The 72,089-nt window shown below is 40.0% G+C and overlaps 3 protein-coding genes and 1 long non-coding RNA gene across 4 annotated transcripts; 2 read left to right on the top strand and 2 right to left on the bottom strand.

Annotated features, from left to right (window-relative positions):
* Nucleotides 1-17,862: 17,862 nt before the first annotated feature.
* LOC143305567 (uncharacterized) lies at nt 17,863-20,503 on the bottom strand. Its single transcript, XM_076689657.1, has 2 exons — nt 18,454-20,503; nt 17,863-18,085 (listed from the first exon to the last, which is right to left on the bottom strand). The coding sequence occupies exon 1, from the start codon at nt 20,203-20,205 to the stop codon at nt 18,607-18,609; it is 1,599 nt and encodes a 532-aa protein (XP_076545772.1). The 5' UTR covers nt 20,206-20,503; the 3' UTR covers nt 17,863-18,085; nt 18,454-18,606.
* Nucleotides 20,504-39,890: 19,387 nt separating this feature from the next.
* On the bottom strand, nt 39,891-40,649 carry LOC117610882 (uncharacterized). The gene is made up of 2 exons (XR_013062560.1): nt 40,107-40,649; nt 39,891-39,963 (listed from the first exon to the last, which is right to left on the bottom strand). It is a non-coding gene; the product is annotated as an uncharacterized LOC117610882 (long non-coding RNA).
* Nucleotides 40,650-43,865: 3,216 nt separating this feature from the next.
* Nucleotides 43,866-44,927, top strand: LOC117607335 (uncharacterized). Its single transcript, XM_034330912.2, has 3 exons — nt 43,866-44,351; nt 44,422-44,568; nt 44,724-44,927. Exons 1-3 carry the CDS (start codon nt 44,337-44,339, stop codon nt 44,877-44,879), a joined length of 318 nt encoding a protein of 105 aa, XP_034186803.2. The 5' UTR covers nt 43,866-44,336; the 3' UTR covers nt 44,880-44,927.
* A 3,739-nt stretch (nt 44,928-48,666) lies between these two features.
* Nucleotides 48,667-53,711, top strand: LOC143305538 (uncharacterized). The gene is made up of 4 exons (XM_076689570.1): nt 48,667-49,948; nt 50,129-52,795; nt 53,127-53,296; nt 53,445-53,711. Exons 1-4 carry the CDS (start codon nt 48,667-48,669, stop codon nt 53,709-53,711), a joined length of 4,386 nt encoding a protein of 1,461 aa, XP_076545685.1.
* The last annotated feature ends 18,378 nt before the right edge of the window (nt 53,712-72,089 follow it).

Raw genomic sequence — 72,089 nt, 5'->3', positions numbered from 1 at the left:
ATCTTTGCCGTTCTCGTGAGGGACCGAGTACCGGCTCCTCCAACGGTGGTGTGCGCGGTCTTCGATAGTCATTACGCGAACGCGGTTCAGGAGTTTCGCGCCTCGTGGGCGATCTTCCTCCACAGCGACAGCCGGCACAGCGGGGGTGCTGAGCCGTACTAGCTGCCGAATCTGCCCGAAAAGTTCATATCGGGCTCGATGCTCGAAATTCACGCGTTCTACCCACGTCTCTGATCGGAGATCCGAAATTCGTGCGTTCCGGCGATTGCTCACGTCTAGATGGTGAAAAGCTGTTATATCGCGGAGGGTACGATCTATCACGATCCGGACTCTGATATCGCGGTCGATAGTCATCGTAATGTTCTCTACGCGACTCATAAGCTGGACGATAATAATAATCACGAGATGCAAACGGACGTTGCCTTTGGCGATTTTCTACCTGAACGGCGATTTCTACCGCGTCTTTTAGCGTTTTCGGATTGCGCGCTTCAACCGCTCTCGCAAGCTCTTCGGGCAATCCATAGACGAACGCATCTACCGCGGTCAATTTTACACACTAGTCAGTTTAGTGTGATTGCCGCGTATTTAGAATTTCACCCTCGCGACACTCTGCCTACGATTAGGACTTGCCGCGCAGCTAAATTACACAAAGTACGACGACAACTCTATCTCTAGACGCACGGGCTCCCGTCACGACTTATTCGATCGTTCGACGAAGAGTGATTAGAATCGATCGCGATCCTAGCCGGAAGGGCCCGTCGTGAGGACGATGTCCTGCGTGGGGACATTTCGGCAAATCACAGCGCGTGACGACAGCGTCGCGTGCGTCGCTATTGGTTAAGGGCGCATGCCAGACGAAATCCTCTAGATCATTTTCTCTCTCTCTTTCTTGGTGTTCTTTCTCTGTCTAACGGCTTTTCGGTGTTTCTACGCCGTAGAATTTCTGGATTGTTCCACGCTTTCGATAATTTCGTATCTTAGCTAATCAACGATGTGAATATCTATTAACAGTTTAAATCAGACCTACTAAACAATAAATTTGCAAGTAATTATAACATCCGTTGTACTATTGCGTATGAATAATGGAACCGGTGATCACGAGGTTTCTTAATTAACAGTTGGCTTGTCCATAATCATTTTGTTCGCAGAGAAATCGATCAACAATACCAATTGCGGTGGTAGCGCAAGTGTTTCGTTAAAAATCCTAATAGCATACGATGGTTTAACTGATAATTTCAGTAGTATTCAATTGTTCGATATTCGAATATTAATTCCTGTATTCGCAGCGAACTTTGTTCGAGAACGTTCTTCCTGTTCAAAATCGTACCGTTGGGTCTTAGTTTCAGGTAATTCTCGGAATTCGATACAATGACTTTTATTACCCTGTGTGACCTTTCGTCTCTAAACAGTTCTCGCATGTTGTTAACGTTCGCTGGTGAGGGTTCTCTATCCTTGCCCTTTGCACTCATTCGGATATTTGAATTTCATGCTATTTTATACCTTCGTTGCAACACTCAATTCGCACGTACGATCGGGTTTGGGACCGACTGGCGCCTACGCGTGAAAAAGAGGAGAGTATCGGTTAAAAATCTAAAGATAAATTGATCTTTACGCTTTTGCGCAGTTAACCTGAGGAGACCCCTATAATGCGAAGCATTGGCTAACTGCGCCGCGAACGCTGTTTACGATACCTCTCCTCGGTCGAAACCGAGTTTTTCTATCCCGAATTCTGTTACTACGCAATTGAGCACGACGATAGCTTCAAGGAGGGGTAATAAACTAAAGAAAAGAATAGAGAAATGAAAAAGAAGCTAAAGGAAAGGAAAGACAAAAATAGAATAATTATAAGCTCAAACTCTTCCCTGTGCATTTCCCACATGGAGAAGACCCTCACAACCCGAAGGCTTGATGAGAAAGCACAGAGTCGAAGAGAACATTGAAATAATGTAGAAGTGATTTATCCCCCTCACGCTCCTTACATGAGGAGACCCCTATAACCCGAAGGTTTAATAAGGGAACGTGAGGTGGACAAATTTGTAAAATTTTCCGGACGTGACATTTGACAAAACACAAAATAAATTAAATAATTAAATAAATAAATAAATTAGATAAATATTAAATGGAAATAAATAAATAAATAAATAATTTCGACTAGAACCAGATATTTGAAATTTTGAATTCACTTTAGATGAACAATTATCGCAACACATATATGTATATAAATATAATATAGATATAATTTCACAAATTACACAAATAATAATTCGCTTTTCGCAGTGCGGCAAGTCTGGCAAAAGGGGGTATCTATAATGTCCCGGTTTTGCCTCAATTGTGATTTCAGAGATTATAAAATTTATTAATACAGAAATATAGAAATTTTCAAACATCTCAAATTACACAGATTCAGAGAGCTAGCGCTGAGTATCCCACCGCTGCCATCAAAATTTTGTTACGTTGCGCGTGCGACGGCGCAACGTAAAAAGGAAAATATAATTTGTAGGATTTAGGGTGGTTAAATTTCAATTAATTGGTTGGAATTCAACCCCCAATACCTACTTTCCTATTTCAGCGCGATGGTTGGTATCGCTGCCACCAGTCTCGAGCGTGTTAACGCTCTCGGCAAATTAAAAGACGAAAGACAAAATTGATAAGATGTTAAGAAGTTATAATTATTAGCCTTTCGTTGGGTTCGTTCAACGCTTGGTCCCGTACGGGTCCCTCCTTGAATCTGTATGAGTTGGTAGGCGTGTTTGGCTGAAATGTGTGAGGTGTTACGTCGCGAGCGAGATACGGCGCGCGACGTACAAAAATGAAAAAAAAATTAATTTTGAAAAAATTAATTAATGATGGTTAATACGCGGTTGAGAACGGTATTAGCGCTGCCACCAGTTCCAATCGCTCGTGACGATGTTGGATCACTCACGATTAGAACAATAAAAGAGTTGTTAAATGAGTTAATAGATTAATTGAGAGATTAATCGGGTTCGTCAATGCTCTAGTCCCATACGGGCCCCTCGTATGAATTTGTGTTTAGATGGTAGGCGTGAAAATGAAGGAAAGGAAGTGTTTTGAAACGCAAATGAATTAAAACTGATTAGGTGTAACAAAAATATAATTTCAGAAAAATAAACGTGACATTAAAAGTAGTTGGTTAACAGAAAATACGAGCTGTTTGAAATACAAGAGAAAATAAATATATTATAAAGAAAGATATGAATTATATGAAAATGAAGCTATTGATTATTGGTTAATTAAAGTTTGATTAATGATTCGATGATTCGAGCAACGATGTTCGGCGAAGAATTAATGCGCGGAAAAGAAAGAAAGAACGGTCCCAGAGGGTAAATTACCAGAGCCACGGTTTCGTGGGGCCGTCTTCTTTGCGTGTGGAATTTATTTAATAATAATAATTAAACTTTCGATACCTTGAGTCTCTATACTGAACGGCACAATCTAGAGGGAAATTTTCCAGAATACGCGGTTTCGTAGATCGCCCGTTTTGCCTCACTACGTCCAGATTCGTCGTATTGGATAAAAATGAAATGGACAAGTTACCAAGATCGATGTATAATAATATATGATAAGACTTTGTTTTGATTGCTTAGTCGCTGGTGTTGTCTAGAAATCTGGAAGTCAAAGAAGAGGTGAGAAAACTGCCACTTGCACTACGCGTTCGCGATCGGCCTTTATTACGGTATTACGGGACGATTAATTACGAGACGAATACAAAAGGATTTCAAAATCGACGCGACGCGGAAAAAGAAAGAAAAATAATTATTAATTTATTCGGACGGTTTAAAAACGAAAGAGAAAAGATAGATCATTGAAAAGTGTGAAATGAATTTAACGTATCCGTATGAGTCCTTGTCACAAAACCGCGAACCGAAACACTCTCGACACTCTGCCTTGATGAGGACTTGCCGAGCAATCTAATTACGCGATTTTACTAACAACTCTATCTCTACGCGAACACGGGCTCCCCGTCATGCACCTTGCGATTTTTCGACGAAGAGTGATTTGCCTCAGTCAAGCGATCGTGTCTCAGGGTTCGACCCGCGATCAAGGGCCCAAAGTGGGGACATCATTTGGCAAATCAGGGTACGTGTCGGAGGGGAAATCCCGCGCGTATTGGGCTAGTTGGCCGCTCTTCCTAGTTCTCTCATCCCTTCTTGACTTTTCTTTCTACCTTCGTCTAAGGTTGTCCATTTCTTTCTACCCCTCTAACGCTACACTGGTTTCATGCGTCGCAATTCTAAAGTTTCTGGAATATTCGAAATCTATTACGACTTAATTTATTCGAATTTGCTAATCAAAGAGGCTTTTATCAATGACATTTCCGGTATCGAAAGAGGTCTTCGTTTTATTACAGATATTTGATTTACTGTTTTGAATGATCATTAATTGAATAAAGTTAATTATTATTCATTCGTTAATTCACTCTGCGCTTATAAGTTATTAACGTTCTTATTCGTATTTCAACGATTTACGTATATTCGAAACGTTCTACGTTTAACGTTTAACGACGATGTTTATTGTCTCGATCGACCTTTGTCTCGAACATTCGTGAACAATCTCGAACTACAGCGGTTGTCACGCAAACCCTTGCATTCCAATATCATTCAAACAGTTTCATTTCGTTCAATTCCAATCACTTTCGTTCTTAATCGCATTCATTCTTTGGTGGAAGGACAGGCTGACGCATACTTTGCAGGTACGAGAGGTACCTCGCTAAATGAATAGAAGAAAATTCTTCTTTATGTTGCACGGTTAAGTTGGGAAATTTCCAAGTGCGTCGCACTGCTTAACCGCGCGGCGAAGGATGTTTATGATACCTCTCCCTAAACGGTTTCGACTTTCGAAGTTTTTGTCGCTGCGTAGTTTCGACTAGACAATCATCCCAAGGAAAGATCGACTCGTATTATTTGAAAGAACTAAATATAGCCTCCTTTGTGTGCTTCGCCTGGGATTATCTCCAAGTGCTTCGCACTGGCGAGGTACACAAATTTGGTATATTGATGGTTACTATTGAAACTAGTAAAAGAAAAGGAAAAGGAGAATTATAATTTTAATCTCAAACTCCTTTCTTGTGTTCTCCGTGAGGAATCACTTCCAAGTGCACACGCACCCGACGGAAGAACACAAGATCGGAGGAGCGCGAACAGGTAAACGAGGAAGAAAGAAAATAAGAAAGGCCCTTCCTTGCGCCCCTCACGTGGATAGTTTCCAAGTGCAGCGCACCCGATGAGGAACGCAAGGTCGGTGTAACGTCCCAGAGCACCGGAATTCGTCGTTTCGAATTTCCCGGGGTTGTAATTCCCGGTTACACGTTTGTGCCGTTGCTTGCGACGTTGATTCGCGGCAGGGGAGTCGAGTTTTGTTAGGATGTGATGGTTCGGAAACTTGTCCAATGCGTTTTTTAAAACAACTGTTTATTTATACAAATTATGTATGTGCGTTTAAGATGATCGAGAGCTAGCTTCACAGCACGAAGTGCTTCTGACCGTGTTTTTTCGAGAAGTGTCTACGGGGTGAAAATCGGCTGTATTTATACTATGGGTTGTATCGAGAGTGGGGGGTGAAAAATGCATTGGAATTGGAAGTATGGTTAGTGACCGTGACCATTCCTTGCTGGCCCACGTGGTGGTCATCGGAGCGGGGTGGTTGGGTTATAACACTAGCATCGGTACTTGGGACCGAACAGTCGGGTTTATGAAAATGAACCCGGACGTAACAGAGGTGTGTTTGAAATAAATTTGAAACTGTTTAACTAAATGAAACTGGTTTAATCGTGAATGAAAAATCAGATAATTGGTAACTGTGAAATGCCAAAATTGAGAGTTTAATAATTTAGAAATTTCGTTAATACCAGTTTGCAAAAATATGAACAAATGTAAAGATGCTTAAAATTAATTAACAAAATATGATTGTATAAAGCGCTCTAATATTACAACTGAAACCGACGAGTATATTACCGGGCGCGTGAATATGATTATCACAATTCCGCCTTCCAAATTTAACTATAAAATCGGCGGTTTTCGCCCGTGGTACACCTCAGCCTGAGAAATTCTCGTACCTCTCGAAAGAGCTGGACTAAGACGCTCTTTTGATGACGGGAAAAGAAATTGGAATTTCGAGATGTAATAAACAAAAAAATTAATACTGAAATCAGTTGATACCTGGTACGGTGGAACGATCTGACCTGAGTCACTCTCGTAACCCCGAAGGGCTGGACCAGATCGCCCGTTTTGCCAATTGATAAACGTCGTGATCGAAAAATGTAATTGAAACGACTTACCGTTATGCTGTACAATAAAATACAAGATAACTCGCTTGCTAAATTCGCTTTGTGTTCGCTCGATGATCTGGAACACCAAAGAAACGGTAAGATGTCGATTAATGCACTTGTCGCGGCGGAAACGGATTATTACGGACGAGTATGTCGACGAAAGACAAACGAATATCGAATTACGAATTACGATTAATTACGGAAACAATCAATATATAATTTACGCGGAATGAAGTTAATACGAGAACTACGCGAGCAAACGATTTAAAATCAGAAAGAAAAGATAGAATTTTAGGTAGAAGGAAGATTTAACGTGCGCGTCTGTGAGTCCTTATTCAGAATTCCGATTATTTTAGCTACCACGGCACTCTGCCTCGCTACGCGGAGGATTTTACCGCAGAGAGAATATCGCGAACTTCCAAATAACTCTGTCTCTCAGACACACGGGCTCCCGATCACGTACTTACGATTGATCGATCAAGAGTGACAAATTTCGTGCGCGATCGATGGTCGAAGGGCCCGTCGCGCGAACATCGTCCTTGTGGGGGACGGTTTGGCGAATCGTAGTTCGTTTTCGGAAGTGTCGCGTGCCCGGTGATTGGCTAAGACGCGCGAGCTAGACGAAGATCCTTCATCCCCTTTCTTTGGTGTTCCTTCCTTTTCTAGTTCGTCGCCATGATAGTTTCAACGGTTTTCAGAAACTGCGCAGTATTTCTCTTTATACGTATAATTAACTAATCGCATTGAATTGTAGTATGACTTTTGCATTGAATTAATTCATAACTATCGATTTGATTGAATTGTAGAATGAGGTTTAAAATTGAAATAGAGATTTTGATAGAGGAAACCGTCATCCGTATATCATGATCAAAATTATTCACTTTCCTGATTTGCAATAAAGATAGTCTGATCTAATATGTTTAAAAGCGGACAATGCGCTTACGGTGGTTGTAATGCCGTGGCGAATTACGCATTTTACAATAATCTATCGTACATTAAAACTATCGCTTTGATGAATTCGGCATTTCGCATTCTATGAATTTTAAACAATTCTAAATCTGGCGAACGTTCCTTCGAGAACGTTCCTTTGTTCAAAATTTGCCGTTATCGCCTGGCAATTCTTAGAATTTCGATACAATAGTGTTTATTGCTTCGAACGACCCTTGATTTTCGAACGGCGTTCGAACGTTCGCGACATTCGCTTTCGTAAGGGTTCTCAATTCTTACTTTCATTGTTTAAATTCGTTTTCATCCATCCACTCTCTCATACTATCGTTACAATCAGGTAATGATGATCCTTGTTGGACCGGCTGACGCTTTGTGCAACAGAGTGAGAAACAGGTTTCTAACAAAAGAGTTATTACGATTTTCCCGTTTTTACGCAGTTAGCAAGGGAGATTCCCGGAATGCGAAGCACTGGCTAACTGCGTAGCGCTGGTGTTATTGCTACGGCTCTCTCTCTCTCTCTCTCGAGCTAATCCGAGTTTTTGTGCGTATTACTGTCTTATGTTACAATGGCTGGCGACGATAGTTTCAAGGAGGGTCACGTAAGCTATTGAAAAGAGGAAAATAGAAACGGCCTTTCCTCGTGTAGCTCGCATGAGAAATTCTCGTAACCCTCGAAAGAGCTTGACAAGATACACGATTCCAGGGTAGAACAGGTAAAGAAAAGAAAGCGATAGAGGAAGTCAAAAATAGAAAAGAATTAAACTCAAACTCTTCCTTGTACATCCCTGCATGAGGAATCCTCGTAACCTCGAAAGGCTTGATAAATTTCAAATTTTCCGCCGGGACGTAACACCGCAATCAAATCGTTATTGGCAGCATCGTTTGTTCTGGTATTTTTAATTTTGCGCCGCCTCCGAAAACGTTGAAATGTATTTGGTATCTTATTTAACGATTAAGTAGATATTATTAATAGCTATGGAATACTGGTATAAATAAAATAGAAATTATTTCACACTTTTTAGTGGAACGAGCAGTATTTGTAGCATGCTGCAAGGTGGTTTACCGTTCTTATTGGATAATTACAACAACAATAGTTATTAACAATAACGAATACCATAAATGTTTACAAGTGGGATCATCGTAGAAATATCTCCTATTAGATGTGAAAGGTGTTACGGGCAATGTGTTCAACGTGGGCTTTTTGTAAAATAACCGGACATTGTGTAGATTGCACATTTTTTTGGGCAATGTATATAATGGGCAGGTGTTTCACAAATGGCCCGGATATTTTATATAATATCCACGGTTCGTTGACATTAAACTTATTACTATTATTATTATTATTATTAAAACCATATATAGATGTGATAGGTTAGAATAGGCCACACACTTAAATCCGGTCGCCGTGAAGCGGCACACAATGCCCTTGTCATTTTACAAAATGCCTACGTTAAACATATTGCCCGTTACAAACGGTTTCATCGCGATTGGTTCATTCCTTGCAAAGTAACACCAAGAAATAAGCTTTTCACTATAACAATAGTTATTAACAATAATAAATTCCATACATTTTCGGAAGCGAGCTCATCGCGGAAATATCTCCTATCAGATCGAAAAGCTTTCATCGCGATCGGTACATTCCTTGCAGAGTAGCGCTAAAGAATAGAATTTGCAATAACAATAGTTATTATATATGTACAGGTAGGTCTCGATTAGTGCCAGTAATAAATCCCAGAAATTGTTCGCAATATTTGAATTCGTACTATTCGAATATTTGGAATATAGGAATTGGTTCTTAGTTAAAGAAAATATACGATTAAAATTTTGAAATATACCTTTCATACGTATATTATTAAATTATAATAGTGTAACGACCCACTGATAGGTACGTCACTGCACCGACGTATAGGGAGAGCGGTTCCCCAAGAAGGCGACTCGTATGAACGAAATTTGGGATTATAGGTTCGTGTGGTGTGCGGTTAAGGAGTGAAATCCAACATCAATGTATCAAACTAAAATTATTTTTTATTCAAGTAAGTAAACTAACTATGATTGTTCTGAGTATAACAATAGGTGCGGCAAAAATATGAAATACAATAAGAAATTATAATAGGTACGCCCTAGATAGTGAAATACAGTAGAAAATATATGATTAGTAGTTAGTAAGTAATAATAACGCGACTTAATCCACGAATACAGCCAACACTCTGTACAACTTGCTAAATTACACTAAGTACTGGAAAACTATATTCCAGTGGCTTGTACGATACCTTCAGACACGAGCGGACTTTACCTACAGGTCGCAATCGGTTTCTGGTCTAGTCAGAGCTATGCTAATACAGGCCTGCTCAAGGAGCTCCGCTCCTCGCTAGCTCTTTACACTTGAGTATGTGTCTCAGTATTAGCACGTATTCAACACGTTGCGTACCATGAGTAGGGTGTCCACAGATCCGAACTCTCGTACGTCACCACTGAAAGAGAAGGACAAAGCTAATCTCGCGCTCTATAGTTGCCAAAGCAATTCAGCGCAAGCTTTCCTCTACTTCCAGAGTGCTGTCTGCATCTGACCGAAGTCAGGGAAGATCTGATCTGACTCTGCGTGGAACGCCTCTATTTATAGTCAGATTCTGCTGATTTAGCGCTTTTTTTTATTATAGGGTTCCTCTAGATTTCTGGAATTCCCCATCACGTGACGGCCGAGCACCCCTGCTCCTTAATCTACGCGATCACCCTACTCTAGAATCTCACCCCACCGCGAGATCATCGGGGTTGCGCTGGCGCGTATGCATTTGTTTGTCGATCATTTATCGATAATCGACTTACCGACCGACTTACCGACTAAACGCTTATCGACTTATTCAATTAGACTATGTTATCGATTAATGAAAATTATTTATTATAAGAAATATAATATAATACAAATTAAACTAAATACTTTTTTATAAACTTAACTAAATATAAAAAAAATTAAATTAACCATTTTATACAAAATTTGAACTAAAAATAAATTATAATAATAAAAAAGTGAAACGAAAAAGTGCTGGGTCTTCTTAGCGGGACGTTACAATAGCATAAACATGTTTAATATTTTAACAGTGTTGATTGCACTTTCTTCTGCTTTTTCATATCTCCGTATATGTGATGATAAACCCGCAGTATTTTATCCAAGTCCCTGTTAACTTGTATGCTTCGATCCATGTCTGGATCGAAAAAAGCCTCGCATACCTCCCATTAACTGAATTTTTGTTCATATTAAATGCGACCCGATATCATTTTAAAATTCGCACTAAACCGAATATCCCACTATGAGAACTAGCATTAATCGAGACTTATCTGTATACTGGTTTTTGGTCGATGCGATATGTGTATAGAAACAGTAGAGACAGGCGAGTGCATTCTGACCCATACACCGCCAGAGTAGGCGGTAGAATACACGTAGGCATACGTAGAATTCAATGTAGTAGTAACAATAGTTTTTCACGAATATCTCGGAAACTAAAGCTTTCCGATAATTATGCATAATAAAAAAGTTCTTCAGCATCATGCCCCCGACAACATTAAAGGGTCATTGGAATCAATATATGTTGGGATTAGAAACTTTCTGTTTGTTGCAATAATAATCCTTGGCAATGAAAAAATGCAAAATATTTTTCTACGGGACCAATGGGGAGTTATTCTCTATAAGGTGCATAAAGTTCCGCTCCGATTGGTCCATCTGTCTTGGAGTAATCGGTCAACATACGCCGAACGTACATGAAATAGTACGATTTTTTGCAATAAACACGGTTTGGAACGAAAAAATATAAAACGTTTTTTTTAATGGGACCAATCGGGGGACATGCTTTAGAAGATGCAAAAGGTTTCGTTCCGTTTGGTCCATCCGTCTCGGAGTAATCGGCGAACAAATGCAGAACAAATAAAAATAGTTTTTTACCAATATCTCGAAAACTAAAGCTTTAGGTTAATTATGCATAATGAAAATATATTAAATGATCATTGAAATCATTCTATGTTGAGTTTAGAAACTTTTCGTTTTTTTACAATAAAAATCGTGTGAAATGAAAAACTGCAAAATGTTTTTTTAACGGGACCAATCGAAAGACATACTCTACAAGATGCAAAAGGTTTCGTTCCGATTGGTCCATCCATCTCGGAGTAATCGGCGAACAAATCCAGAAAAAAAGAAAGAAAAAAAATATACTGATCGAATTGAGTATCCTTCTCCTTTTCAAAGTCGGATAAAAAAGTACAACGAATCCCATTCCCTTTCTAAAGCTTCAATATCGAAGTGACCTAATCTACGCGCGATCGCGACTTCATTGAATAAAGTTTTGTTTTTATCGCTACTCCTGAAAACGTTGGCATATGTGAAAGTAGTTAAATCCCGTAAAAATACATTGTCGCGGGGAAGACGATTGCGTATTTCATTACTTACGGTAACGTAGAATCGTAAGCAATTTTCGCGGAAGTTAATAATTTCAGTTTCTATTATACCGTTCTGCAATGCCTCTTCCAAGTGTAGTTCACACTCAGTTCCAAGTTCCACTTCATTTAGTGGAACTTGTTTAGATTGGCAGGAGAAATCCATCTGCCTAACTAAATCTAAATTAATTAGAGCAGGTTTCAAAAACCTCCACAAGAAAAATTGATGCAGCCTCGCTGATGCAGGCTGCAATTCCTGGATCATAGTTTCTCTACCCTGGAAAGAGGCATTATAGATATTTAAAACGTTTAACGTATACTCCAGAAAATAAAAGCACCCTTTAATAATAGGGTTATTGAATAATAATAAATAATTTTCAGCTACATTTGATTTTTCGGAAAATACCTGTTCTGTAAAAAATCTAATCAAGTCGTTCCAAATTTCCAAAAATCGCTGAACGCACTGGTGCATCGTCAACCAGCGCGTGTCCGACAGTTTCAGAACTTTCAACGGACAGGTCTGATAGCTTTCCTGAAACTGCCGGAAAATTGCAATTCGTTTAGGGCTGCTATTTATAAAAGAAATCACACCTGAAGCAATTTGAAACATTCCTCTGGAAGTGTAGCGCAAGCAGCGCTCGTTGCCAAAGCTACCGAATGACACACGCAAGGGAGTGTAATTACATTACCGTTTTTTTCTAGCAATTTCGTTTTAAAAGAAGAATTCCTCACTGTAATTACAAAAGCATTATCGCAACTAAGGGCCGCGATATTTTGCAGCGGAATTTGCATTTTCAGCATTTGATTTTCGAAAGATTTGAAAATCTTTCCCGCTGAACAATCGCTGCCGTCCAGATGAATTAGTTGCTATAACTCTGTACGGACTACGAAATTACATGGCTCCACATACCTCACCGCAAAGGTAAGCCATTTATCATTAGTCGAGTCGGACGTTTCGTCCTCGTGTATAGAACATTTCGCGTTACGAATGCTATCTACAATGCGTTCGGGAAACCGAACGCATAAAACATTATTAATTATCTAAGTACATTTTGTACGGCATACTCTCATTCTCTGTAACACCACTGGCTCTTTTCCTAAAGCCATGCATAAGAGCAAGAAAATCTGATGCGATGGATAATGCAACATTATGTTCCGCGAAGAATGCGGCATACTTAATTTCCGCGATCTTGACTTTGTCTTCAAGAGACAACGAAGGAACTTCACTTTGTTTTACTATCTCACATCCTAATTCCTTTGATGCAGAATTTCCTACACTTAAATCTATCCTATCCACGCTACTTGAAATATTACTATTATGGAGCATTTGCTCCATATTAGGTACATGCACCTGTCTCGAAATGCTTTCTTATTTCTGAAAGGCCGCAATCGAAGATTTTGTTGCAAGCCTTACAGAAAAATTTCGATTCATCGAAAGAAACTAGTTCCAACCATACCTTTAAAGAATCATCACTGTCCAACCAGTGCAGCTGAAATTTCCTATTATTTTTTTTGGCGGGTCTGCAATCCATTGTTGATACAATTACACCTGTTTTATGTTCACTGTTCAATATATATATATATATTAAACGATTTTACGCCACACAAACGCACTATACAACACGAAAACTCGTAACCGACGGAAATTGTTAAATGTTTTGTAGGCAAAATGGCAGTTTCGTGATCGGTCTCTTTGCTCGCTTTCTAAGACATTTCCCGCGAATTGGAGTTCATTAACGACCATTGTTATTCTCCCACCCGTCATGTTAAGCCGATCACGTTGGCAACGATGATCGCGCAACCTCTGTTGGTATACACCCCCCCGCGCGTAGAATCCTTAACGGTCGCTGATCTCTCTCAGATTTGTTTGGAACTTTGCAGATATGCAGAATGCTGGAAAACGTGGGACAAGTATATTTTGTAATTGTCCGTATAGATATATATATATATGTGTGTATTCCTTTCAGAGAATAATTAAAAGTATAAAGATATATAATTTAACGTGTTTCTCACATAAAGGTTTCTACATTGACGTGTCGAATACGAGCCAATAGTGTATTAGATCGTATTTTCAACTATTCTCTGTTATTCGTTGAGGCGACGAAAATACATAAAAACGAATCGGCTCGAACTCGCCTCGGCGATGTATAATTTGACCTTAAGACGTGAAAATGAGATAGATTCGTTTCAAAAAGATGCCGCGAGTAAATAAAAGTTACCGTTGATATACAATAGTTTCAGTAATTATCGACTGATCCTTGTGAGGTGCCGCTTTTCGTGGCATCTTTTCAAAGTGCTACCGGTTCAGTTTTTTTATTGTGCTATGCCAACGGGATGTCAAGCCGTTCATTCGCGACCTACGTCAGGCCCGGTTTTCGTACCCGACACTGCAGTCCCTGGGACTGCGCACTATCCGCGCTCGGATTGGTCGGTGTCTTTTGTTATTAACTCGAGAACCAAGCCTTAACCAACATTTTGGCAATGGAAAAGTTGTTTAGAATCAACTTAACAATCATCCCTCTTCGGCTGTCGAACTAAATATGATAGGTTTCATCGCGAACGATATATTCCTTGCAGAGTAACATGAAGGCATAGATTTGTTGCTATAACAGTAGTTATTAACAAATTCCATAAGCTTTTACAAGTGGGATCATTGCGAAATGTGAAAGGTTCCATCGCAATCGGTACATTCCCTGCAGCATAAATGCAGTATTACGTTTTTTGCGATAAAAGTCATTAGGAATGGAAAAATACAAAATATTTTTTTTACGGGACCAATCGGGCGATATACTTTACAAGATGCAAATGGTTTCGTTCCGATTGGTCGATCCGTCTCGGCGTAATCGGTGAACATAATTAAAAAAAAAAAAAAAGAATATATATATATATATACACACATCGAATTGAGTATCCTCCTGCTTTTCGAAATCGGATAAAAATTGGTTAGGTAAAATTGTAAGGATATAAAGAAATTTCAATCTTTAACGGTTTGATAGTTTTATTTCTTATTCCTTACAACTATTATAATTTTAATCTCTGAATGGTTATTACAATGAAAGATGGATTAGATACAATTTGATTCCTCAGTTAATTTGTTATATACATATCAGGTTTCTTGCAACTATTGCAACTAGTCCGCGCTTATACGATATTGCATATTTTACTTTCCTATAATACAAGAAGGAAACAAAACTATAATATAGTGATTATCATAATACAATAGAAAATGTTAAGCTTGCTATAAACCTTAGTAAATATAATGCAAATTATGTCGTGTTTGGTCTTATTTTAATCAGAAGAACCTTACAATTACATTGGTAAAAGTTTCATTTAGCAAAACTGAAAAATAAAAAAGTTATGGTTGAATTCATATTGTCTCACTCAAATGTTTTTTCTCGGGCTCTTTAATTCTCGGACCTCTTTCTCTTTCGTTATTTGTCCTTTTCTACGTTCGCCAGCATTGAAGAACTCGCTCGAGCTATGTGGTTCTGCCAGCGTCACATTTTCGTTACCTATTCATCGAATATTTGGGCGTAATGCAAAATCAAAAGAGTCCAGTATAATACCACATTCTATGCTGAAAAAATATACTAAGTTATTTGTCTAAAAAAATGTTAGGAAATCTGACAACAGATTTTTTTTCGGGCCGCTTTTCTTAAGTAATCAGCATTTTACCAGTCTCCTGTATAGAATCGTATGTATTAGTTTGTAGCAGAATAACTTAACATTTCGCATAATAGAAATAATTAGATCGTACAAATAAAATAGGAACCAAATTTCAACCACATGGGTTATGCCGATATCCAATAGATCAGCGAGGTTAAGCCTACGTTGACTGCGGTTCACAGAAAGATGGTTGAACGCCCGCTTTGCTGTGGTTTGTTTTATATTAGCAAAGCAAGCCGAAGAGAAAAAAAAACGGCACCTCCCCTTAACAAAAAAAAAAGGGAAAGGAAAATAAAATTAAATTGAGTTGGATGATTATTAAATCTTCGAGGAAGATTGAAGTATGGTGGGGTGTGAGAAATGTGATTGAAATTTGGTCGCTAAGAAATCGGACTTAAAATACTTCCAGATTTACGAAGAGAGAAGAGAGAAAATTAAATTAAATATAATGTATACTATCCTGAAAACAGAAAAAAACGTATCAGTTCTGGAGGTCCGACTTTTTATAAAACAAAATTTTATTTTTTATGTATCTTATACATTTATGAATAAATGTATGTAGATATGTGATACGTACAGAAGTTCTATTTTCAATTAAATGTTACTTCAACTATGTATTACAATACTTAAAGGCGAATATATTGCGTAGGAAAATTGGTTAGGTTAGGGTTAGGTTAGTTTATAAATAAATCTATAATCTTTTCAGGTTTGCTTCTTTTATTTATTTTTTATTTTTGAAAGATACAAAGATACTGCAATTGTATTTGTTCGCGTCGCGCGATTGCATGCTTGCTCGAGCGGTTAGCTTTAAATTTGGCGCTGCGCTAGGGTGTGCGGTTGGACGATGTCACGCGGTCCTGCGCAGGCGCGAGCGGCGGGTCGGTGGCCCAGGACCGGGCCCGCGCATTGAACCGTGATCGGTCAATTTGTGCGGGTGCTTTTGCCAGAGTTTTTCCGAGTTTTTGATTTTGCCAAAGGATGAATTGTGTTTTGGATCTTGGACTGGTGGTGTTCGTTGACGGGCGCTGTGGCTGTCGGGCGTGTGTCCTATTTTGTTGAAGCACTAGGTGCTGTCATTTATCTGCACGGCCGGGCGATCTTGTGGGTGGTTCAAACGGCTACCTGTGCGCGTTGTTGAACGGCCCAGTTCGGCGATCGGTTGATTCTGCCCACCTGGCTAGCCGTGCGTGGTGCGTTTTTACGGCCACTTTGTCCTCTTTGCCGGGACGCCCCCTGTGATCAGGGTTTGTTGTTTTTTGGTAAGGACCACGACGATTTGTTGCGACGTCGGCGAGACACCATCCGATACGATTGGTAAGAGAGCTCTCGATTGTGTGAGTATATAACAGTTTGAATGATTATGCAAGTGCATGTTAGCTTTAATCTCTATTATTATTGTATTACACGATTTTCATTTTTATAATCTATTTGTATTATTTTATGTATATATATTCTTTTAGTAATTTGTTTGCTGGGACCAGGCTTTTTCCCCACTTTCGACTGGGGTTTTTTACAGTCGGTACCCGTAGAGTAGAGTCAGCTAGGTTTTTTGAGATATTAAAGTTATTTTTCTTTTTAAACATATATAATTTGTTTTATTTATTTACCGGCGACGCCAATTCCACCTCATGTCCTTCCTCATTCTATGTTACTCCGAATAGTCAGAACAGTATTGTTCAAATAATATTCAGTTGTTACGTTGCGCGACGCGAGGCGATCGCGCAACGTAAAATGAAAAGAATTAGAAATATAAATTTATTATTCTTATTTCTGGGCGATGAGAAAGGTATCGCTGCCACCAGTTTTGACCGCGTATGACGCGGAAGCGTCCTCTACGGTCAGAACAAATTAAAAGACGGAAATTTAGATATTAGATAATTCCGTTGGGTTCGTCAGTGTTCTGGGTCCCATACGGGTCCCTCCTTGAAACGCTGTGTTGGCGTGCGTGGATTTGAAATGTGAATGATACAGGAATGGAAATCGAAAGAAATGTTAATACCGTTTAATGTGCAAAAGAAAATAAATTTAATTCAAGACTATTGAGCTGAATTCCAAGTAACTATTGAATGAATACTGATAAATTCTATTAAATACTGATAATTACTGTTAAATGAATTCAAATTGGAACAATACTGGTTTACAAGGGTTATGATGCTTAATCTATGATTGGTATAAATATGATTTGATTTTGCCTTTGATTTACAATGCGACTTTCTAATATAGTTAGAACGAATTGTAGTTGAAATTTTAATGTTAGACGACTGGCTCGACCAAATAGGTAGTTGAAACGTTGGCGGCGTATATCCGCCAGGTAACGACCTGAATGAAGAGGCTCTTACAACCCCCGAAAGGGCTTTACAGGTCGTCCCTGATAAAATATCGAAGTCGAAACAATCGTCACACACAAAAATCGCGATGGATGAAAATTCGAAATATTAATATAACGTATAATTTATGGTTCGGTACCTGAACGTGAAAAACGAGACGATCTAAAATGAAGAGACTCTTATAACCCGTAGGCTTAAGGGGGTATTCTAGTCTAGAGGCTCGATTTTGAGGTGATTTTACGGTCGTAATAAAACAAAAACAGTAAATATTTCTATTATCAATTTTTTTATCAGTTTTTTATTGATACTTGAAAAGTATAAAAATATATAATAGTTAAAAAAAAATTCAAAATTGAAGTCGGTAGAGGCCGGCAAAGTGGGGACTCAAAAAAAAAGGGTGTCTTCTGGTTGACGAGATTCCAACCCTCCTGGTGATCTGAAACATAAAATGAAGGTTAATTTCTATTAAACAAGGATGTAGAATTATCTGGACGTAGCCGATTTGAAAAAAAAATTTTTTGCACAAAATGGCGTCTTTTTGAAAGAAAGTCATTTGTTTGCATCCTTTTTTCAATTTTGGGAATGTTTTAAATATAGTAAAAGAAAAAAATTCCAAAAACCCCTACGTGGAGATAATTTTGATAGTATTAAGAAAGTCTGTATCAAATTTCAAGTAAATCGGTGCATTAGAACTTGAGATATCTTGTCAACCGTATCGAAAAAAGTAGTTTCGAGAAAAACCCATTTAAAGTTTGCAGTCTCATTTCGGGCAGTCTGAGTGGTTCAATGGTATGTTATACTTACATTTTTTCAATCAGCCATCCCTGCCTCATACAATGTTCCTTCCTCCACCTCAAAAGCTACATTTTTAGCAGATCTTTCAGCCATACGAGCAGTTCTGCCTTCTTTGGAAGCTTCGGAAGCTCGTATCTCGGAGCGGTTGATACGCCGTTGATCTCATTTGCTGGCGAATGCATGGCTTTCAGGTCCAATTTTTATTGACATTGTATCCAGAATTTTTAAAACCGGTAAAAAACCTTCATTAAAAATACAGACAGCAATGTGGTTTGCTATTTCGATGGTGTCACTTCCAGCATGTATATGTTTAGGTGCAAAAGTCCAGATAAGCGAGTTGAACGATTCATTATTATTCTGTGTTTCTGAACCTAAACATCTTGTCAGTAAGTTTTCCGAGGACAAGTTCTCGTATATTGGCTTTATCAGTTCCAATACTTTTTCACTCAATGGTGGATTCTCGTGAACAAAGTCTTGCAGAATACCCTCAGAAACAGCTTTTTGCCATTTACACCAGCTTGACTCACCAGGTGGACAATACTTATGCTGTGGATTTTCATCAGTTGAACTTTTATGGTAATAAGTGGCCCACACCTCGTTCCTCATATCATCAACAGATTCAGGATTTCGGCGAATAGCTAAACCATAATATAAGCTCAATTCATCGATTAGCTTGTCTGTTAATTTTCCAGGGCCTTTACCACCAATACCTTTATTGTCTTTTTTAATTTTTCGTAACCTGGCACCCATCCTTTTCTGGACATGTCCAACACACTCTTTTTTAATCACTACAGGATCACCATGATACGGGTCTATATCGATAATGCCCTTGAATGTTTTTGCGTCACCATCTCCGATGTATTTAGCATATTTGGCATGATGTTTTTCCACTGACCGTTCGAACATCTCGATTACGGCGTCGACCTCCATTTTCCCGGGACTTCCTCTGTGATTAATAGTGCAAGAATCTTCGTGTTCTTCGTACCAATCATTGTAAGCTGCGACATCCTCATTTTTCTTATGCCTCCACAAATTACAGCCTTGACAAAAGCTTGATTTTAAAACTGTATCAATCACTTTCTTGCTGTATTTGCCTACAAGCGTGGTTACTCCGAACAGTGAGCTGAAACCTCGTTTCTTCCAAGTGCCATCACCAGAGACAGTTAGATGTGTAGGGTCAGTATTAGGTTCAGAGGCTTCTGTTAGCTCTTTTTCTTCTGCAACGGCTTTTGAAATTATGTGTTCATAAACTGCACGTGAAGCTATCTGCAAATTTTCCAGGCAACTGTAGTATGTATTAATTGCTAACCCTTGGCATATATCCATCATGCTGCAAAATATGTTGATGCCTTCCCTTCCTACACCTAAAAGTCTCATTACTACGACGATTCTGCGATTGATTTCGAAAGCTTTATTGATGAAAGGTGATGAATTGATGTATTGTACACCGTCACAACTGCACTGCACTGCAATTTTAGATCCTAGCCCACGAGGAGCAGTTCGGAAAAATTTAATGTTTTTCTTGCACTCAGCACAAATAATTAACGCAGACAATGCCGTGAATACCGAAAAAAATTCAAGAATACAATAACCGTAATTATTTTCTATTATAATTTCATCATCTTTTGAGCTTTTTAATTTCGCTGCTGAAGCACTCGTGGAACTTGTATCTTGCTCCATAGAATAACGATTCCGTGGGGCTTTTCTTTTTCTTTGTCTATCTGGACGGAAATTACTTCCTCTTTTACTTTTTTTATCCATTTTATATTAAAAATTTGAATTTAACACTGGAAAAATACACAGTACACAGGGAACGTGGCTTGTCGATTGAGTTTCGGAGCAGAGACCGGATTCGAATGTTGCTCCGAATCTTGGGTAAGGCTCTTATATGGCCTGTTGCGGGGGGGTGTGTTTGTTTTAGGGAAAACGACAGTTGAAATTCGCACTGATGGCCAGCGCACGTGCCTGGTGGATCAGGTTACTATCCGAGCAAATTAAATTTCTGAGAATTGAGTGAAAAAAAAGGAATACATGTCTGGTGGCCGTTTAGCCGTTACTCCGGAACCGATAGGTCTATTTTTGGATTCAACAGGACTAAACATAAAATATGAGAACATAATCAACAAAATAGGTCACAATAGGCTTACAGATCCTTCGAGATGCTCGTTTGTCAGGTATATATAGAAAACAAAAGAATTTATACTACCTTCTTTACATTCAGATAGCTGGATACCTATCGCTACTATTGATTCGTTTCCGCCGGACCGGTTTAGTTGGCGCGTCACAAAATTAACTATAACTCCGAAAATAATTCGAATTTCCGTAAATCCTCTTAGAGGCTTATTCTTAAAGGTCTAAACTTTGGAAATATGAAAACAACAAAAAATCGATTTTTTCGAAATTCTAGACTAGAATACCCCCTTAATAGATCGCCCGTTTTGCCTTGTTGAAAATAAATCACAATGCCGTGCTCGACAAATTAGTACTGAACAGGCTTACCGTGAGAATGTAGAGTATGATATACGATAAAATCGTTTTGAAATTCGCTGGAAGATCGTTGAAAATCGCTGTGAGATCTGGAACACCAAGAAAGATGAGAGAACTGATGTCGCACTAGCACTTGTTGCGCACCTGTTTGCAGTTTATTGCAAATAAGAAATTAAATAAGACGTTACACAAGACGATTACAATTTTCGGAAATAGAATAATTAACGCGAATGAATTTAATACGAAATTACGCGATCAAACGGATTAAAAAGAAAGAGAAAAGATAGAAATTTAATAGTATGAAAATGGCTTAACATGCGCGTCTCTGATTCCTTGCTATGTATTTGGAATTGCACCCTCGCGACACTCTGCCTACGATTAGGACTTGCCGCGCAGTTAAATTACTCAAAGTACAAAAAGCAACTCTATCTCAAAACGCACGGGCTCCCGTCACGACATACTCAATTGTTGGAAGAAGAGTGATCAGAATCGATCGCGATCCTGGCCGGAAGGGCCCGTCGCGAGGACGATGTCCTGCGTGGGGACATTTCGACAAATCATAGCGCGGAACGACAGCGTCGCGTGCATCGCTATTGGCTAAAGGCGCGTGCTGGCTAAATTCCTCTAGATCATACTTTCTCTCTCTTCTGGTGTTTTATCTCTGTCTAACGGCTTTTTGGTGTGCCTACGCCGTAGAATTTCTGGAATGTTCCATTCTCATCGATAATTCCAATATTAGATATAAAATGATGCGAATGTCAACTAATAGTTTAAATCAGAATTATTGAACAATAAATATTGTACTATTATATATGAATAATGGATCGGCGATCACGAGGTTCCCTAATTAGCAGTTGGCTTGTCCATAATCATTTGTTCGTAGATATTTGATTCGCAACACGAATTGCGCTGGTACGCACGTTGTAAGACATTCGTTGTTTAAATGCAGTTTCCAATTATTCAATATCTTTCTAGTCATTACTTATTAAGTCGAATATTCGTTATTACATTTGTAACGTAGTTAGTTCAAGAACGTTTTTGCTATTTGAAAATTACCGTTGGGTCTTGGTTTCAGGCAAATTCTCGGAATTCGATACAAAGGCTTTTATTGCCCCGTTCGACCCTTCGCCTCTAAACAGTCCTCGAACGCTTGCTAACGCTTGCTTGCGAGGGTTCTCATTCCTCACTCTTTCGTTCAAACAAATATTCAATACGCTAGTTTATCTCACGTTTTCATTCCAGCATTCAACCCATGCATACGATCGGGTTAGGGACCGACTGGTGCCCACGCGTGAGAAAGAGGAGAGTATCGGTTGTAATTTAGGAGATAAATTGATCTTTACGGTTTTGCGCAGTTACCCTGAGGAAACCCCTACAATGCGAAGCACTGGCTAACTGCGCAGCGAACGCTGTTTATGATACTTATCCTCGGTCAAACCGAGTTTTTCTATCTCGAATTCTGTTACTACGCAGTTGAGCACGACGATAGTTTCAAGGAGGGGTAATAACTAAAGAAAAGAATTGAGAAATGTAAACAGAATTAAGGATAGAAAAGACAAAATAGAATAATTATAAGCTCAAACTCTTTCCTGTGCATTTTTCACATGAAGAAGACTCTCACAACCCGAAGGCTTGATGGAAAAGCACAGAGTTGAGGAGAAAATCGAAATTATGTAGAAGTGATTTATCCCCCTCACGCCCCTTACATGAGGAGACTCCTACAACCCGAAGGCTTGATAAGGGAACGTGAGGTGGACTTTGTAAAATTTTCCAGACATGACACAGTATATATCGTGTGATGTTTGATAACCTTTACAGCTGACCCACGTACGGACGATGTTTGATGGTCTTCTTCCATCCTATACATAAAAAAAATACAATTTAAATCGCGAATATAATGATATATAATACAAATATATAGATTCCTATATACTTATCTTTTTTTCGTGATGTTACAATGCATCTTCGTTTCTTTACTTCTCACGAGGAAAGGTTCCACGTGTTTTGTTCAGTTGTTAATGCAACTTTGCCACCTTACTATGGTTCATCCAGCTGAACACGTTTGCACCCCATTATGGGGGAAAGCAGGTAATTGTTAAGAGGTATTGACAATTGAAGTTAGTTACTCGTTACATTCGAAAGTAAAATGCACTCATACATACAAACGGTTATCTCCGTGGTCAGACACATGATTGCAAATCCGAAGATCCTCGGTTCCATATGCCCGCCCCCCTCGAATTCGTTGTTGATAGGTACTTTAACACGTTGAGCGCGGTGTCGATCCCTGGGGACCGACTATGAACTTTCCATTTGGCCGGCGTCGGTCAGTATTAAAGTTAGAAAATAAATGTAGTAATTTTAATGAAATTTATTAAAACACTTTAAAGGGCTATACTAGTGTAACACTTTTGAAAAATCGATATTTTTTTTTGCATTTTTTGAAAGTCTATACTCTCTAGAATATCATATTAAAATTTTAAGGTCAAATCTGAAATAGTTTAGGAATGGCAGCGTTCTAAAGAGTAACTGCTGGCATGTTAGAAACGCGTTTACTGCAGATGGGTCGGGTTTTTATCCGACTTCGAAAAGAAGGGGGATACTCGATTCGATGTGTATTTTTTTTGCCATGTTCACCGATTACGCCGAGACGGATGGACCAATCGAAACGAAACCTTTTGCATCTGGTAGAGTATGTCTCCCGATTGGTCCCGTTAAAAAAACATTTTGTATTTTTTCATTCCAAACGGTTTTTATTGCAAAAAAATCTACTATTTCATGCACGTTCGGCGTATGTAACGTTATGGATATAACGTTTGTTTCGATGATTTGTTTCCTGCACTCCCACCCCAAAAATACCCTAACTTAACCTAACTTTCAATCCGGTTTCTATACTTGATGTCACGAGAGTCCATAACTGCGAAAAGACCAGTTTTCGTTCTTTTCTGCGTATTGTCGCTCTGATTGGCGATACTTTCAGACGAAGTGGAAAGCGATTGGCGCAGAGCTCGCTGCGTTCCCCCACCATCTTCCAACCTGCGCGTCTTAGTTATGGACTTTCATGACATCAAGTATATTTCATAATTGAAATGATTGAAAGTTAGGTTAGGTTAGGGTATTTTTGGGGTGGGGGTGCACGAAAACTGTCTTCACGAAACAAATCATCGAAACAAAGGTTATATCCATAGAAATGTTCAAATTTCTGGGAAAATTGCAGCACATATATCGATCTTTCTTTGTTAATAACTTTTGAATAAACAATAATCGCCGATTTAAACTTATTGAATGTTACTTAGGAGGGTGTCCTTGATAACATGTCAAGGTCAAGAAAATCGGGTGTGGGAGGTATTCGGAAGTTTATCCCTAGGATATGTGCTTTTGTAGTTTTAAAAAATTACAATTTGTTGAAATCGTGAAAACAAATGGTAATTATTTAGATTACGGACGGTAACTCCGATTTCGATGATTTTTGAATATGTTGTAGAAATCAACATTTTGAACAACTTTTTCCAATACATATAACCGCCGCTCGGCCTTAGTTTTCGAGATATTTTCGAAAAATTGTCGAAACTAACACATTGAATTCTGGCCATCCATGTGCGTCCGTGACAACGTACGCATTAGTATGGGATGGCCGCTTTTCTACTGTTTCTGTAGGCAACAGCACGGCGACCGATGACCAATATATACCTTGTGTACTTCTGCATTCATGATTTCAATGTATCGTAGCTATTGTAAAGTCGCGGAGTTCTCTCTCTCACTGAGTCCTCGGCGTACTTTATGAAATTTGATCTACGTTGTCAGGTAGATAGAGGTTCTCACTTACCTTTCGCTGGGTTGATAGAACCTATCTACGGACGGAACCTGGGGTGGTGTGTCGTCCAAGTGTTGGAGCGGTAGGGTAGATGTTCGAGTGAAGATCACGTACTTTCGATCACAATGAATGTTTATTCGTTACTGGTACAGTCTTTCGATTCGTTAGCGTTTTACAATTGAAGGTTACGGAGCCTTGCTCTGTCGAAGTACGGTGCTTCGTAGCAGAGTTATATAGGTTTAGACTTATTTAACTAATCGAGTTACCGGAATGTTGCTCTGTCGAAGCACTGAGCTTTCGTAGCAGAGTCGTGTAGATTCTTGAGGATCGAACTCGGAACGGTACTTCGCGGATTATATTCGCGGATTTTTGTACTTGTACTTGAATTTCGAACTGCGCCTATGAGAACTTCTTACGAGAACTATTGGTAAAATTGACTGTGTGCGGGCGGGCCCGATCGCGTTATTTTATATTGATGAATGAGGTCGGCATTTGATTTGGCAATTCGGGTGAACCACCTCGTTCGGATCGTCAGCATTCTCGCCGTACGACGACCCGGCTGAGTTGCTCACTCAGAATTTGCAGAACGATGAATTTGGATGGTGCAATAGAAGTTTAAAGAATTTGGTTGATGAAATAGAAGTTCCAAGAATGCGTCGCAGGACGTGACAATACATATGTTATACTGATTTGAATTGTGAAATCAATTACAAAATTAAGGAAACTTATGTTTATTTATATGCATACAGAATGCGTCACAGGACGTGACACCTGGCCGCCTAGATTGTTGCATGTCGGTACGATATCAACAAGTAGATTTGAAGAAAAAAAAAAAAAAAATTTTTTTTTTTTTTTTTTTTAGCAGTTATATTTGTCCAAATTCATAGTTTCTACTTTTATGAGTTAGATGAGGTTTTACAAATTTGAGGTGAGTGTAATTACAATATTTTATTAGTTGGTGTGAATTTGTTGCACTGAGTAATTTTGTTGCTGGCGTTTCTTTGCTTTCGCGGATCGGTATATTACAAAGAGTAAATGGTTTTTGGCTGACCATTTACTTCCCTCCCCGCTGAGATTGAGGCGGTAGGGGTGCGTAACGTAACTCTAGTGCGTGTACTAAATAATCTTGTAGACCGACACTTCTGGGCTTCTTTTATTAGTTTTAAATTTAGGGTTTCTAGAATGAAATTGGTAATTCTTGGATTTTCTATTGTGACGGGTACGCGCTGGGACAGCGAGTGTCTTGCATGCGCTGGTTCCTAGTATTATCGATGCTTCGTCGGTTAATGTCCCGTCTTTACTTGGAAATTTTTGCGCACCCGGTGGGGTGTTTGATATATATTACGGTTGATCGGCTGGTCTCGTCACTTTGAATAATTTATTCAGTTTTATTCTTTGTTTGATATCGATCGCTATGTCTTCGTATATACCGTTTCCGATTTTCATGGATTTGGCCAAGCCGCGAAAAGAGATTTTTATCTCTTGGGTGAGCTTTTTTTTTTTTTAATTTTTTTTTGTGTTATCTTTTTAGCGCACTGATGGGCGGTTTATCTGGAGTCCTGGAATGATAAATTTGTCTTACCGGCGAACAGTGCGAGAGTACCGTCGGAATTTCCGGCGGTACTTGGAGGAGCTGCATATCTGGGACGAGGACCGGGTGTTGGATATCGCCCCTCTTTTCCGGGAGGAGTAGGCTCTGGGCGTGCTGCTCCTGCTTCGCTTTTGGAGATGGGAAGAAGAGAGGAAGAAAAAATGTTTCCCTCTTTGACTTTATATATCTTTTTTTTTTTTCCTTTGTATTTTCTTTGATTATATTTGTTATTTTCTATCTGCTTGAATAAATTGCTTTTGTCATACGTTGTTGTATAGCGAATCTTCCCCTTCCTTTGTTTTTACTTGTTCTGAATAAATTTTTTATTTTTTTTTCCTGAATTTGCATGTGTTTATTTATGCGTATTCCCTGATGTCCTTATTTTTAGTTCGGTTATTCCATCGTAAACATCTGTATTTGTTTCTGCATTATTGGTTGCGGTACAGGTGGTTTAATTGCAGGTGGTCGTAGTGGAACGGGTGGTAGCGTTCTCCAATTGAAGGTGTTTGGTCGTTCTATTTTTATTTCGTTCAATTCGATGTCCTCGTTTCTGGCTAGGTTTCCTTTTTTTGGAAGTTTTTTGATGGTTTTGTTGTTTTTTAACGTCACCAGTAAATATGTGATTGAGCTGAAGATGGCTCCCAGTAACTGTATGGACCATCCATATAGTGTATGTAGCGTATATCCTCTTATAATGGTGTCAATTATTAGCTTGCAGATATGAATGATTATGAGAATCATTATTACTGCAGAGCTAATTGAACCAAATTTAATGAATTTTTCCACGAATTTATTCCACGTATTTTCTGCGATATGGGATAGCGTGTTCTCTGTAAAAAGATTGTTGATTAGTCCTCCTTGTACGCTTTCTTCTCCTAGCATGCCCCGTGCTATTGTGTTCAGCAAGGCTGATTTTTCTAGGGGGAACATAATGTGCTGTTGGAGTTCTTGGAGGTCTTCTTGTGAATAAATTCCGCTTGATGCTAATGAATTTATTTCCTTGTATTCCCAGGAGATGTTCGTATTTGGCTTTAGAATTCCTGGGTTTTGCGCTTTCCTTGGTGTTGGTGTTAGTGCTATCCAATTGTTGTTCAATTTGTAACGTCCCGGAATTATTATCGCGAGTACGCTACTGCACCGACTGCGTAGGGAGAGCGGTTCCCTGTAAGAAGGCGTCTCGTAAATAATTATATAATGAAGGGATCATAGGTTCGGGTGGTGCGCGGTAAAGGAGTGAAATCCAACGTTAATTCCTTTCTCAAAAATCGTAATGAGTATTTATTCAAGAAAGTTGTGTGTTGTGTTTGTTTATAATATGTATATAAAAAGAAAAGGTAAGTAATTATTTGAGTTATATAAAACGGTGATGAAAATAATATAAAGAATTAATGTAATCAGTGTACAAATGTTGCGCCCTGTTCTTGAAATACAAAAGGAAAATAATTATATTAGTTAAGTACAGTGAGTGCGCCCGGTATAAAAAATTACAAAGAAAAATAACAAAATAGTTTGACCTAAAATAAAATACAAAGAAAAAATTTAATTGATTAGTGAACGCGTCTCTAGATACGATTATGAAAATTCTAAATCTATAACTTGAATTTATAAAATAAAATTTATTCAAATAAATTGTTCGATTGTCGGGGAGTTGGCGTGGATCCGTTCCGACACTGTAGGAGCTAACCCGTTCGGCCGCAGTACGATTTCTGAGCAACTTAGCCGTCACTGATAGGCCGCATCCAAGGAGCTTCTGCTTTCGCTCGCTCGTTAAGCTTGGTTGCGAACACTGCAGGACGGTATCGTCGCTCTAGAGCCAGTGTACTAATAGGTCGCATCCAAGGAGCTTCGGCTTTCGCTCGCTCGTTAAGCTTGGTAGCGAACCTGACACATGTGAGAACCGCTGCGAACCGGTGGTCGAGCGCTTCGGGTCTGACGCAGAACCTTTGCCGCCTTGCCGACAAAAGAATCTAAGCTACTGGAAACCTATGTAGTAATCGTATCATTGATCCGTGTCGGACAACGATCAGAATCGAAGTGGGAATGCTCCCCGCGGCACGCTCGTATTTATACCCGAGATTTGCTTACGTAGCAGTTTTTTCTATACGCGTTTTCGATACCGGAAGTGTTTGGACTTTGACCGGAGTGTACGTGACTCCGCGCGTATCGCTGTCTCTGTCTATGCGTAGTGCTATCTTTCTTTATTCTGCGCTCTATTTCTATCTCTCTCTACGTGTTATTCCTATCTCTATCTATATATCCCGCGTCGATCTTTTATCGACGTGGTAGAATTATCGACGCGGTAATTATCGATGTATTTTTTTTTTTTTAAGTATAAATTTTGTTAAGTATAAATACAACATTCTTTTCTTATTTGTTAAATATGAATATAATTGTCAATCTGAATTGTGTTAATACAATAATAATAAAAAAAACGAAGTGTTATAATTTTGATTGTATAAAAACTAAAAAAAAATAAATATATTTTTTAATAATTAATAATGGTGGTTTTTTTTTTATTTATTCTTCTTCCTGCGGGATGTTACAAATTTGTAATATTGCGGAATAATTGTATTGCATTCTATCTGCATTCCTGCTTTCATTAGTATGTGTGTTTTAGGCGTTAGAAATCGTGTTTTGTTCCCGGAGGTTACTGGTAGTTGCGTGTAGCACTTGTCTGTGTGAAATAGTTGTACTTCCTTTGGTGTGCATTTTATGATGTGCACCACTTCTCCTGCAATTCTAGCAATGTATCCTGGTTTTTCCATTAGATTGTACGCGAATTCGTCTGGTGAAATAGAGGCTATGGATAGGGAATTATAGATTGTTCTTTTTTCTAGTTTGCATCTTTCGTTTAAAATGTCTAAGTATAAATTTTGTATTTGAGCCATGAAGTGTTTTTCTACGTATACGAATTTTGAGTTAGTATATGTAAGAATGTCTAGGTTTAATATTTCCTTTGACGGTTGTACGTCGTTATCGAATAGTATATTGTTTTGTGTTCTTTCGTATATAATTAATTTTGGGTGTTCGGTTTTTGTTAGTATTCTATTGCAAGTTTTGATGTCTCCTTTCGCTGCTAGCGCGAATGATATGTCGGTTGTTTCTATTGTGTATAATGTTTCGCGATTTTTAGATGTTAGTTTTGTTACCGGACCTCGGTATAGTACGTCGTATCTAGTTTTTAAACAGTCTTCTCTCGGTAGCGCTGACCAGAAGGTGTGTCCTCCTTCCATATCGATACAATGTTCATCCGAAAATTTACAAACTGTTCCTGATGCTAAGCGTAATTTATCGCTGTTAAGACTAACTTGCGCGGTATATTCTATTAACGTGATTTTTATAAGGCCCTGTACGTATACTTTATTCCATGTTCCGTAGCTATCGGAATAGGACGCTCCTGTACATGAGCTTTCTATTGCGTTTCCCGCGAGACTTATTCCTACGGATTTTGTGGAGTTTACTTTTAAATTCGCGATTGTATGAAAGTTGTCGTATCTAAATATTCCGGTATTATGTATGGATTTACAGTTTTCATGGCTTATGTCTAAAAGGTATTCTTGTATCGCGTTTTCTACTGGTACTAAGTGACTGAACATTCCACATCGGAAAATTGTGCGTTGAATTTCTATTTTGCATTGTATGATTGGGACCGTTCTGAATTCCGCTAATTGTAGTAGCCGTATTGTGGTGTTGGTTACGCTAACGTCTGCATGGTGGAAGTCGCATTCCCCGGTGTCCAGTAAAGAATATGTCGATACGATCGGGTTGGTTGCGCCGCAATCGAATCCGATTATTGCTTGGCTAATTTTGAATGTGCTGATATAAATTAATAGAATTAACTTCATTGTGGGCTCTTTTCCTAGAAAGAAGGCTTATGTTATTTTCTGTGCTGTTAAATGCTTAGTTTGTTCGCATGAACTGTTTTTGGCTTTCCTTTGTAATTGATTGTTATATTATTGTTATCCCCTATTTTTAGTATTTCATATGGCCCTAGATACCAATCTTTTTCTAATTTTCCCGGTTTGGGTTCTTTGAGTAACCATACTTTGTCTCCGGTTTTAAATTCTACCGATTTAATGAATCTATCGTAGTATTCTTTTGATTTCATTTTTGAGTCTATTAGATTTTCGCGTGCCATACTAGCTATATCTCTCATGTTTTTTATTAGATTTTCCAAGTAATCGTTGTGTGTAGGTAGTTGTTCTGATTTCTTTAGGGGTTCAGTCGAAGGTAGCCTAGCTGGATAAGCGAAAACCAGTTCATGTGGTGTGAATTTATGACTGGAATGAATGCTTGTGTTATAGTTGAATTGTGCTAGCTCTAGAAGTTCATCCCATTCACATTTTTTCGTTGAAAAGTTTTTTAAATATTCGCAAAGTGGATGATGTGCTCTTTCTAATGATCCATTTGATTGGGGTGAAAAAGCTGTTGTTTCGATTTTTGAGAATTTAAATCTTTTTGCAACTTGTTTCATTATTTTGCTAGTGAAATTTGTTCCTCTATCTGTGAGTACTATTTTAGGTGAGCCAAAAGTGCATATCAATTTTTTCACAAAAGCGTCTGCGACTGATTCTGCTGTCTGATCTTTTAGAGCTACTGCTACTAAGAATTTCGATAATTGGTCTTGTATGGTTAAGATGTATTTATTATTATTTTTTGTAATGTTGAGTGGACCAACTATGTCCATCGCGATTTTATCGAAAGTTTTTATTGGTGTGTCTGTTATGACCATCGGTTGTCTAGTTTTAACTCTTTTTAATTTATTTCTTTGACATTCCTCGCACTTTTTTATTTTGTTTTGAATGTCTTGTTTTAGGTTTTCCCAAAAGAATTTGTCTTTTATTCTATTATATGTTCTATTTACGCCTGAGTGATCTCCTAGTTTTGTAGAGTGGAATTGGTCAAATATTTTATTTCTGTTTTCAGTTTTTACGTATTCGATACTGTTTAAGCATATTATTATTTTAATGTTTGTTTTATTGAAGGTGTTTTTTAATATTTCCTCTATTTCGTGCCAGTTTATATTTAATATTTTAATGTCTTTTGAAATACTGAAGATTTTTATATTTTTCCGTATAAGTAAGTCTTTTAATGTATTAAATAATTTTATCAGATTTTGTTTTATTATCTCCGATGATGTTGCTACGTTTAAGCATAAGATAAAGAGTTTTTTATTATTTACTTCTATTAATTCAATTTCGTTTACGGACAGCTTGGGATTTACTTTTATATTCTTGATTTCCATTAACGCGTTAGTGTTTTTGTCTAGAGGTATGCCTTGTTGGGTAATTATTTGTACGATGTTATCGTTTCTAAATTGAATCGAGTTTTTTGTGTAAATTAAATTTTTTTGTTCCTGTTCTTCTATATTGTCTTTTTTTCCTTTATTTTCCTGTTTCTTGCGCTTAGTCGTTCTTCCCTTATTGTTGCTATTCGAAGTTGCCTCTTGGTCTAACGGTTCTTGGATCTTTTTCCTTGGTCTGCCCCTTCCTCTTTTGGTTTTGGTATGATTGTCGTTTGGGGCTTCTACTTTATTTTGACTTGGAATTTTTACGGGTGTCGATTTCTGTCTGATTTCTGTTTGGTGCAGGGTTCCTGCGTCCGTATGTACAGGGGTCAGTGTCTCGTTCGCGTGAGTCGTGTCTTGAAGTATTTTGTTGAGGAAGCTTTTTTGCTCGTCTGTTAGTTTTGGTAACTGATGTAAAGCTAATGTTGGACTTGTTATATTTGCCTCTCCTGATTTTAGTTCGAATTTTCCATTATTTATTTCTACGTATCCCTCGTCTAATCTTAATTTTTGTTCCAGGAGTACTTTTATTCCTAATATTCCGTCATATGGTATTGAAAAGTCCTGTGGTGCTACATGGAAATCGAAATATTGGTAGTTTATCGGTATTCTTACTGCTCCTAAAGTTTGTAATGGTTTGTCTGTAATGCCTGAGAGTAATATTTTTCTGTCTTGTAATATTGCGTTTATAGGAATTTGGTCTTTTTTTATAATATTTAGTTGTGCACCGCTGTCAATAAGGAGGTTGCATTCCTTTCTTGTGTAAGGATTTTCTATTGTAATGTATTGTAATAGGTTTTCCAATCTCAGTGAATACGTTGCCATTCTTGTTGTTATTCTTTCTTCTTTTATGATTTGATTATCGGGCAAGTTGGGTCCTAGCGTTTTTTCTTGTTCTGATTCATTTGGCTTCGTACTGTTGTTAATTTTATGTGTTTTGAGCGGCTCATCCTTGCTCCTCCCTATGCGCTCTCTCCAGGAGGAGTCTATTCGTTTCCCGATCTGTACTGTTGATGGTTTTGCCCTCTGTAGCATTCTTCTGTTGTGTGATTCGTACTTTTGCATAGGTTGCAGATTTTTCCGGCGCTGTTTTCCAGGCTTTTTAATTTCCTGCATGCGTCTATTTGGTGTCCTGGCTCTTTGCAGTAGGAACAGATATCTCTTTTTTGTGCTCGTAGTTCGATGGCTTTTAGTTTCCTACATTCCTCTATTGTGTGATTTGGGGTTTTACAATACTCGCAAAATCTTCGTAGTTCGCTTGTGTGTTTCTGATTGGCCCTATTGTCATTACTATTTTTAAAATAATTACTATCGTTGTGATTGTATTTTCTGTGGTAGTTACTCCTATATGCATCATTTGATTTTTGTTGGGGTTTCCTTGGCTCGTGGCAGTCTTCTGCCGAGTGTCCTAGCCGCTTACAAAGTTGGAATTTAATTTGATATGTTCTGGTTTGGAAAACTCTTGCTTCCTCGCAATTTGCCGCGCTGTGGCCTTCTTCCTTACAGATTGTACACATGACTAATTGGAGATCGTTGGTTTTTGTTGTTGGGCAAGTTTTTGCTGTGTGGCCCAATTCGTCGCACAGTTGGCACGTAGGTGTTGGACAATCTTTTGTTGTATGATACCTGCTATTACAGATTTCGCAAAGTTCTGTAATTTTTGGGAATTTCGTGCAGGTGTTTGGTTCGTGACCGGTTCCTCCGCATTTCCAACATGTCTCGTATTCGATTATAAATGGGCATTCGCTGACCGTGTGCCCCTTTATTTGGCAGTATTGGCAGTGCTTTCCCTTTACTTTGTTCATCTTACATACATCTGTTGAATGTCCTGGAGTGTTGCAATGTTTGCAAATGAGTTCTATTTTCTTTTTGGCCAGTTTGCAGTTGTACGATATGTGATCCTTGCTTTTGCAATATACGCATGCCGCGTTCTTGCAAAATAAGGCTTCATGATTTAGGTCTTGGCATATTTGACACATATATATTGCTGAGTTTGCGTCCTGTTTCCCGAGATTGTACAGTATGTTAGCCGGTTTGTTTCTCAATATGTCCTGTTTTCCTAACTTTGTTTCTACTTCGATTGCTTCCTTTATAAGGGCAGCTATATTGTCCTTTTGTTTTAGTTCTAATCTGATTTCTTGCCTTAGTCCGTTTTTAAAGCTTCTTTCTGCATCGGTTTTTATGGCTTTGTCGAATTCTTGTATAGCTTGCTGGGTTATACCTGCTTCTGTTTTCTTTAGTTCTTTGATCTGGATTACTAGTTCTTGTAGTCTGTTCCCGTAACTGAGCACTGTTTCGTCCGGTCTTTGCGTTAGTTCCGTTAATTTTCCATATAGGGTGTGTATATTTTCAGTGGATGGAAATAGTATTCTTATTGCTGTGATAAAATCATTTAAGTTATCTAAGGGTGTATTTATTAATGCTTTGTATACTTCTCCTTTTAGTTTTACTTTCACAATTTGAATTAGGGCTGGTTCGTCTGTGGGTGTTATGGTGTTTTTGGCGTGCTTTAATTTTTCTATGTATTCTGTGACTGACATATTTTTCCCGTCGAATTCGGGTACTAGGGTTGCTACGTATTTTAGGGGTAATCTTAGGGGTTGAATTTGAATTTGTTGGTCTGTCATTTTCTTTTTCGGACTTGCGCAGATGAGTGTTAAATTTCCTTCGCTATTCTCTCCGTCCAGATTTCCTATTAGGCTTGGTTGCTCTGTGATTCCTTCGATTTCGAGTAGGGATATGTCGTTTTTGTAGCTATTGTTTATTGTTTCGTTTAATGTTTCGGTATTATTTCTGTTATCCTGGGGACTTATTCGGATTAGTGGGGATGCGAAAATTCCTGTTTGTTTGTTATTATCGGCTTCGTTACTTGGATTAATTGTAAATCCTATATTCTTGTTTTGCCAGTTGGCACTTTCGTTTTCTGTTTGGTTAGTGTTTATTGCTAGATTTTTAACGTTCTTTGTTTTGGGTATTGCACCTAGATTTGTATTCGCGTTTGACACCTCGGCTGTGACTTCTGGTGTGAAGTCGAATGTTCTTCGTTCTGTTGGTGAACGCGGTGTTTTACGGCTTTGTAAAAAAGCTGATGCGTAATTACGATCTTCTACGATACTCTTAAGTTCAGGATTTTCTTGTGTCCTGCTTCTTGTTAATCTATTTCCGTCCGTAGTATTTTTGTTATCCGTTGGCTTAAAGTTTTTATTATTCATTTGAAATTTTCATTATTTGTGATTATTTAGGGAGTAAATGAGTTCGTTTTATGTTTAAGTATTTTTTATGTATGCTTTGTAGCAGTATTTCAATAAATTACTTGTGTTGTATATAAAATTGATTCGAAAGTAAATGACTTGGATTTTTCTAAAGTTGCAGACAAAGATTTATATTCTCGAGCTAGATTTTTTCTTGAATCTACCCTATATTACAGGTTAGTAGCGTTCGTTGGCGTTCGATTCGTACCGGAACCACTGTAAAGTCGCGGAGTTCTCTCTCTCACTGAGTCCTCAGCGTACTTTATGAAATTTGATCTACGTTGTCAGGTAGATAGAGGTTCTCACTTACCTTTCGCTGGGTTGATAGAACCTATCTACGGACGGAACCTGGGGTGGTGTGTCGTCCAAATGTTGGAGCGGTAGGGTAGATGTTCGAGTGAAGATCACGCACTTTCGATCACAATGAATGTTTATTCGTTACTGGTACAGTCTTTCGATTCGTTAGCGTTTTACAATTGAAGGTTACGGAGCCTTGCTCTGTCGAAGTACGGTGCTTCGTAGCAGAGTTATATAGGTTTAGACTTATTTAATTAATCGAGTTACCGGAATCTTGCTCTGTCGAAGCACTGAGCTTTCGTAGCAGAGTCGTGTAGATTCTTGAGGATCGAACTCGGAACGGTACTCCGCGGATTATATTCGCGGATTTTTGTACTTGTACTTGAATTTCGAACTGCGCCTATGAGAACTTCTTACGAGAACTATTGATAAAATTGATTGTGTGCGGGCGGGCCCGATCGCGTTATTTTATATTGATGAATGAGGTCGGCATTTGATTTGGCAATTCGGGTGAACCACCTCGTTCGGATCGTCAGCGTTCTCGCCGTACGACGACCCGGCTGAGTTGCTCACTCAGAATTTGCAGAACGATGAATTTGGATGGTGCAATAGAAGTTTAAAGAATTTGGTTGATGAAATAGAAGTTCCAAGAATGCGTCGCAGGACGTGACAATACATATGTTGTACTGATTTGAATTGTGAAATCAATTACAAAATTAAGGAAACTTATGTTTATTTATATGCATATAGAATGCGTCACAGGACGTGACACTATGATGGCAGCTGGGAATTTAATATAGCCTAACCTAACCCAATCTACTCTACCTAATCAGTGAATTAGGTTAGGTTAGGGTAAAGTGATATTCTGGTCGCCGTTAGGCGACCAGACACACATGCTGAGATTCAAAATCATGAAAATTAGTTAAATTTAATTTTTAAGCCCACCTGTTATATATGAATATATATATTGGTGTCGGTCACCGTGCTGCTGCCTGCAAAAACAATAGAAAAGCGGCGATCGCACACTGACGCGTAAGAAGTACACGGACGCACACGAACAGGCAGAATTCAATGTATTAGTTTCGACAGTTTTTCGAAAATATCTCGAAAACTAACGCCGAGCGGCGGTTATATGTATAGGAAAAAGTTGTTCAAAATATTGATTTCTACAACATATTCAAAAACCATCGAAATCGGAGTTACCGTCCGTAATCTAAATAATTACCAAAAAAATAGTGAAGGGGAATTTTTCAACTTTTTTATAATGAAAATTTATAATATGTCTTTCGTAGATTCAAATAAGCTATGTGTATGCTGAAAATTTCATCGAGATCGATCAATGCTCTTAGACATTACAAGTAATTAAAATTTCCGAAAACCGCGACTTTTCATCGAACCTAAGAACGTGACTAGTTCTGTTTTTAATAAATTGATTTGCATAGCTTTTCGAGAAACGTCAAATCTTTTCGTCCAATTTTAAATAACGTATTCTGTTTAAAACGGTGTACGTAGACTTTTTATACCTAGTGTATATACTACTAATTGTTAGTCATTTATTTCATTTCACGCTGTTCGCTGAAGAAAACCAATCCGGAAACAAATGCGGATTCAAACGAATATGCCTGACGCTGGCAAAAAACTGCTCGAGCTGTGTCCTTGAATGTTACCGTTGAACACAGAAAAGGACAAACAGCGACAAAGAAAGAGGTCCGACAATTAAAGGGACCAAGGAAAACAACAGGAGGACAATTTTAATGGCAGAATTATTAGATTCCAGAACTGAACTAGGCACGTTCTTAGATCAAACGTCGCGATTTTCGGAAATTTTAATTTTTTCATTGAGCGATCTGGATAAAATTTTAAATTTTCATTATTGGCTCACACAAAAAAGTTGAAAAATTCCCCTATAAGGGTGCAGTTCTGAAAAGCACAACCCTCCGATTGCAGTGAAATTTGAACCAAAGTTTATCCTTGATTATAAAAGAAAGTTCCTAAAAGGATTGTTGGCGACAAGGCCTCGTTTGCCTTCTACATCTCCTCAAAGTTTGGACAGTTTCTACTGCATATCTCGGAAAATATTAATTTCAGATAAAAAAGTTTGAAACAAAAAATGAAGCTCTTAGAAAGATCTACAAAAAAGGTTATATACGTATAATTATTATTGATGTATTTAGGTTAGGTTAGGTTTATTAATATTTTTATTAATATTAGATTTATTAATATTTTTTGTAGAGCTTGTTAAGAGCTTAATTTTTTGTTTCAAATTTTTTTCTGTGAAATCAATATTTTTCGAGATTTTACGAGGCCTCGTCGCCAAAAAACCTTTTAAGGAATTATAAGAATAAACGCTGGTTAAAATTTCACCGCAATCGGAGGGTTGCGTCTTTCGGAACTTTATCCAAGAACCGGGCACACCAGACGACCCCCTAACACCAACGCCGGCTAAACGGAAAGTTCACTGTCGGTCCTCAGGGACCGACGCCGCGCTCGACGTGTTAAAGCACCTACCAACACAAAATTGGAGGGGAGCCGACATATGAAACAGAGGATCTTCGGATTTGTAATCACATGCCTAACCATGGAGCGAAACCGTTTGTATGTATTACTGCATTATGTTTTAGAATGTAAAAAATGACAAACCTTAATTGCCAATACCACCTAAACAATTACCCGTTTGCAACCAAAACAAGGTACAGGCCTGTTCAACTGGGTGACTGTCATAAGATGGCAGTTTTATTAACTAATGAACGTAACACCAGGAGTTGCAGGTGATCCACCTGTAAAAAGAAATAATCACACAAATAAGATTACAATCCGAATGGGAATAGTTTAAGATGAAAAGATATTGTTATATACTTATCCGGTTTTTTTTTTTCACAAAAATAGTCCGTCGATGTAAATGTGAGATGAAGCCTGAAATGGAAAATGTTCGATATATGCGGCCGGAGTACACGCGGCGGAAATACACGTGGAAAAACTATACGCGACGAAAATAATACATTTGTAATTGTATATATTAAATATATGCAGAGCACGAAAATGGACAATTGTACGTGAAAATAAGTAATGCTTACACATTTAACCGATAAACGTATTTTTAATAGTTCAATCTCACTTTAGTCACAAAGCGTTCGCATTATGCGTCATACACGTTCGGTATATATAAAACAAAAGAAAGGAAAGCACACAGTTAAATTTGCGCGCTGTATTTGAAATCGTGCATTGTAAGCCAGTAATATCTTTAACAGTATACAATTTCAAAACTGACCCGCCAATACTACAAAAAAACCTATGACATCCTACTCTAAATCGTCACTATGTAAAGTTAACTGTTGGAAATTAATACTATCACTACGCGGTGTATACAAATTTGAACCTACTGTAACGTCCCGGAATTATTATCGCGAGTACGCTACTGCACCGACGCGTAGGGAGAGCGATTCCCTTGCAAGAAGGCGACTTGTATAATGAAGGGATTATAGGTTCGGGTGGCACGCGGTAAAGGAGTAAAATCCAACGTTAATTCCTTTCTCAAAAATATGTAGTGAGTATGTTTATTCAAGAAAATATGATGTGGTTGTTTATAATATATATAAAAAAAGGTAAGTAACCATTTGAATTATATAAAATGTAATGAAAATAATATAAAGAATTATCGTAATCGATGTATGTACAAATGTTGCGCCCTGTTCTTGAAATACAAAAAGAAAATAATTATATTAATTAAGTACAGTGAGTGCGCCCTGGATTAAAAAATACAAAGAAAAATAACAATCGCGTTTGTGCTAAAATAAAAATACAATAAAAGAAAATTCAGATTATTAATTACAAAATAGTTTGACCTAAAATAAAATACAAAGAAAAATAAATTGATTAGTGAACGCGACTCTAGATACGATTATCAAAACTCTAAATTTATCACTTGAATTTATAAAATAATATTATTTAAATAAATGAATTGATTGACGGAAATTTGGCGAGGATCCGTTCCGACACTGTAGGAGCTAACTCGTTCGGCCGCAGTTCGATTTCTGGGCAACTTAGCCGTCACTGATAGGCCGCATCCAAGGAGCTTCTGCTTTCGCTCGCTCGTTAAGGGCAGAGACTCCTTCGAGGCCTCCTCCGAATCGATGTAAGCGCCATTGGAAAGAATCGGGCAATCGTGGAAACACATAATTGAGAAATTCGACATTTGACGGTGCGACATCTAACGTCATTATACAGAATAAGAAACGAAAGTGAGGTGGCGTAGTTGTCGAATCACATCATTTTAGAGATTCTTTCGCGGTGTTGCCACATCTGTGACAATCCTGACCATCTAGCAAAATGAATTCGCTCGAGCCGAGCGAGATTTTGATTCCAGGCGGACATAGAAAAGGACAGCGCGATAGAAACAGAAGGAGCATCATGAATGAAACAACGTAGGGCCGATCGGCGGAAATGTTTATGTTCAAGTCACACACTACGACAGATTCGATGAGACTCTGTAATATACATAACATACGCGACTATAAAACTTATACGAATAAAAAGTACATGGCATTAATAATTTCAGAAAAGGAATGAACAGTAAAGACATGTAAATTGATCAACATATACAATATTTATTCATTGAAATATAATAATTTCAGAATAGGACAGAAAAATAAAGACATGTAAATTAATCTATATATACAATATTTATTCATTCAAATGTAATCAATGAATATAAACAATGATTAGCCACTCGTCACCCGCCGTCCGCTTCGGCCTCTTCCTTCTCCGCGGCGTCTGCATCATCGGAAATTGTTTTTATCTGAAATACAATAATGAATGTTTTATAAGAAGAAAAAACAATCGTAGGAATTCAGTGGCTACTGTTGTAGACATAATTTCCATTTCACGAAAAATCTAATTCCGCCACATTTATTACATAGAAGAATCAACGCTTTTACTTACTTGCGACGTTGACGGCCTCAGATTCTCCTTTCTCTTCCCTCTTATCCGACTTCGTTCCTTAGACCTCTTTCTCCTGTTTCTTCTATCCTCTTTCTTTTTCATTTCCTCCTTCTTTTCTTCCTTTTCTTCCTTGTCCATCTGTGAAGAAAATAATTTATGTATAGATAACGTAATATTAATTATGTAAGATTATACTTGCCGATTATACATGATTAGGCAGCATATTTGCAGTCCATTTGTCCTGGTAACGCTGTCTTCAATATACCTATATATAATTTTTTAATTTTTTTCGAGAAGAGGAAAATGCTGTGTTTAATTTCTCAACGATAAAAATGTTCATGCAAAGATGAACGAAGATGAATGAAGATAAATATTGCAAAAAGGAAAAGTTAATGGAAAAAGATGATTAAATAAATTCATTGTAACGTTTTTTGTCGGATTTTGCTCAAATTTAGATATGTTGTATTTTTTACTGATATATAAACGTATCTCGAATAAGTCGAAGGTACTTTGGAATATTTTGTATAATTATAGGAATGAAAACTACAGGACATGAATAATTTCAAGAATGGAATAAGAAAAAAATTGTTTCAGTCTAAAAAATAAATTTTCAGTTCTACGCTCGCTTCGCTCCAAAAAACCTCTTCTCGGGAATCCTTTCTTCGAAAATCTGTAACAAATTTTTTAAACAAAACAAAGAAATATAGTATGGCGTCGCGTAACTCACGAGATCGTATGATCCGCGAGTACAATTGCTATTTCGTGCAATTGTGAACCACCAACAGAGTCAGTGGTACTGCACTTTGCAGTGCAGTGCGACGCCGGACAGTAACAGTATTTTTTATTACTGTCCGCATAAGACCTTTTTTGAATTTTCATAGGTCACTATTTTAAAATGTGTATACCGGCGTCGAACAACTCACGAGATCGTATGATCCGCGAGTACAATTGCTATTTCGTGCAATTGTGAACCATCAACAGAGTCAGTGGTACTGCACTTTACAGTACAGTGCGACGCCGGACAGTAGTAATATTCCTGCTACTTTCTGAGAGAGACCTTTTGCGCTTTTCTAAGCTTGCTCTCTCCTCTGTTATAAATTGAGGCTCCCGAATGGGCATTCCCCTATTGTACCGGCTATCTATTAATTCCGGTAACATGCACAATAAATAAAATTGAATTAATTTTGGCTCCATATTCTTTTGCCAAAAGTTATCGTCTCTATTGACTCTAATGTACTTTAACCCTTTTCGGGTCCAAATACAAAATAAGCAATATTTTCTACCTGTGATATGTAATTGTCCTTGTACTTGGTAGTAATAGTAGTGGTTCCTGTTCAATGCATTTCCTTCTGCGTCTGCAAATATACGCCGAATAACTGCAACAGTTTTGATTGCCTCCTCCGGCAATAAATTCTCCGCCGTTTTCGGACATTTGATTTCCACAATGCCCTCTTCGTCTATAAGTCCATCTGGCGAAGCTCCTAAGAACGGGACGGCACTATCAATAAATAATCCACATTCTTTAATTTCCACACCAATGCACACACTTAGTTCTTCACGTGCGAATTTTTCGCATTCCTGTCCGTATTGTACTGCAGGTGCACTAATCAGTCGTGGATACACTAACGACTTCACTGAATTTCCACAGAGCGTGCCAATTCGACGACGGCATATTCGTCCGAAATTAGACGCCGTCAATAATTTAGATTTGTAATTCAACCATCTCGGATTTTTCGTTTGACCGATGGTTTCTTCTTCAATGGCATCTCTTCTATTTTGCCAATTCTGTAACATTTCCATATGTTTTTTTTGCTCTAATTCATAAATATTGCTAGCCATATCCGGCTTTTCAGCGTTTGGTCCGTAATTGGAATCCTTTTCAGAACGGAATTGTTTCCGCGCGTGCTTTGTAATTTTTTTTTCCTTTCTCTTTTCACTGTATTTCTCATTTTGTTTCTTCCTTGTATTTTCTATTTTGCGTAAAATAGCGGGCGGTTTCTTGTTCATCGCCGTATTCAGACGCGACAACACTTGTTTTGTGTTATACTGTAGGACAGCAGCAGCACATCTTCCCGTGTAAGATCCCCTCTCGCCGAAATTCAATCTTTTTCCTCCTATATATTTTGCGATGATTCCGTTGAAACTTTCGACGGCATTATTGTTGCTGTTATACAGCAAACTCTCAGCATGCGCCAACAGAGGTCGAAGTATTTGTTTAATGTGTTCGTACACTCCCATCTTCAGCAATTCGGGAACAATGTTCTTTTCATCTTTTTTACTCGTTCCATCGCAGAAGTATTGTAGTTTTGAACAATCTGCGTGTTCACCAAAAACATGGCTAGGAACATTGTGTATGTCGGCATACAAATTCTTAATTTTTTCAGCGGTTGTTACTTGCTGACTGTATCTGTACTCTGCTGCTTTTACTATGTCCGCACGCATTCGCCGAACGCTGCTTTCAACGATTCTTCTGAATGGACCAGGTGTTGTCATCTTTACAACTTCTTTCATTTTTCTGCAAAAGTTTCGCAATAAATGATTCGTGCATTCAATTTTTTTTACACGAATCTGTGCTTTATATGGATCTGCATCTATAATTTTTTTATAAACACTGCTATCCCCATCAGCAATCAGTGTTGAATAAATCAGCCCACGTTTTTCTACGCTGGTCTTGAAACCTTCAACTATAGCGTCACTTTCCATAGCCGTTGATGCTTGGCTTGCGCTCCAATTTTTAGAACAGGTGTGCTTTCGTGGCTCTTCTTTCTTTTTTGCAGCACATCGACAAATCCTGCACACCTTGTTTCTCACACCGATAAATAAAACTTTCTTCGTGTGATATCCAATTATAACGCCGACTCCAGACGCGGAATCGTACGTTCCAGTCCGGTATGATCGTTTCATCCAGCTTCCATCGGCCACAACGGGGATGTGAGGGATTCCACATCCGGAAACAATATCGCCTCTTTCAATGGCCAAGCGTTTTTCTTCCTCTGCCGCTGTTACCATCTCTTCTTCTGCAGCAACAATTAATGTTTTCACTATTTTATCGTGATGTTTTCTAAACTCTTTCTTCGACATGGAGGGTATGTTCATCGCTGCAAGGAACTCTTCCATTTGGGCATAACTGCCTCCATTCACAATTGTTCCAGCAACGGCACACTGGTTTGTTTCCATGTGATTGCTTTCGTCAGGTTCACTGTGGATTTCACCTGTATATTTGCACATATCGCATATTACACTGAGAGTGGTCCTCAGACCCGACCGTTTCATGCCGGTTATTTTCAGGTGTCTGATTCCACAGTCTTCCCTGTTTTTAGCATGGTCACCTATTTTTTGAAATTCGGCAAAGATGTGCTGCATGTCCACGATACTCAAGCCACTGGGTAGACAGAATTGTTCTTCAGGCTCGTTCGTTACAGTTTTCTCTATGATCAATTCTTCATTTTCGGAAGTTGTTCCTTCTATATTTAATCCATCTTCTGTATTGTCCGTTTCTTCAATTTCAAACAATTCTTCCGTCGTTTCTTCTAACATTTCTGTACAATTTGTCGGTTCTGTTTCTTCATCCAATGGCAAGTAAATTTTCTCGGGAGTGTATGTTTGTCCATCGGATGTTGACGGCTCGGAAATATTCTGAAGGGCTAAACGCCGTCTTCTTTCGCGACATGCTCTTTTTTTTGAATATCTTTTCGTACTAATTGGTAATTTTGGCCGACGACTTTTATTTTTTATTAAACACTGATTTTCATACTGATTTCTTATATCTTCAACCATGACAATATTTTCACTATCACTCATTGTCACTATCCCACAACAATATTCACCTCTCACTTCACTTCACACTTTCAAAGCTTTGAAATAAATTCTATGATGTAATCTATTCCTTGCTTCGAATGCAACTATCGTGAAAACTGTCGCGAAGACGTAAAACACAGTACCGAGAAACAGAGGGTACCGCGGTGGGGAGTGTTTCTAAGGACTACGAAAAAAAAAGAACAATGACGTCGATATTTATTATAAAAAAAAAGTTTTGAGGTTGGATTCATTTATAAGATTATAATTTCAGATTGTAAGGAAAAAATATAACATGAAAATAAAAATTCAATCTGTAAAATTAGAAATTAGAAAAGGGTCTATGTTATAAGTCAGTGACCACGGTCCTGATCCCCACCACCATGCCATGCGAGTGCTTTCAGCATCCATGACAAAAGACAGTCGAGCTTCAACATGGCTGAAGACAAGGTGCGTATAATCGGCAAGCAGAATGTTTCATAATATTACGTTCTTTACACAGATATTACTTTCATTACAGATGGATGTAGATAAACAAATCGAAGAAAAGAAAGAAGAAAGAGAAAAGAAAGTAGAAGTTGAGGAGAAAGAAGCAGAAAACAAACAAGAGAACACAAAGAAGGAAGAAGTGCCGAAGCGACAGGAGGAACAATTATCAGCATCAGAAGTAAGTAAAAACGTAATTTTTCTATGTAATACATGTCGCACAATTACATTCACGTGAAACGGAAATCATTTCTACAATAGTAGCAAATGAATTTCCACGATTATTTTTTGTTTTTTAATAATGTCACAATTGTAATAAAATTTATTATATTTCAGATTAAAAAAATGGTAAAAAAAATGATATATGGAGGACACCGTGGCGGCCGCCACGGAGGAAGAGGTGGGCGATGGGGCGGCCGTCGTGGCGGGAGAGGAGGACGCCGGGGCGGCGGAAGAGGCGGCAATCGCCCTGTGATTTTTAATATTTTTTAATAAATATTTTATATTTTTAATTATTTAATTTATTGCTATAATAAACAATGTAAATTATTACATATCTGCTTATTTCTTTTTCCCTTTGTACCGAATCTTCGGCGAATGTTCGCGATGAACCCGCGGGCGAGAATATTCGCGAAAGTCAAAAGCGATGTTCCGTGCGACAAAACACAGTCCGTCTCGCCAAGCCATCGGTATCGTCAGCTTGTTTTCTCACTCGCACTTGCACGCATTACGCCGTCCGCGCGATCAGCTGTCACCGGCGAACATCGGCCGCTGATTCTTTGTTCTGTATTTATAGACGCGTTTGGGGTTGGTATAACTGTAATGTATAAGTGTACTGTAAGAGTTAGTCAATAAATTAGTTTCAAGTGAAACTGTTGACATTATTAATGTCCTGTAGTTTTCATTATACGTTATGTGTATTATTTCGTTCTTGCTGTCTCTCTTTCGTTCGCGCTGTTCTTTTGTATGCCCGGCAGGAATCAAAATCTCGTCAGTAAATGATAGATACATAAATAGGAATACAAACAGCACATTTATATCGCCTTCTATGTCTTTTCGCATATAGAATATGCTAAATATTAAAAAATGTACAAGTTGTATAATTCATTTATCTGGCATATCTCTGTAATTTCATTGATAAAAAAAGATGATTATACATATGAATAAAAAAGATTTATGGTTGCACACATTAATATATGTATTGTTTTATTCTCGGACTTCTTTCTCGGCTCGAGCCGATTCATTGTGTTGATGGTTACAATTGTAACAGGTGTGAACAGCGTGACAGAAGTCTAATACGTTGCGGCAACTATGCCTTACTTGTGGCTATATTCACGTAGCCGTTTGTGATGGTAAATTAGAATTTACATTTATCGACTGATTTCTGCTTTTATCGACCCTGATGATAACGTGGTCAAATATACCATCAATGCCTCTGACGGAAAATCAGTGAACTATTCTTCCGTCTATTTGACGTCTGATGCGTGCAAATCGTAAATTTCGTTTTACGTCTTCCAGAAGTGATAAATTGTGAAAAGTCGAATTTCAGACATTGTGCTAGTTCAAGGAAGGGTGGTCTGGTGTGCTATGGGTGAAAAAACCATTAAATCGTCCAATATTTGCTAAAATGCAGCCGAACGCAGCATTCGGCAGCCATGTTGTTTGCCTACAACATCGTCTGTCTCAATCTTACAGTGTCGAAAATATCATTTTTCTCAACGTATGGTGTTTATTAGCGTTCAAACGGACCAGACCACCCTGTGGTGAAGTCCACCCGTGGGTGCTGTACCCGCGAAAATTTCATTTGTGCAATTATCGAGACGAAAAACGAAATCTACGAAATCGAGTGTCTCTCTCACGCATGGCATATACATGCATGCTTTCCGTTGATTGTGTGAGCGCACGCATACAGGTCATGGCAGAAGGAGTCTGTGCCCTTAAGCTTGGTAGCGAACACTGCAGGACGGTATCGTCGCTCTAGAGCCAGTGTACTAATAGGCCGCATCCAAGGAGCTTCGGCTTTCGCTCGCTCGTTAAGCTTGGTTGCGAACCTATCACGTATGAGAACCGCTGCGAACCGGTAGTTGAGCGCTCCGGGTCTGACGCAGAACCTTTGCCGCCTTGCCTACAAAAGAATCTATGCTACTGAAAATCTATGTAGTAATCGTATCATAGACCCGTGTCAGACTACGATCAGAATCGAAGTGAAACAGCTCCGCGCGGCACGCTCGTATTTATACCGGAGATCTGCTTACGTAGCAGTTTTTTCTACACGTACTTTCGATACCGGAAGTGTTTGGACTTTGACCGGAGTGTACGTGACTCCGCGCGTATCGCTATCTCCGTCTATGCATAGTGCTATCTCTCTTTATTCTGCGCTCTATTACTATCTCTTTCTATGCGTTATTCCTATCTCTATCTATGTGTTCTGTGTCGATCTTTTATCGACGCGGTAGTATTATCGACGCGACAATTTATCGATATACATTTTTGGAGTATAAATTTTGTTAAAATATAAATATTAATAAATACCAGATTCTTTTATTAGTTATTAGATATGAATATAATTATAAGAAAAAGATACAAAATATAATTAAACTAAATGTTACAATATTGGATTATATATAAATAAAATGAAAAAATAAATAAAAGTTTTAACAAATATTAATGATGAAGTTCTTTTTTTATTTACTCTTCTTCTTGCGGAATGTTACAGCCTTCCCCCTGTGTTGGTCTCTTGTCCTCAAGAGACTTTTTTGTTAATCGTTGTTGCTGGCAAGTATGACATTGGCATTTTTCTTCATCATTTCGGGGGGACGCGGCCAATTTTCCAAAATATTTGATAATTCTTGCATGCCTTCTTCTTGGATCCGTTTTGTTTAGTTTTTTGAAGATTTTCCAATTTAACTCCGGGATGTCGATGAGGGTTAACCTCCATGGTGTATCTTCTTTTTGTATTTGATGCTGTGTTGGAGCCTTTGGAGATGTTTGGAATAATTAGTAAGTTATTGAATTAAGGAAAAGAAATATACCTGTACCTCATTGAGTTGTTTTAAGGCTTTTCTTAAGCGTTTCATTTGTTGGCTTTTGCCGGCGCGTCGAACCATGCTTGCGATATGGCGTTTGTGTAGGTGGCGCTTTACGCCTTCTTTCTTTCTTCATCATTCCTTCTCTGTTTTTCCTCGTCTAGGAAAGACCAAAATGGCGGTTAAGGGCTCTCATTGAATAAAATATTTCTATAGAAATAAAAATTACAATTTATTTTGTGTGCATTGTTTTTACATTAATATTCATTGCCGAAAAAGTTCTTTTAAATAGAATACATTGGGTTCTCCAGATGGAAGGAGTGCCCTTTCCCAAAAAGCTTCTTGAGCATCATTATCCATATTCCTGATTGAGTCTTGGCAGGTGGTACAGGCAATTGTGGGTCGGAAGTCAGCAAATTCCCACTGGCATGACATACAGCGCGTCTGCTTTAACCCGTACTCCTTTACAATAAAGTGGTGCTCCTCGATGTGCACCCATTGTTCCCGAACTTCAGGTCTAATTCTTCTTGCACAGTGGAAGCAAATTGTTCGAAAATGTAATTTCTACCGCCAGCACGCGGACCGCGGCAGCACTTAGCAGCGCGACCGGCAGCCACCTTGGATGCCGGTCAGGCCGACTAATCAGGGAGCGTTATGTCAGCAAGAAGAAGCCAACGGTTCTTGCTGCGACGAAGCCGGTTGATCGGCCATTATCGTTTCGTTCTGCATTGCATCGACACGTGCGACACGCAATTTAGAAGGATCACCAAAAAAGTGCTCAATCTCGATCAATTCACGATTGTTTAACTCGCATGAAACAGCCAACGGCCTTCGCGACAGCGAAAACGTGTGTGTTCGCGTAAAACCCGTATAATTAATACAATTATACGGTGCCACGTGTTGCACCAACACGTGGTTCTAATACAGCTCAAACTCTTGTTCATCGCAACGCGAGTGGACGTGAATACGATCAACGATCCTCGATCAACGATCCTGTGAATTTCTACATACTGTAAATAGTCTTGATTGTTGTAAATATACATTGTGTCTTGTGCAAACTCAAGTGCATTTTCTCTGTCCGTATCACTGCCGATCCCTACGCCGAACCGGTTATACCATCTCAAACTCAAAGACTTTGTGCAAGCTCGAACAGTTTTGAACATTTTCTGGTCCTTCGAGCCGGATCGGCAGTGGCGGATCGTGTGCAGCAACAACGTTGTGTGACTCGAACTCAGTGAAATCTTCTGTGCGTCATGAGTGACAAGGAAGAAAAACCCGCCAAGGCAACGCCTCAAACGTCCAAGCCGGGATCGAGAACGGCTTCACCGACGCCGGTTGCAGCAACGCTGGCAGTACCGACGGCACTTCCAACAGAAGCACCTCCACCGACGGTGGAAAAACGCGCAACGCGCTCATCCTCCCCAGCAGGCCTCTCTATGGAGCTGACCTTCAAGGCCAAGAGCCAGATGAGTAGGGTCGAGATGCTGCGGAGGATCATGGATAAGATGCCGGAAATGCTCGACGAGACAACCCCAAAGGACATCGAATCCATCTCTGCTCAGGTGGACGAGATTCACAAGCTCTTCCAGAAAGAGCACGCATACTTGGAAGTGACGTGGCCAGCAAGCCAAGCTTCCCATCCTTACCTGAAGGAGGACTATTACGAGCTCGAAATGGGCGTGGTGCTCGAAGTGCGACGTCGCCTCGGCAAGTTTCGTGTCGCCTTCGAGAAGCTTCGCGAAAGGCGCGGGGAATCAACGGCTCGACGAACCCCATCCAAGTTGCCCGAGTTGACGCTTCCAACGTTCACGGGCAGATACGAAGCATGGCCCGCGTTTTGTGAATTGTTCGCGTCCATTATAATCGACAATGAGCGCCTCTCAAATGTGGAGCGACTGCACTACCTACGGTCGTGCCTTCGCAGTGAATCGCTACGCGTCATTGCGAACTTGCCAAGCACAGGCGAATCGTTCCCCATCGCATGGGCGAATTTGAAACAGCGTTACGAGAATAAACGAATAATTATCTCATCGTTGCTTGACAAGCTATTCTCTACGTCGCCCGTGCAACAGCGAACCGCTGCGGCCTACCACAACGTGGCGGCCAATCTGCGCGACTACAATACGTCGCTACGCGCACTAGCTTCACCGGAGGAGCTTTGGAATTGCACGTTGGTGCATGTCATGTCGCGTAGTCTTGACAAGACTACGCGAGAAGCCTGGGAAACCAGCTTGGGAACGACAACGGAGTTCCCCAAGCCTGAAAAACTAGAAGAATTCCTCACAACGAAGGCTCGAGCTCTTGAAAGAGTTGAGCTGCCAGCGGCAGCTCAAGCGCACGCTCAGGCCAAGGCCAAAACCACCGGTCAACGACCTGCACTCACTACCACCCAGGCAGCAACGATCGCGAGGGCTTCAGCGCACGCTTATCCGTGCGACTGTTGCCAAGAAGATCACTTCGTGATCTCGTGCACGAAATTTCGTGCAATGACAGTGCCGGAAAGACGACGTCTTGTGGACAAACTGTCCCTCTGCCGTAATTGTTGTGGCCGACACACGACGGCAAACTGCAAGGCGGAGCATAGGTGCAAACAGTGTGGACGTCCGCACCATACAATACTCCATTTGCCGCCTGCACAACCAACGGCCAAGGCTCTAGCCGAGAAACAAGAGGAGGCGACAACGTCGTCTTCAACAAATGCACAATAAGGTGTAGGTGCAGTCGTCGCACTATCAGCTCAAACTCAATGGGTCAACGATCCAGCTCAACCGCCAACACCCGATCAACGATCGTGCTCGCTTGCAACGCAAGCTGAGCTAACGCTGTTAGCAACAGCAAATGCACAAGTCATCACATCATCCGCAACCCACAATGCAAGGCTGCTCGTCGACTCCGGATCGGAGCTCAGCTTCGTCTCTGAAGATCTCGTCGAACAGCTGGGACTACAACGCACTCAATCAACGATCTCCATCACTGGCATTGGTGGCAAAAAATCAACACAAACTCGAGGTATTGTATTATTACATTTACAATCTCTTTACAATACCTCATCAGTTTTGATACAAACTCACATATTACGAACTTTAACTGCAACATTGCCATCTTCTGAGGCACCCAAGGAAGACTGGCCACATCTCAACCGTCTCAAGTTGGCAGATCCTGATTTCTACAAACCAAGAGCTCGTGTTTATTCATCATTCAATGCAACGATTTTTCAAGACAGCGACGCTGCTCTGAGAGAATTGCTGACGAAATTCTGGATCCAAGAGGAGCCTCCAACGGAAACAACATCTCAACTCACACCTGAAGAACAAGAGTGTGAAAATCACTTTCTTGCAACGCATGGACGTGATACTACTGGGCGATACGTGGCGCGTATTCCTCTTAAATCAAATACTAAAGTCTTGGGCACTTCTTACAGTACTGCTCGTTCCTGTTTGCGACGCACGCTCAACAAGCTCAGCAGGAATCCGGAGTATCGTGAACAATACCAACGGTTCATGAGTGAATACGAGGACCTCGGTCACATGAAGAAGGCTTCTTCAATCTCGCTCAACGATTCTTCAATTTACTATCTTCCACATCACGGAGTTTTCAAACCTGACAGCGAAACAACAAAGCTGCGGGTCGTCTTCAATGGCTCAAGTCCAACAACAACTGGACTTTCTGTCGACGACATCATGCACACTGGTGCAAATCTTCTGCTCAACATCACTGACGTTTTGCTGTGGATTCGACATCACAAATGCATCTTCGCGACGGACATCACCAAGATGTACCGTCAAGTGCGAGTACATGAAGACGATTGGAACCTCCAACGGATACCGTGGATTGATGAGGAATCAAATGAAGTCCCATACACACTGACAACGGTCACCTACGGTACCAAAGCTGCACCATTTCTAGCTGTCAGAGCCCTGTTACAACTTGCAGAGGACGAGGGTCAACGCTACCTACTGGCAGTACCATCAATCAAACATGCAAGGTATGTTGACAACATATTTGGTGGTGCAGATTCTCTTGATTCGTTAATTGAAATTGCTTCACAATTAACTGACTTGTGCAACGCGGGCGGTTTCCCTCTTGCAAAGTGGCACTCAAACGAAGCCTCTCTGCTTGAAACCATCGTGCCTTGTAATAATTCTCAAGGTACATCAATCTCACTAGACGACTGCAATACCAAAACTCTCGGATTGCGATGGAACACTGTCAACGATAGTTTCACATTCACTACTAAATCTCACCACAATCTCAATTTTACAAAACGCCTTGTATTATCTGAGGTAGTACAGATATTTGATCCGCTTGGCTTTTTGTCACCAGTCATTATTCGAGCGAAGGTACTCCTGCAAGAATTATGGCTTCTCAATCTCAAATGGGATGATCCACTGCCATCCCATGTTACTACACGATGGATTGCGATCAGAGAAGATCTTACAAGTCTGGCCAGACTCTCTATACCAAGGTGGTTCAACACCTACAACAATTCTACAGTGGAATTACACGGCTTCTCTGACGCTTCACAACTCGCCATGGCAGCAGTAATTTACATTACTGTTTTCTCGCCGTTCACAGATCTCAAGGTAACGTCACTGGTGTGCTCCAAGACAAAGGTCGCACCTCTCAAAAAACTTACAATTCCCCGACTCGAGCTCACAGCTGCGCTGATATTTGCAAAATTACTAAAATACGTTCAAGCTAATCTCAAACTCAACATTGCTGCAATTCACCTGTGGACGGATTCTCAAGTAACACTTACATGGATCAAATCTCACGCATCACGATGGAAGGATTACGTCAGGAATCGTGTAACACAAATTCAAGAACTAACGCAAACTGCAACTTGGATGCACGTTCCTGGCACATCAAATCCTGCTGATTGCGCTTCAAGAGGATTAACTACAACTCAGCTTGAACAACACGAGCTATGGTGGAGGGGACCACCATGGCTTTTACAATCTCAAGAATCATGGCCTGTACAACGCAACGCATCTGACGACACTTGCCTGCAGGAGTGTCGTCCAGGAATCTCGCACGTGTTAACGTGCCAAAAAATCGATTATTACTGGGACTTGATTCACAAATATTCATCTTTGCAAAAACTTTTTCATGTTACCTCAGTTTGTTACAGGTTCATCTCCAAACTGAGAAACACAACTGCTTCAACGAGGCTCTCAAACACGCCAGCTGATTTGGAAAAGGCCAAAATCTTCTGGATCAAGGCCACACAATCAGCATACTTCTCACACGAGCTCAAGATGATGGTCAACAACCAAACGCTGCCATCGTCTCACGCCTTCAATCGACTCACGGCCTTCATCGACGATCAAGGGGTTATTCGAGTTGGAGGAAGACTCAGCAATGCTCAGTTAACCTACGAAGGTAAACACCCTGCAATCCTTCCACGTCACTCACGTCTGTGCGAATTGATTGTAGATCACTCCCACAAAGCAACGCTTCATGGAGGGACACAACTCACACTACGTAGACTACGCCGGCCCCATCGCACTCAAGACGTGGAAGGGGCGAGGTGCGAAAACACAAAAGGGCTGGATCTGTGTTTTCGTTTGCATGACAACGTCTGCTGTTCATCTGGAATTGGTTACCGACTATTCAACGGATGGATTCGTTGCCACGTACCGACGGTTCGCTGCAAGAAGAGGCATTCCACATACAATCTACTCCGACTGCGGAACAAACTTCATCGGAGCAGATTCAGCATTGAAGTCAATGTTCGTCGAGGGCACTCAAGACAATCAACGATTGGCCAAGCTGTTCGTCGACGACCACACAACTTGGAGTTTCAATCCACCTGCTGCACCGCACATGGGAGGAAAGTGGGAGGCAGTGGTCAAGTCTGTCAAATACCATCTCAGACGCACGGTGAGTGACACTTTACTCACTTTTGAAGAATACTATACTCTTCTAAATCAGATTGAAGCAACGCTTAATTCACGACCACTGGAGCCTCTCACGGACGACCCTGACGATCTCTCAGTGCTAACACCAGCTCATTTCCTAATCGGAAGAGCAATCTCAACACTGCCTGAGCCATCTGTTGAACAGGCCAACATCTCACCGAGAGCCAGGTGGCATCTCATACAACAAAAATTACAACAATTCTGGAAGCGCTGGTCAACTCAACATCTCCAACGGATGCAATCAATCTCTAAGTGGCAGCACCCTTCCAACAACATCCACGTTGGATCTCTGGTGCTGCTTACAGACGAGCGCTTCCCACCATGCAAGTGGCCTCTTGCTCGAGTGCTCGCAGTTCACCCTGGACCAGATGGATTGACGAGGGTCGTCATGATCAAGACGGCCACCTCAACTCTAACTCGGCCAATTGCAAAGTTGGCTCTACTACCAGTAGCGGATCAGGATTCATCACCATCTTCTACGAGCTGCTGATGGCGGGCGGAATGTTCGAAAATGTAATTTCTACCGCCTGCACGCGGACCGCGGCAGCACTTAGCAGCGCGACCGGCAGCCACCTTGGATGCCGGTCACGCCGACCAATCAGGGAGCGTTACGTCAGCAAAAAGAAGCCAACGGTTCTTGCTGCGACGAAGCCGGGTTGATCGGCCATTATCGTTCTGGTTAACACAGCGATACCACGTGTATTATCAGTCTCGACTAATTCTATCGTTCTGTCTCAATCTCGCCAAAAAAACTACTCTCGCGACCGTGCAGCAACGGCCAATGGCTAGCGCGAACTCGCGGGTTCTCAAATTATTTAAATCCGCGTAATTAATACAATTACGTGGTGATACGTGTTACACTAACACGTGGTTTTATACAGCACGAGCTCAAGCTCAATCCACCGCGACGCGTGTGCGAACATCTTGATCAACGATCAGTATACTTTCGTGCAACGCACAATTTACTGTAAAATACAATTTTGTACATAGTGTATATAATTAGTGTTCATAGAATTATACGTTGTGTTTGTGAAATCAACTTGTGTACGATTCTCTAAATTTCCGTCTCACTGCCGATCCCTACAACCGAACCGGTCTCGCAAACTCAATAAGTTTTTTGAACACAAATTCTTCCCGATCGGGGGCTGTAGAAATGCTGGAAAGCAGGAATGCAGTCCAGTAGACACAGTGCTTCAACATCAATGGTTGTTTGTCGTATTTTCTATAAAAATTATTGTATCACTTGGCGTCAATAGAATTTATATATATTTTTTATTTATGTTTTTTTTTTTTTATATATATATATATACGTATATTGTTATTTAATGCTTACTTTTTCCTTCCTTTTTCTGCCTTATTTCGATTTTTAATTTCTTTGCTTTTGGGTGGTTTCACTTCTCAGCTCAGTTTCACAATGGTAATTGCTTTTGCACAGTAGTGTTCTTCATGAACAGTTTCCACTTGCTTTCAACGGTTTTTTGGGTTTTCGTTAATACGCATGCGCGTGTTCATGAACTTAGTGGATTTTTGTGTAGATCTTCACGTTTGATCTATGATGTTGATTGGTAAATAGGCCCTCTTTAGCCTATCTTTATGAACGATTCGCTTTTTATTGGGTCCTATTGCCAATTCTATGTTATTTGGTTCTATGTTTCGAAGTATAGTGTATGGTCCAGTGTATTCCTTTTCAAATTTGTTTCTTCTAGGCGGGTTTAACAGCATAACTTTTTCACCTGTTTCGTAGTTTATTGGTCGAATTTTTCTGTCGTAATAGTGTTTTTGTCTGTGTTTTTCTTTTTCCAAATTTGATTTTGCTATTTCTCGTAAATTGTGCAGTGTTTGAATTAGTTTTTCGATATAATCGGGGTATGTTTTTAAATTATCAATCGGTTTAATACTTGATGGTTGACGAGCTTTCTTCCCGAAAACTAATTCGTGTGGTGTAAATTTTGTTCCTTCGTGGATGCTGGTGTTGTAGGAAAACATCGCTTGTGGTAACCATTTGTCCTAATGTTTTTCTTTTGAGATATAATGTTTTAAATATTCAATTAAAACATGATGGCTTCTTTCTAGTGATCCATTTGATTGTGGATGTAATGAAGATGTTCTGTATGTTTTGATTTGGAAGGCTTTAGCTAATTTCTTCATTAATGATACTGTGAAACATGTACCCTGGTCTGTAAGTATGGCTTTTGGACTACTTTTACGTTGCGCGTCGAGAGAGAGAGCGAGCGCGCAACGTAAAAGAAGAAAGAATAAAAATATATTTGTAAGTAAGATGTTAAGATAGAAAATATTGAACTTGATTCTTCTTATTTTTGGGCGATGTGAAAGGTATCGCTGCCACCAGTTCTGACCGCGTATGACGCAGAAAGCGTCCTCTACGGTCAGAACAAATTAAAAGACGGAAATTTAGATATTAGATAATTCCGTTGGGTTCGTCAGTGTTCTAGGTCCCATACGGGTCCCTCCTTGAAACGCTGTGTTGGCGTGCGTGGATTTGAAATGTGAATGATACTGGAAATGACACTGAATGGAAATTGAAAGAAATGTTAATATAGTTTAGTGTGCAAAAGAAAAGTAAATTTAATTCAAAATAACTATTGAAGCTAACAGAAAACTGAATTCCAAATGACTATTGTTGAATACTAAATAAATTCTGCATAAATTACTGTTAGTTACTATTAAATGAATTCGATTAGAACAATACTGATTTACAAGGGTAAAGATGCTTAACCTATTGTTAATATAAAAGTGACTGTAATCGGAAAAGATATTTGACCTTTGTTTTACAATGAAACCTTCTAATACAATTATGACCAGATTTGAAATGTAAAGTATATTTTTAATGCAGGACGACTGCCTCGACCAAATATAATAGAAAATTAAGGTTTTTGGCGGTTTCTATCCACAAGGTAACGACCTGAACGAAGAGGCTCCTACAACCCCCGAAAGGGCTTTACAGGTCGTCCCTGATAAAGTATCGTAGTCGAAACAATCGTTACACACAAATTCGCGATGATTCAAAATTCGGAATACATAGTTAGAATAACAGTAATATCTAATTGAAGAAATTACTTCTGTATCACGCACTTTTATCATATGTACGTATGTACATACATATGTATATATATAAAACTTAAATATTAAAAAAAATATCAAAGAAAGATGCAGTTCAACTCCTTCTTTTAACTGCTTCCCAAGTTAATGTATTACATAGTATTAATATATTAAAAATGTATTTTTATGTATTAAAAAAACGTTAATGTATTAAGAATCAGAACTGAAACCGTAATATCGGGATTCGAACTGATTCTCCTGGTTTCTTAATTCAGCCATATTGCCATGGACGAAATTATATTATTTTGTCGATTCGTCGATGCTGCTGCCACGTGATTTAGCGGCTTGAGCATCGAGCCGATAACGTAGAAATGACGAGAGCAGCCGAACTCTGCCAAACCCGCAGAGCTCACACGGACACGTGGGACAACGCACTTGTGTTAGATGAAACGATGCGGTAGGGGAGTCACTGGAACGTCGTGGAGAGGGTAAAAATTTGTCCCACGTCCCACGGTCCTGGCATCAGTGGGCCGAAGCCCCGAGGCAACTCATCGATCATGGCATCGATCGGTCCTACTATAGTCTAATCGCACGGGAGTGGGGATGCCGCCGCGGTGGGGGCCCGCGATGCGCGACGCCGCGACGTCTCGAGGGGTATACCCCCCAGTGGTGGGGATGGTTTCTTTGCAAATATCGTACAGAACTTTTTAGCTTATAACGAGTCTATACTGTATGTAAATATGAAAGTATTTGGAGAGTGAAGAGATCCGTCTATGACGGGTGTAAAGTCGCGGAGTTCTCTCTCTCACTGACAAGGAGAGTGCAAGGCCTTCGTCTCACCGATTTCGTTGAAACTTTGCACACTTATAGATCTCGTTCTCCTGTTTACGAGTATATACCATTATACGGGCAGATACTCAGTAGTTTTTGAGATATTTATAATTAAAGTTTTATTATTACTTTAAAGTAGATTGTAGTTGCGGCGACTACCAAGTGTAACGGTGGCGCAGTTGTAACGTATCAGGCTTCTACATCGACGATCCAGGGTTCAAATCATGCGTGGTGTGGGTATGAATTTTTTGTTGTTCCAGTTAATTGAATTGCACAATTACTTGTTACCTCAACCCTGTACCTCAACCGGGAGGGTAGTTACAGGGTAAGAAAGAAAAAGTAGTTTTTGCCAGTAGTTGTTCTATGCGGATTCTAAATCACTGGCGTCAGCATTTTTTTTGCTGACTCAGTAGAAATTTGACACCATCAGCAAAAATATGATACCCCCCACCCCGACAACATCCACCCCTCTCCCCACCCCATGACCTTGAAGTGAAATTTGACACCACCGTCAGCAGAAATATGATATCCCCCGACAACCCCCACCCCTCCCTCACCCTATAACCACCCCCTCAGCAGAAATAACCACCCTATGACAACCCCCGCCCTATAACCACCCTATAACCACTCCCTCAGCAGAAATAACCACCCTATGCCAACCTCCGCCCTATAACCACCCTATAACCACCCCCTCAGCAGAAATACCCGAACCACCCCTCAGCAGAAATAACCGCCCTATGACAGCCCCCGCCCTATAACCACCCCATAACCACCCCGTCAGCAGAAATACCCACCCTATGACAATCCCCACCCTATAACCACCCCCTCAGCAGACCAGACCCCGCAGTAATTTGACACCATCAGCAGAAATATGATACCCCACCCCCCATGACCATGAACTATTTTTGTCTTATCGGAAGACGGCACAAGGCCCCAAGTGGAAATGAGATTTTTTGTTGGCGCAGCAAATCTGACGCTGCAATTCGCGACTATACAAGGTAGAGGTTCTGCTCATGACCTTGAACGAATTTTTCTACGTCTTGGAAATGCGGTTTTGTTGACGCTGCAGAGTGAATAGCAATTAAACACTTTCGTCAATGACAGCCCCACTTTAATAAAATGGGAGAAAATTGGCAATGTGCGTCATATGTAGTTTGACAATCAGAAGTGCAAGGATACTTAACGCGTTTGTGGAAAAGAGAAATGGAGGCCACGTTACTGCAGGAACTCGAACGCATCACCGAATTATTGGCGCAGCGGGCGATAAACATCAATACTGAAGATGAGCGTTGTGATTGCTTGATGCAATGTGACCAGTGCATCGAATTGATAGACGAACGATTACAAATGGGAGACGATTTATCAGTAGAAGGATGGCGAGACATAGAAGCATACAAAGAAAGAATCGACGCCTTGCGTAGAATATTCTATCGTGACAAAAAGCAATACAGTATAGACTCGTTATAAGCAAAACGCTCGGGACCGGACTTTTGCTTATAACGTGTAGTTCCACCATTGTTTGATATTTGCCGACTGCTTCGACATAGAACGGTTTGTTTTCGCTCCGTCCTCTTTTGCACTCAAGGTCCTTTTCTACGTTCGAAGCAGTCGGCTAACATCAAACAATAGTGGAACTACACATTATAGGCAAAAGTCCGGTCCCGTGCGTTTGGTTGTAACTAGTTTACATGGTAAATATGGTCCGAATTATATCGTGTTTGGTATCATTTTAATTAGAAAAATGTCAGAAATATCATGGAAAAAGGTCTATAAAAAAAAACTGAAAAATAGCAAAGTTAGGTTGTTGCATTAGTATTGCCTCACCGATATCTGATCCAAGATCATGTTACGCTACTCGGCGAGCGAGCTTCGCGACGTCTCGAGGGGTATACCCCCCAGTGGTGGGGATGGTTTCTTTGCAAATATCGTACAGAACTTTTTAGCTTATAACGAGTCTATACTGTATTACTAAACGAACTTGCTTGTATAGAACAACTTTTGACACAACGTATTGCAGCCATAAGTAGTAACGACGACCGAAACGCATGTCTGGTGCAATGCAATCAATGCATTGATTTAATGATAGAGCGATTGCAACTGGAAAAGGACTTATCAACTGGTTTGAAAAATAGCTTAACAGCCAGGATAGCGAGATTTAAATCGTTAAGAGCAGAGTTACACGGATCTGTAAAAATAGGCGAAGGTCAAAGGAGAACAGATGCTGAATCACATGCATCATCATCATCATCTCTTATCTGGGAGGATGTAGAATCAGCTTTCCATAACCGGATAACTACAGGAATTATAATCAACACCGAGCATATTGAACCACGAAACTTTTTGGAAGATGCTAGAAAAATAGTATTCCAACGTCTAGCGGAAGTTTTCCAAAATCATTCATGCATAAAAGTGTATACGGTGTTGTATGGGGAGTTTACCGCTAATAATAAAACTGATGTGAAAAGTTTCAGTGTGAGAAATAAACAATTATTTTCTACATCAAACTTGAACGATTGGTATGACAAATACGTTGTGAACTCAACTTTAACACTGATGGAAGAATTTCAGGAACGGGATAGTGGTTGGGCAATATCGAAAATTCTGCATTTGATGTTAAATATCAATAAATGCAATCCGATGCATGTTGGTTGTTACACCGACATACCAAAAACAATCATGGACAAAAGAGCGGTAGTAAATGTGGCAGTTGACGATGATACATGTTTTGTCAGATCGATAGTTGCAGCATTATATCCCGTCCATGTGAATGCAAATCGGCCATCATCGTATCCCAACTATGACACCGTTTTAAATTTGGAGGGCATCGCATTTCCAATAACGCTTAATCAAATACCAAAATTTGAGCGCCAAAACGATGTTTCGATAAACGTTTATTTCTGGGACATGAATGTGAAAAGGTGTGCTCCGCTCCAAGTCACCACTAACAAAAGATTTCGTCACGTTAACCTGCTGATGCTTGAAACGCCCAACCGTAATGTGCGCCACTTTGCATGGATTAAAAATCTTTCCCGGCTTGTTTCAAACCAGCTCAGTGCACATAAGAGTAAAACTTATATTTGTGACAGGTTTGTATCACGCCATTACCATCTATTTTAGTGTATGCGTTTGTTCTTTTTGTACTAATGCAGTTACTTTGTTTATATGCAGATGCCTTCATTACTTTTATGTGGAAGAAAAGTTATTGAAACATACGAAGGACTGCATGAAGATGAACGATTGCGCAATCATTCTACCATCGAGTGAGGATAAAATAATAAAGTTTGATAATTTTTGTCACCGAGAACGTCATCCATTCATCGTGTACGCCGATTTCGAATGCATGCTTAAGAAGATTAACAGTAACATCAATCAAGGACACTGCAATGCATACCAGCAGCACAAAGCATATAGTGTGGGATATTATTTTCACTGTTCGTACAACGCATCGGTGTGTGAGTATCGCGCGTATCGGGGTCCTGACTGTGCGGAATGGTTCGTGAATGAACTTGAGAACCTTGTAAGAAAAATTGCACCATTATTAAATACGATTGTGCCCATGACAGATTTGACGGGTGATGAAAAAGAAAATTATATGAATGCAACGCATTGTTATATTTGCGAAAAACCGTTCGACATCGACGAAATAAAAGTTCGAGATCATTGCCATTTCACTGGTCGTTACCGAGGACCTGCTCATCAGGGATGTAATTTAAATTATAAAAATAAACGTTTTATACCAATAGTGTTTCATAACTTATCGGGATACGATGCCCATTTTGTAATAAAAGAATTGGTAACGATTATCGAAGGCTCGACATCAGTCTTGCCAATTACAAAAGAAAAATATATTTCATTTTCAACGAATTTAAAACGTTACAAAATTTCGCTTCGATTTATAGATTCATTCAAATTTTTAAATTCAAGTTTAGATAAATTGAGTTCGTATTTAGGGAAAGACGATATGACGATTTTACGGCCACAATTTAATTTTTTGAACGAAATAAGATTCGATTTGCTTACACGAAAAGGCATCTTTCCATACGATTATGTTACCGACTACATGAAACTGAACGAGACGACATTGCCGACATGTGACAAATTTTATAATCAACTAAGCGACTGTGCCGTTTCACAGCAGGATTATGACCACACGATAAAAGTCTGGTGCAGTTTTAATATAAAAACACTTGGCGAATATAGCGATTTATATCTAAAAACAGACGTTTTATTATTGGCCGACATTTTTGAAAATTTTCGTAGCAACTGTTTGAGAAGTTACAAATTGGATCCTGCATATTACTATACTTTACCTGGTTTTACGTGGGATGCAATGCTGAAGCACACGCGTATCGAATTAGAATTATTGACAGATATCGATATGCTACTTTTCATAGAGCGCGGCATACGCGGCGGTTTAAGTCAATGTTCTAATCGATACGCAAAGGCCAATAATAAATACATGGATTCGTACAATTCCGAAAAACCATCGCGATATTTAGTATATTTCGACGTTAATAATTTGTATGGATGGGCAATGTCGCAGTATCTACCTTACGGCGAGTTTAAGTGGTTAGACGATAATGAAATTAAAACTTTTAACATTCATGCAATATCCGAAAATTCGAACATTGGATATATTTTGGAAGTCGATTTGAAATACCCGCTAGAATTACACGATAAGCACGCAGATTTACCTTTTTGTCCAATACGCGAGAAGCCTCCTAATGCCAAACATGAGAAACTACTCGCTACAGTTCAGGATAAGCAACGTTACATCATCCATTACGGCAATCTTCAACAATGCATAAATCATGGCTTAAAAGTTTCTGTAATTCATCGCGTTTTAGAATTTAAACAATCTCCATGGCTTCGCGAATACATTAATTTAAACACACAACTTAGAACTGTAGTTAAAAATGATTTTGAAAAGAACTTATTTAAATTAATGAATAATGCAGTCTTTGGTAAAACTATGGAGAACGTTAGAAATCATGTAGACGTTAAATTAGTTACAAAATGGGAAGGTAGATACGGGGCTGAGGCCCTGATAGCAAAACCAAATTTTCATAGCAGATCAATATTTTCGGAACATTTGGTTGCAATAGAGATGCGAAAGTTGGAAATTAAATTTAGAAAACCTGTCGTGACTCGTGGCAATTTCGTGGGTTGCCCGAAACGTCATATTAATTTCAAAATTAATTTCCATTAATTAATTGTCTATTCTGGTCTCCGAATAGACGATGAGACCAGATGATAAAAAACGTGCCTGAAACGATGGCTATATCGCAGTTATTTTTACGTCGAAGTATTACTTTTCTGATTACCGAAAACTTGTAAGAAGAAGAAGAAGAAGCTGTTACGTCCCTAGTTATAACCCATTTTCGTCTTTCGCCATTTCAAGGAGGTCTCGCTCTGGAATCCGCGTAACATCAGCGTTTTCTCGCTTAGCGACGCCCGCGATACGAAATCGGGGAACTCGCGGAATGCGATGGCGAAAACCCTTTGCTTGCAGGTTTTCGCAAGCAAAGAGCGTGACCTACTCCCCTTTTGGGAGTATAAGTTATCGCCACAATGCAGGTACGCCAGTTCCGTGATAGCGTAAAGCAGAGACGAAGTTCTGTCCGTTCGTAAGGCTAAACTCGAAACCAGGAAGATCATCAACGACGTGCTCGGCCGACGGTTCAACACGAGTGTATCCCCGTAGTCTGAAATAACAGACCCATAATTGGACCAAGTCCAGGAGTGCACCCGTGTGCTGTGCAGGACCACCACCAACCGCTTGTATCTTCAAGGTCGAGTCGTGGCCACGCGTCGCGAGTCTAGTGTATCGTCCGAACCGCGAAGCAAGTGAAAACCGAGACCCTCAGTGTGAATGACCAGCGAGTGAATACGAGAACGAACGAGTGACGAACAACACCCGAAGTCAGCGAAGGGTATGTAACAACAGAGACAGAATATATATATCTATTGAAGACCCATACATGTCTATCTTTAATTATTGAACGCCCCATCCTGTACTCCTATACTACCTGCGAGGAAGGTCAAGGCACGCTTTAGCGTTTTGATCGGCAGAACCCAGAACATAGTAATAGCGAAATAACCACCCTTAAGGTGGGACGTAACAATTTGGTGTCAGAAGTGGGATCCGTTAATCATACGGATTCACGTAATTTAAACAAATATCGAAATTCTTTCATTTCCGTGGCTTAACGCGCCGTAACTTGACCACACCCTTGCTACTTTAACGCTCGCCTTCTTATAACTGTCACCATGCCTCTCGTTCACGGCACGATTCCCTCTCGCAACCCACCACCGCCTCCTACATCCTGGCCGTCCGTAAGAGACACACGGAGCCTCGGACAATCCGGGACATCCCATTATGATTCATGGTTCATCGCCGAAAGGGAGGAGAAAAAGGTGGATCGCGTTTTAGAAAAAATCCCTGATTTCGACCCTGAGAAGGTTTCGTTCGAAGATTTTCTGACCGCAATTCATGAAGTAAAGTCACGAGTCCCGTCCGGTCTAGAGACCAGATTTCTCGAAGGTCTTATGGATAAATTAGTTCAACACGTTAAATTCTATGTAGAGCATCAGAACTGCACAAGCCTCGTCGACCTCTTAAAGTTGCTTCGAAAGAGATACGCTCCTAACAAGACCTATAAGGAACTCTGCTTAGAACTCGGGAACCTCCCGATGAGGGACGACGAAACGGTCCTAGAATATACGCATCGTTTCTCGAAGCTACTTTATCAGGCATCCGCCAGCGGTCGCGACGAAAAGGGCGACGAATTCGACCCCGAAAAATTCGACATCTTAGCGGGGCGAGCCTTCATCCGAGGCTTGCCATCAAAACTATCGCAGGCCGTAATGACTGCCCGGAAAACCACACTCACCGACATCATGGACGAGGCACTCTTGATAGACAAAAACGACGCGAAAATGAAAAAATCAGCCCCTCCGACTAAACCACCGGTCAACCCTTTGCCAGCAACCCCTCCTTCACCATACGACTACAATCGCACCTGGTCGGAGTGGCGGGAACCGCCACAACAGGTGCAACCGGAATATCCTAGCCACCCATACGGTTCTTGCTACACGAATTCGGTCCAGCCCGCGGCCCCTCCGGTAAATACGTGTCAATCTCGGTACACAGCTCCACCGTGCGGGGCCGGATGCCCACACGGTTGCGCGCCATACATGCCCCCGCAGCCTTCTTGGTTCTGCGGGTGTGGCCACGCTCAAAGGGCGCCACCTCAAGGCCCACGCTATCATAACCACTATCAAGCACACGGAACTCAATATTCAGGCCAAACGAATTATTCAAATAATTATTCACGCGGTCCAAATCGGCGCCAAGGACCTCGCCGACCGCCAGGAAATAGCTATCCTGAACGTGGGCGCGATCCTCCGCCAAGACTAGATAACAGGCCGTCGCGCAATAACACTCCAGACAGAGAAAATTTAAACTTCAGTCGCGCCCGTTCACCCGCGGACAATCGAGCGGGCGCAGCTTTTACGCCTCGCCGCGATCCCCAACAGCCACAAGCGAGTCCCCAGGACTCTTACAGGCTCCTTCGCCGCGAATCCGGATCCGCTCAAAGGAACTGAACAAAGGCAACGGAGAATTTATTATAGACACCGGCTCGATGTTGAACTTGATTAAGTCAAACGCGCTACGGACCGACGCGCCGATCATTAAATGCGAGAGCGTCAGCGTAAAGGAACTGCAAGGATACATCATCGCTGCCGGCATTATAAGCATTAAAATAAACGGAAGCCAAACTCTCTTTTACGTCGTCGACAATCCGGATTTCCCTGACGGAGTAATAGGCCTCTTAGGTAGCCCGTACCTCCTGCAAGAAAAAAGCGAAATTTCCTTTCACCATAGAGCCCCAGTAACGAGCAAACGGCCGATTCATCCAATCGGATTCTCGAACTCACGGGAGATAAAAGAAACGCTGACCTCTTGCCAACGCGACCAGAAAGCACCACGAGCGCTCCTCGGTAAACAGGAATATACAAAAGTTGCGTCAGCCGATTACACAAACGATAACGACGAAGACGCGGACCGCGCCGTCGAAGAGCTGACCCAACAAAATTCTCGGGAATCGGGTGAAGAAACGCGCAACGCGACCGACATTATTGACCTACCTAGGCCGCTGACACCGCTGACAGACGAACAGCTGGAATTTCAAGGCGAAGATCTAGGAGACTATGTCGTCACGCAACTAACCGACGTTGAGAGAATCCAAAAAATTAATAAAGCACTAAAATTAGATCATTTAGAAGATAAACCGCGACGCATGGTCGAAAGTATCGTAGCACGTTACGCGGATAGATTTCTTATTCCCGGCGATCCTCTGGGAGACACAAAGGCAATCGTTCACAACATCCCTGTGGACGACAAGATTCCGGTATTTACACGACAGTATCCCTTTAGCGTCGACCAGGAAAAAGAAATATCGAAACAAATACAGAACTTAGAGGATTTAGGGGTAATAGTTCCCTCGGACTCCCCGTATAACTCGCCCCTCTGGCTAGTTCCGAAAAAACCGGATTCGAAAGGAAATGTGCGCTGTAGACTTCCGTAAATTAAACGCGAAAACAATCGACGACCGTTTCCCGATTCCCCGCATATCGGATATTTTCGACCGGTTAGGAGGTGCAAAATATTTCGCTGTTTTCGACTTGGTAAATGGATTTCACCAGATACGCATGGCCCCGGAGGACCAGGAGAAAACGGCATTCTCGACTCCGGATGGACACTACGAATACGCGTGCATGCCGTTCGGTTTGAAAAATGCGCCCGCTACTTTTCAAAGGCTTATGCAGCTCGTTTTGAAGGGACTAATTGGTAAAATCCTATACGTATACATCGACGATATAGTAGTTTACGGACGCACGTTGGAGGAAATGGAAACACGACTCGAAACTCTGTTCCAACGCCTTCGCGATAATAACCTCACTCTGCAACCAGATAAGACGGAATTTCTAAAGAAAGAGGTGACCTATTTGGGCCACATCATCTCGTCCGAAGGAATAAGACCAAACCCGGAGAAAATTCGAGCAGTAGAAAGTTTTCCGACTCCGACCACGCGAAAAACATTGAAACAATTTTTAGGATTGGTAAATTACTATAGGCGATTTATTCCAGATCTGTCATAACAGGCCAAACCTCTGACAGAACTAACCAGTCCCAAGAAACCCTTCACATGGACCGAAGCTCATCAGAAAAGTTTTGAGGCATTACGACAGACACTGTGTAAAGAACCGGTTTTGCTATCCGAATTTCGACGAGCCCTTCATTATCACCACCGACGCATCGGACATCGTTGTCGGCGCTGTCCTAAGTCAGGGCAAAATAGGCGAAGATCCACCTATTGCCTACGCGTCGTTAGCTCTCACGCCGGCTCAACAAAATTACTCGACAACGGAGAAAGAATGCTTTGCAATCATCTTTGCCGTAAAACATTTCAGAACGTACATATACGGCAGAAAATTCACGCTAGTAACAGACCATCGTCCTTTACAATGGCTATTCTCGGTCAAGGACCCAGTATCACGCCTAGCCCGCTGGAGAATACTCCTAGAAGACTATAATTATGAGATCATATACAAACCAGGTCGAGTAAACGCAAACGCAGATGCCTTGTCAAGAAATCCGGTACCATTTGCACTACCAATAATACCCTCAGATCAGATCACCAACGCAGAGGAACCCATTGCAAACCGGGTAAGAGCACGTCGGGCGGCCCAACCTAGGCCAAATTACGAGGAACCACCATCCATGATCCTGGACGAAACACAATCGATAGAAAATATAGAACCAGAAGAGATCGAGCCCAATGCAAACTCCACCATGATGGATGACAACGTCACCACGGAGCAAGAGCACGAGGCACTGGCAACTAGTACCTCAAAACCAAGAAAACGCGTATCTTGGGAATCACCTCTCTCCACCCAGGAACCTATACAGCCATCCGAGGATCAAGCTGAACCAGAACGGGAACCATCCTCACACGACCTCTCGCAAACAAATACCGTCGAACAATCGACACGCATCTCCTGGGACTTGCCATCCCCAGCAGAATTATTAGACATACCGCAATCGACCGTTAGGACTCCCGAATTTACTCGTAAATGGAAAGACATTGACAATATTTACGCGCCATATCCACAGGTCACCATCGGCCCAACACAGGCTAAAGTCATCCAATGCAAAATAGCCATTTCTAAAGCTCCACTCACCGAGGGCCCTGGTAATATCGCACATTTTATCCCTGCAGATAAAATTCTCACCAGCCCCAACTGTACAACACTAAAAGCCCTAGGTATGCTCTCGGAAACAAATCTGCTCACGGAAAATCTAACCGAAGGACGCGTAATCGTTACGCAAGCAGAAGAAAGGCGAATTTTTAGCGTCGTAGGCGCTAAATACTTCTTCCAGACTATCGAACAACACCAGATGTTTTATTTACTGCATGCTTTAAAACTAGCAGCAAAAATAGAAGGAGTAGATAATCTCCGCATCCCAAGGAGCGGAGAAACGATGTACAAAGTGGACGCTCAAACGTTACAACAACAATTGTCCGAAGCCTTTCACGACGAACCGATCACCGTGACGATATGTACAGGTGAAATACAAACTCCGCCAGAGGACCATCGAGAAGATATCATTCGCCATTATCACGAAAGTTTAATAGGAGGTCACAAAGGAGTAACTAAAACATATCGACGTATACGGAACCTTTTCGACTGGCCTAGAATGCATCGAGATGTGGAAGACTACATTCGGTCCTGTAAAAGCTGCCAAGAGGAAGAATTAGTACGGATCAAAACACGAGAACCAATGCTCATTACGGATACGCCAGCCAGACCTTTCGATAAAGTAGCATTAGACACTGTCGGTCCTCTTCCATTCACGCCAAGTGGAAATAGACACATTCTCACGCTTCAATGTCAACTCTCAAAATTTTGCATGGCCATTCCATTACCGGACATCCGAGCTGAAACTGTAGCAGACGCCTTCTCGCGTTACTTCATCGCAATGTTCGGCGCGCCACGGGCAATCCTCACGGATCGCGGCACGTCGTTTATTAATCAAGTTCTTAAAGGAATAGCCAAAACATTTAATGTCGAACACGTTACCACCTCCGGTTACAGGCTTCAAACAAACGGTTCCCTTGAGCGTAGTCACCACGTACTCATTGAATATCTAAAACATTTTATAGAAAACAAGCATGACTGGGATATTCTTCTTCCTTTCGCAACGTACTCGTATAACACCTCGACACACGAGGCGACAAATTTCACGCCTTACGAAGTAGTTTTCGGCCAGCTAGCAAGAGATCCTTTCACTCCCATGACTCGCGAAGAACTCCTGACCTATCCAGCATACATTCAAAATTTGGTACAACGATTAGAAGAAATCCGAAAAAATCTGGAACAAAGCAAAGAATGCTCGAAATTACAGTACGATAGGAAAATTAAAGAAGTCGAATTCTCTTCCAATGATCAAGTTTATGTGTTAAAAGAACCGCGTCTTAGTTAATTTGATCCTCATTATATCGGCCCATCCAAAATCTGTGAAATAACAGAAAATAACAACGCAATTCTCACGGACGAACAGGGAAGAAAATTCGCCAAACACCTTAATAAATTAAAACTCGCACATTCGAGAAATTTTGAAAACAAATACGATACCACCTGGAAACCTCCCCCTTTCGACCCCACCTGAGCAAAAGGTATTTATTTTAGGAAATCCAGTATCCAACTAACAGTTGACCTATGCCTATAAAATACTAGATAGGTCAACCAAACCAACATGGGCCCCTGGTACCTGCTACTAAACATCGCCTCGATCCAGTTCGTGACTGCGAACCATATGGAAGGCGACTACTCCGTTACACGTCTAAGGAACAACCCCGGACTATACCCCGAAAAACTAGCCCCAATCCGCACGTTCCGGACAACATGGAGACTTGTCACAGCCCTGGACGTAACGGAAATCCTAACCAGCCGCCCAGATACCATCTTCGTAGTAAACCGCATGAAGACCATGTGCAAAAGCCGAAACATTACATCATGCCCCGCGGACACCCTGAAAGAAGAATTAGATAGAAAACTCGCGGAGGCAGTACGTTACGAAAATCTGCTAGCACACGCGCTCGGAAAGAATGCGGTTAGAGTAAGACGAGCCCCTCTCGGGTTCATCGGCTCGATCAGCAAAACTTTGTTCGGAACACTCGACGAAACCGACGCTGAATATTATAACCGCGAAATCGATAAAATTTATAACGACCAAAAACAAATAACTTCTTTAATTCATAATCAGACTCACGTAATTAAATCCGAATTCCGAAAAGCCTACAATACGCTGAACATTCTATCCAAATCGGCAACCGCAATGAATACTAGAATCGAACACATGCTCTCTAGAACTTCAGAAATTAGTAAAAGAGAAGACCAATTAGAATTAGAACTAGCTATGTCCTCCTGGGGAACCCGATTGATCCGTCAAACGGACGAATACGTACTAATGCTATCCACCCTGACTGACGCCGTAATGTTCACAAAATTGGGAATCCTACATCCGATGATCCTGCCACCGGACCAATTAATCACAGCATGCCAAACCATCCAAACTTCTACAAATCTGGAATTCCCGCTCTCAATGGAAGAGTTGAGATCGGAGCAACTTCATGGCACGACAACAATGAGTGCCGTATACGCAAAAGGAAGAGTAATCATCACGATAGACTTTCCTCTCCTAGAACCCAATTCCTACGAACTATACCACCTATATCCCTGTCCTTCTTTCCAACAACTTAATGCAAATACTTCCACCCCTCTGATGATCCAACCACAAACAGACTTCCTTGCAATAGACCAAACTACTACTACCTTTTTCTCCCCTGACAAAACCTACCTCAAAACCTGCAAAAACCCTAATGGAAGACTCCTCTGTGAAACCACGCTCCCGCTCCAAAACTATGAGCAAAGTCATATCTGTGAAATTGACCTCATCTTGCGTCCGGAACACCTACAGTGGAAGCAATGCAATGTGAAAGCGGCTCCAGCAAACAACATCCAAATTACGAAGCTGGAGGCTCCCAATACCTGGCTATTTTCGATCCAACACAAAGAAGCAATCCAAATCAAATATAATAAAAGATCGGCCGGTTACGAACAAATACAGGGTGCAGGAATAATATAGCTGCAAAGCCACTGCGAGGCAACCATCGATCACACCAGAATCATGGCATCCGGAATAAAAACTCAGAAATACAACTACACATTTAAACCCAGTTTCGGCCACAATATATCGAACCTCATCCCAGATTTAACCCCACACGATATTCAAATCCTGACAAAACTCCAAGAAAATCAGCCAAAATTCACACCTATCAATATAGACCCAGACAACCTTCTAACCTTGCAAGAAATAGACAATCAAGCGCAGGATATAGCACAACACCACCGGGCTCTAACCCACACAGCCCAGTAAACACGCAAGGTTCATTTCCGTAACATTTACATAATGTTCTATGTGTATATATTACAGATCATTAAAATGAAACTGTAACGTATCAGTAATATCAATAACGTAATGAGTCTATAATTGTTGCATAGAATTGTTATGTCATTTTGTTGTTACTTTGTTATGCAACATTTATGCAATTTTGTGAACGTAAATGTGCATGCTCTAAAAGTTTCGTAAATACTAAATAACTTTAACAACATTATTGAAACGTTATAATAAGTACGTAACATTTATGAATTTTGATGAATGTAAATGTATATACTATAAAAGTTTCATAAATGCCACATAACTGTAATAACATAATTAAACCGTTAGGTTAAATACGTACCAATTATGTATTTTAGTGAATTGTAAATGTGTACACTCTAAAAACTTCATAAATGTTATGTAACATTAACGACATAATTGTACCATTATTTTAAACAAGTAACATTAATATTTTTTTGATGTTATATTGATGTCAATGTATACATTTTTGTTAAAACCTTACAAAAAGAATTCGTAAAGGAAGAAAATCATGCAAAAACAAGAAAATGGAAGATTTTGAGAGAGAAAAGTTGCGATATATTTGTTTATAATTTAAAAGCAATAAATATGTCGACCATGACTCTTTTTATGATCTTCTTTAAAAAAGACATGATCGACATATTTATCGTTTTTAAATTATAAATAAATTGTATGTCGCAACTTTTCTCTCTCAAAATCTTTTATTTTCTTGTTTCTGCATGATTTTCTTCCTTTACGAATTCTTTTTGTAAGGTTTTAACAAAAATGTATACATTGACATCAATATAACATCAAAATAATATTAATGTTACACGTTTAAAATAATGTTACAATTATGTCGATAATGTTACATAACATTTATGAAGTTTTTAGAGTGTACACATTTACAATTCACCAAAATACATAATTGGTACGTATTTAACCTAACGGTTTAGTTATGTTATTAGAGTTATTTGGCATTTATGAAACTTTTATAGTACACACATTTACATTCATCAAAATTCATAAATGTTACGTATTTATTATAACGTTTCAATTATGTTGTTAAAGCTACGTAGCATTTACGAAACTTTTAGAGTATGCACATTTACGTTCACCAAATTACATAACATTTCTATGTAACAATTACAGATTCATTACGTTATTGACATAATTGATACGTCATAATTTTGTTTTGTTCAATTATAACTGTAATTACTAAGTAAATAACGTTTACTGAAATTACTAATGTTCTTTGTGCAAAACGCATAATTAGTAAATTTAGTTGTTCGCCAGATTTAGAATTGTTTAAAATTCATAAAATGCGAAACGCCGA

Source organism: Osmia lignaria, chromosome 8 (assembly GCF_051020975.1).
Source record: "Osmia lignaria lignaria isolate PbOS001 chromosome 8, iyOsmLign1, whole genome shotgun sequence".
Classification (NCBI taxonomy): Eukaryota; Metazoa; Arthropoda; class Insecta; order Hymenoptera; family Megachilidae; genus Osmia; species Osmia lignaria.
This window is presented reverse-complemented; position numbering and strand designations above follow the sequence as displayed.

What these genes read in the sequence shown, in the direction of transcription:
- LOC143305567 (XM_076689657.1), bottom strand. Translation starts at nt 20,205, where the DNA reads ATGGATAAAAAAAGTAAAAGAGGAAGTAATTTCCGTCCAGATAGACAA.
- LOC117607335 (XM_034330912.2), top strand. An exon ending in AACAATTATCAGCATCAGAA is followed by an intron (nt 44,569 to 44,723) that starts GTAAGTAAAAAC and finishes ATTATATTTCAG; the next exon opens with ATTAAAAAAATGGTAAAAAA.
- LOC143305538 (XM_076689570.1), top strand. Translation starts at nt 48,667, where the DNA reads ATGAGTGACAAGGAAGAAAAACCCGCCAAGGCAACGCCTCAAACGTCC. An exon ending in TGCTCAGTTAACCTACGAAG is followed by an intron (nt 52,796 to 53,126) that starts GTAAACACCCTG and finishes TCATCGGAGCAG; the next exon opens with ATTCAGCATTGAAGTCAATG. An exon ending in AATACCATCTCAGACGCACG is followed by an intron (nt 53,297 to 53,444) that starts GTGAGTGACACT and finishes TAATCGGAAGAG; the next exon opens with CAATCTCAACACTGCCTGAG.